This window comes from Delphinus delphis, chromosome 9 (assembly GCF_949987515.2).
Source record: "Delphinus delphis chromosome 9, mDelDel1.2, whole genome shotgun sequence".
NCBI lineage: Eukaryota > Metazoa > Chordata > Mammalia > Artiodactyla > Delphinidae > Delphinus > Delphinus delphis.
This window is the reverse complement of record NC_082691.1, coordinates 95,649,971-95,720,229: the sequence shown is the minus strand read 5'-3', so window position 1 is coordinate 95,720,229 and position 70,259 is coordinate 95,649,971. Positions and strand designations below refer to the sequence as shown.

Here is a 70,259-nt window from a genome sequence, read left to right as displayed (position 1 = left end):
TTTACTTGACATGTTATTTTTCATTCTTTTATTTTCAACTCTCTCTTTTTTATGGATCTTAGAAATACCATAAAGTTGTTTTTGCTTTTTAGACAATCTGAAGACCATTGTCTTTTAGGTGTAAAGCCCATTTTTATTTAATTATATATCCAATATGCTTAGTCTTAGTTCTAGCACATTATTTTATGTTTTGTGTTTTGTTTTTAAAGGGTTTCTTTAGGATTTTTATATTTGTTGCATGTTTCTTCATTTTTGTTTGTGGTTCTATTAATTCTAAGGAAAGTATGTTTTTTTGTTCTAGCGCTTACCTTTATAATTTTCTTAGTCCTCTGCTTCTTTTGATCAAATCTGTTGGTTACTACCTATGAGCAATAATGAAAAAAATAATTAACTATGTTACAATAGGCTGTGACTTGCATCTTGCTGGCACTCTCTCTTGCTGACACTTTCTGTGTCACCTTCCCATTTATTCACTCTGATCTATGGAAAAGGCTGTGGCCAGGAACTTAAGGAGGCCTCCAGCCAACAGCTCATGAGGAGCTGATGTCTCAGTCCAACAACCCAGGAGAAAGTGAATCCTGCCAACAGCTATGTGAGTGATTTGGCAAGCGGCTCCTTCACAGTTGAGCCTGGAGATGACTGTAGCCTGTGAGACCCAGAACCAGAGAATACACTTGAAATTCTCAACTGTATTATGATGTGCCTGGATTCCTGATCTACAGGAGCTATGAGTTTGTAGTAAAGGTTGTTTCTTGACTTTAACTGATCTCATCTGTGATTGGTAGTGGTATCACATATTTTGAAATTCTGGATTATTTGTCTCTTAGCTTTACTGAAAATGCAGTTTTCAAAGTCTTTTTCAACTTTCTATTGCTTTTATGTGCTTTCCAGGGAAAGAAGAGGGAAAAACACTGACTTATGCAGCTGTGTTTATAGCAGAAGTCTTATTGTTGTTATAGTTTGCATTTCCTTAATCAACAGTGATGATAATCTTATTTTCACATGTTTACTTGACAATCTTTATTATATATTTTCATCATTAATCAACATTCTATTAGTTTGCCTTTTTCTTATTGATTTGTAGAAGCTCTTTGTATATTAGAGATATTAGATTTACCTTTCTGTTACTTGTCCTTTAAAATTGAAAAGGACTTCAGTGATCCTTACATTTATAGAATTTGTTATTTAAAAAGTTTAAAATTTTTCTGTAGTCAAATTTACCAATTATTTCCATTATGACAATATTTTGAGTCTGACTTAAGAAGACCTAAGAAAACAGGGGTTTAGAATTGTAGGAGCTGAAGGGTAATACATACTCTTGATGACACCCAAAAGGGTGGGGAGAAAAGAGTCAATATTTCTGTAAAATATAAAGGCAGTATTTTATGGAATAAAATATTAGAAAATTAAATTATCAAGAAAGGGAAGCTTTTAAAAAATTAAATAACATTTACATTAAAGATCATCTATGTAGGATCTAGGATAAAATGTTGGCTCTATATTTGCTGCAACACTATTAAATGACTATCTTTTCCCACACTGATTTGAAATGCCTTACTTATCAAATATAATTTTCCATGTAACTATTATCTGGATTGTCTGCTGATGTACTTACCTATTCCTACACCAATAACACAATGTTTTACATATTATAGCACTAAAGTATCACAGTTCTATCATACACTGACCATGAGACCTCAGTAAACTCCTCTAAACCTCCATTTCTACTTTGCAGTGTTTGTTTGAGAATTAAGTACATAAAGGATATAAGTAAATAAATTTTGTGGCCCCATGCCTCATACGAGATAAGCATTCACGAATGATTGTTATTAATACCACCATAAAGCATGATGAAATTAGACTATAGGCAAAAATTAATGATAATAATATTACTATATATATATATATATAATATTACTAGATATTTTTTTAACATCTTTATTGGAGTATAATTGCTTTACAATGGTGTGTTAGTTTCTGCTTTATAATTACTAGGTATTTTAAAAATATAACAAATCCTACTTCTCTTTTATATTTCCCTGTGTGTTCAAGTTCCAAGGGAACTTCTCCCTGTGGGGAGATCATGCAGGTTCTGGTAGATGTCCCATCTCCTAGCCTAATAATACAGAGTGGAAGGAACAAAGAGTAGTTGACAGTTTGCTTAGGAAAGGTCCACTGGGTCAGTAACCAAGGGGAGAAATGGCACTTCCCTTATATTTCCAGAGGTAGGAGCTTCACAGTTGCTTAACAACATGTAAATGCATAAGAAAGAAGGAAGGTAAAGGTATCACAAAATCAGGCAAATTTTACTCTCATCCATTTATTATGCCTACATTGTGCATAACTCAAGAGAAACAGAATATACGTTTGACCTCCAAAAACAAGCTGGCCAGTGAGCGGCATACGGCTCCAATAGAACCATAAAAATGTAATTGGTAGTAGTGGGTAGCCCAGATTATATATATACAGACAGAAGTACATGTGCTTACAGCTGGATTCCAGATGCAAGAGAACCATCCTGTTCAATGTAGCAAGTATTTATAAGTGCTTCAGGGGACACATGGAAGACTATGAGGCAGCCCACACTTTCCAGAACTTTAAAATCTACTAAGGAGAATAAAATGAGTATACAGATCATACCACCACAAGGCAGAATTCATGTCACAACTGAGCAACACCTCACTTGTATGTCCTCTGAAGTGAGAGATCAAAGCTTGAGGTGTGGGGGCATCCAGAAAAGCTTCCCTGAAGAGAAGCCATTTGAATTAACCTTTAAAATTAAACAGGAGGGCTTCCCTGGTGGCACAGTGGTTGAGAGTCCCCCTGCCGATGCAGGGGACACGGGTTCGTGCCCCGGTCTGGGAAGATCCCACAGGCCGCGGAGCGGCTGGGCCCGTGAGCCGTGGCCGCTGAGCCTGCGCGTCTGGAGCCTGTGCTCCGCAACGGGAGAGGCCACAACAGTGAGAGGCCCGCGTACCACAAAAAAAAAATTAAACAGGAAAAAAAATTAAATAGGATTTTGACACGTAGATGTGGGATAAGAGAACACATTTCAGCACGTCATGGAGGAAGTTCCAGGCATGTCCAGAACAATGATAACCCAAATTTTGCTGCAAAATAGGGTTGGTTCTACTAGAATGGAAGCAGTGAAAGATAAAACTATTTCCACATTGTGGAGGTCCATGAATGCCAATTTAGGGACATGTGCTTTAATTGATAGGCACTGAACAGTGATAAGGGTGTGGGTGAAATTGTCAAGAGATCAATCTGGTAATGGTACTTTTGATTGGGGGTCGGGGGAGTGTGGGAGAGAAGACACTGTAATGAAGCAAGTGGTGAAAAAGAAATATAAGCAGTCTAGGTGGGAGAAGAGGACAGTCTAATCTAAGGTAGGATCTACAGGAACAGGAAGAAAGGAACAGATAATAGAGATACTACAAGGGTACCAATTGAAGACAAGCTGCTGATTAGATAGAAGGGGTCAGTGGAGAGTGAGGAGTGAAAACTCACTCAGAGTTGGTAAGTCTGATTCATTAGATATCAGTAATAGAAAAAACAGATTCAACTGGGCAGTGGAGGAAAGAAAGAGGAGGAAGAAAAAAAGGACAGCTGTTACAAACTTGCTAAGTTTGAAGTGCTCATGGTACTATCAGATAGAAATGCTCAGCAAGCAGGAAAAAATATAGGCTTAGAGTTTTGAGGAAGGTCAAGGCTTTGGTGATTATTCACATGAAGGTCATAATTGAAACTACAAGAGTAGATGTAAACATGAAGGAAAAAGGAGAAGATTCATGTCAAGGAAGGAAGAGGGCTGGTGAAGGAAAACACCGAGTCAAGATGATGAACAGACAGTGAGGAAGACACGAAAGGAGCCGCAGAGCAGGGAACAGAACTTAGTGCAACATCTGAGAGGCCAAGAGAAGGACTTTTAGGAAGACATGTGGGTAAGGAATTACTGGTGATGTTTATTTTCCTGCTTTAAAATCTTCTACCAAAATCAGGTATTACTTTTTGTAAAATATTTTAATCCATTTTTTTAAGAAATCATTTTCTATTAAGAGAGGCAACTACTACAGCGACACATGAAAATGGGGGCTGAGGATAATACCGCCTTTAGGGATCAGGAACCCATGTGCGTCCTTTAGAAACACATTTCAACAGAAAGGCAGCAGGAGGTTGTAAGTGCCCATGGGGAGACTCTCAGCAAGTGACTGATTAGTAGGATGATAACTTGAGGGAATGAAAGAGCGGAGGGGATTTTTTTTGTGTGGGGGAAGGTAAGAGGCACACTGAAGAAGGGAAGGACAGTAAATAGGAAAAGGTTGAGGACTGGTGTAGAAGTGGGAATTCTTGACTCAGCAAGGGATAGAAAAGAGGCAGGAGAGCATGGGGCTAGGATAGCATGAATGTTAGCCCTGAAAAGCCAAAAGCAGGGACCTGTCTTCTAATACAGAGGGAAAGGGGAGGAAAAAGAGGAAATGAGGCTGAGAGATTTCAGAGAAGATACAGGGACACTGAGGGATCTCAGTTTGAATGATTCAAGAGGTCACTGAGCTTAAGGAAAGTTTGAGAAAATCTGTGAAAGGCAGAGAAGCAGTCTCCATGCTTCACCAAACCAAGACGGGAGCCTCTTCTTCAATCTTATGCATCAGAAACAGACGAACCTCTCCATGTCAAAAATTTTAGTAGGTCCCAATGGTAAAATAAAAGAAGTCACATCTGGGCTCATGGACCTTAACATTTATAGAACAGACTAACTGACTGAGCTACTGTAGAGGACATAAACCATACATAAACCATAAACCCCTAGAATTCAGGGGGATCTCCAAAGGTCATCTGTGAATATACAAATCCCAGGTAACACACACAGCTGCACACATGCACAGATCACACATGCTCTGTACAGAGAGTTCAGACACCAGGAACTCTCGCATGAGAGGAGAGAGAGCGTCACTGCACTAGATGGCTAGAAATCAGTTAAGGATGAAAAAGGAAATATGGTTTTACAGGATGAAGCCACAGGAAAATTCAGTTTCCAAAAATCTTCTCCAGTCTGATTCAACAGATAAAAAGTGAATCGTGGGCTTCCCTGTGGTGCAGTGGTTAAGAATTCACCTGCCAGTGCAGGGGACACGGGTTTAAGCCCTGGTCCGGGAAGATCCCACAGGCCACGGAGCAACTAAGCCCATGCGCCACAACTACTGAGCCTGCGCTCAAGAGCCCGTGCTCCAAAACAAGAGAAACACTGCAATGAGAAGCCCGTGCGCTGCAATGAAGAGTAGCCCCTGCTCGCCGCAACTAGAGAAAGCCCGCACGCAGCAACAAAGACCCAACACAGGCAAAAATAAATAAAAATAAAATTAATTAATTTCTTTTTAAAAAGTGAATCATGTGTCCAAATCCTTGCATCCAGTTTCCAGAGGGATAATTTTAAACACCGAGTTTAGTCACAGGGAAATAAAAGTTTCCTGCTTCTTTGGCCACATCAAGTCCCACAGGGAACATTTACTATATCAGCTACACCCTTCCTGAGTGGAAATCAGTGACACTAGACCACTAGTTCAGTACATTCCATCTCACCTTGAAATCCTATTTCACTGAAATCATGAAATGCATCAAAAAGGGAAAGAGTATTAAATGTGGCAAAGAGATTTAAAGAAGCAATGTCCCATTCTACCCAGGCCTTCTGCAGTAGAGTCTCTGAGGCTCTTCATCAAAGCAACTCAAGATGCCCCATGCCCTGAGGAGCAGCCCCTCTCTAGCACAGCTCTCGGCCTGCTGTTACTCAAGAAAAGAACAATGGGGCGGACTACTGTGCACAGATAAATCACAGCCTGCCACACCCAGTGCCTGAATTCCCGTGATGGAAACACACCTGAGGCACTGAGCACCAGTGACAGAAAATAGGAAACAAAGAGGACAGCAAAGGAGATGAGAGCCTTGATGTGTGCCTAGGTGCTGGGATCGTGAGAGCCTGAGATGGACAGGGAGACCTGCTTGGTGTGTCTTCCCAGAGGTGGAATGAGCAAAGCCATGCCAGCGATGAAGACAACAGTAGGGACTGTCCAGGTAACAATTTTCAAAGGGAAGAAGCAGAGTCTCTCATATGTTCTCACAGCATTCCCAGCGACATTCCAAGGTTGCAGAACCCTCTTTAAATAGTTCTGATCTATTCTCCGGTTGCCTATGAAAACTAGAATGGTGCTGAAGCTGGAGACCCCCACGGAGCTGAGCAGCACCCATGGAACCAACGCAGACACTATCTGCTTTAGCCAGAGGAAGACAGGGTGGGTGAAGGTTGCGATTTTCACACAGGAGAAGACACTGAGCCAGGTGGAGAACCATAACGTGACAGCATTCAAGAAGTCCCACTGAAAGGCTAGGAACTGGAATACGGTTGTATGGGAAGGCTATTGGATTCAGGAAAATATAAATGTTCTTATCACCACCCATCACAGATAGAAGCTAGAGGCTCCCAGGCTGACCAATAACTTATTGCAGGGTGACAAAGTTCTCTGCAGCAACCACTCCATGCCCAGTGCCATGGTGATTAAGCCATTACCCACCACTGCCACCAAGCACAAAAGGAATAAAATGATAGCAAAGATAAAGGCTATCTTATCAGCCAACTGAGGTCCTGGAACCACGTCCTCTCCACTCATCTCTCCTGAAGACAAGATGGGTCCCAAGACTTCAAAGTCTATTCCTGTAGGGTGGCTCTGGAAGGTCCTGTATGATGCTGGTCTCTCCAGCTTCCCTACATACAGAGGATAAAGTAGAGGATGTGGGCTATCTGAGGAGGGTGAAGAGGTTTCTTCTTCTCTGAATAGATACAAATATCATTAAGGCTCAGTTTCAAAAGTCCCCCTGCCTGCCCATGAATTTGCCTGTCCTTCCTCTGCCTACTGTCTGCCTATATCAACATTGCTGTGGATACTATATCAGGCCCTTGCATTTAGCATCCCTTACATGGGAGCTTATACCTCTCTAAGCTGACACCTAAGATATGACCACACACCTACTGGCTGCTCTGTGAGGAAATCCAGTGAGCACACCTGCTACTAACAGTCAGAGCTCAACATCCTTGGTTGGTTGGTATGTTCTGGGCATTGTCCTAAGTGATCTTCACTGTCTTTAGTTCTCACAATGACCCTATGAAGCCAGTGCCTTTAGAAAACCCCTTTGACAGGCAGAAAACTGAACAAAACCTCTACTGAGAGAGGTTAATTCAAATACTATTACTTGTGGTGACTGTTATCATCAAATAGAACATAGCAGACAATTATACATAATCAAGCAAGTGAATTTTTTAACCATATTTTATTAGTGACCTTTAAAGGCCATTTCATATAGGAAAGCCTACTATGACAGCTATAGCACTAATGGGCTATGGCAGGAAGAACTCTGGGCTAGGAATCAAGGCAAGTGTTAGTCCTAGTTCCACCATCACTGTGAGTTACTGGGTATGTCAGTAGGCCCCTCTGTGCCTCAGTTTCTCCATCTGTAAGATGTGAAAAGTATCATCTGTTCTAATTCACAGGATAAGACTAGATTCTAGGACTAGAATCGCAGTTTTCAGAGTGAAAGAAGACATTAAATGGACTGACATATATACACTAGTATGTATAAAATAGATAACCAATATATAGAACCTGCTGTATAGCACATGGAAGTCCACTTCGCTGTACAGTAGAAACTAATACAACATTGTAAAACAACTATACCCCAATAAAAAAAAATTTTTTTAAACATTAGAAACATCAAAAAAGGTATTAAATAATTTTATAGATGAACAAACGAAGCCTCAAGTTATAGATTAAGACTCCCACCTAAAGTCACAGTTTGGAGAAAAGACCAAGACCCAAACTGATTCCAAGACCAGAAATCTTTGCATAGTTAGCAGCACATCTTGTATCCTATCTTCTTCATCCACAGCTGAAGGCAGAAGACCAGGCTTTGAGTTTTGTCACAGTCACTATCTACGGATCTTTGGACTAGTCGTTTAACCTCTCTGAACCCCACTTTCTTCATCTATAAAATATGGATCACAAATATATGTGAATATACATACACACACATATATGGATGTACATGTGGAAACTAGAAATCTCTACACACGTGTAAGAAATAAGTAAGGTGGTGATGACAAGTGTTATTATAATGACATCCACCCTGTGGAGGGACAAGTGGTCCAAGGAAAATTCAGGAGAGCATCAGGGATGCAACAGAGGTCCAAGGCACCAAATACTGGACATCTACTTTAATTAGAGGAAGGTGGAGTAAGCAAAGGCCACATTTTCAATAGGAATGAGGCTCAAAGAATCAAAAAAAAAAGCAATCAGGTGAGCGCTTACTTACTCAGGTGCGTGTGAGCAGGTTAGTGTGTCACAGAGAGTAAGGCAAGCAGAAAGGGTTCTGGGTCAGCTATGGCAATAGTGAAGGCTCAGGATCAAGCAACATGAGAGTGAGGGAGTATTTTACAGAACACTCATCTTCTGACCAGCACCATAGCCTACTATTTCCATGCACAGAACCCCACAAAGACAGAATAGAATCCAGAACTCTCAGCATCTCTTTCTAGTTCCCAGTTCACCTGAGACAAAGGTCCAGTAGAACTGTCCTTCCAACACAGAAGCCCTGCTGTGGTGAACATGGTGATCTTGGGGAAAGGAGAGGTGAACTAAGGCGACGAATTCACTCTGCCTTTCTCAGAAGATGCAAATCTCCAGGGGATAAGTTCCCAGCTGCTCTCTACCCTGCCCTTGTTCCTCTGGCTGACATTTGGCTGTTTGCTCCTGGAACACGGAGCAATAAAGCAAACTTTGAGCTCGTAGCTCTGGCGTCTGGCCAGCCACAAAGTTCTCAATATGGAAAATTTACATCTTTTCCCTTCTACTTCCTACATATTTGATGGCTCATATAATGGGAAAAATATGCTGTTAACCCTCAATTCGACCAACAACAATTAATAAGCATCTCCTGTATATCATAATGACGCTGTGAAAGGCGCTGGGGCTGTAACAATGAACTAGGTATCTGCCCTCAAAGTGCTTTCATGCACTAATCATAAACCACAAACATTTACTGGACGTACACTATGTGCAGATTAAGTTAATCCAGAAGTGTGAGCAATCATTTGTATTTTAATATGGAATATGCTTTATGGTGATTCTTTTGTTGTTTGTGCTTTTTGTTTGTTACATTTTGTTTCTCAGACTTTATTTGGTGGAAGCCAAGTCTGAGAATTTTGAAATTTTCACAGGTAGTCTTTGTATGTATGATCATGAGGGTGGTAAAGGTAGGAATCCTGAGTACATTGCCTGTGTGGGAAACACTTAGCTCAGTTCTATCTCTCAGAGAACAAAAAAGGAGCACTCCCAGGCTGTGGTTCTAAATGTATGTGTCATCCTATTTCCATACCAAGAATTCGGAGAAGAATTCAGTAACATCAGCAGCCCCTTCGTTGTGGGGCAGCAAAGGTGCTGTCTTGTATGTTCAAAGGACAGAGATGACACCAGTAAAGGAGATGGAAGTTTGATCATGTCCAGGAAATAGATAAGTTTGACTACAGCAGGGGATTTCCATAAGGGAATGGTGGCATATCAGGCTGAAAAGGCAGGCTGGGGAGAGATCCCAGAAGGCTTTGAAAGTCAGGATGAGATATTAGGCTGTGTCTTTGGTCAAGATGGGGCCACCAAATGCTTATGGGCTCTTATGAGCTAGAGCCTAGGAAAGGAAGGTTGAGAACATCAACCAATTAAAAACTCCTGAGATAAGCCCACTAGTCCTGACATAAATCAGAAGGCTGTGAAAATGTTGCAGAACATGAGAGTCGCACCACCATTCCCCTCCCACCCAAGACATTCAGTAAAGTTCTGGAGCTCTGTCCAAGGGAAAGCCAGTCTTCCAGGTGACATCCCTGATGCTCCTGCCTTTGCTGCCTCCACCCATCCCTCTTGTGGCTTAAGCCCCAAAATTCAGTCCCCGCAATTTATTATTGCCCTCCCAGCTCACTCATATTGCTGCCAAAAAAAAAAAAAAAAGGAAAAAAGAAAAAATTTCTTTATGATACTCCCAGCTTTCCACAGTTTCCTCTATCCAGCTTCACCCTCTCTCTACTCTTTGGGAAATCCCTTGTGCTCCTCTCCTACAATTTGGGAATCTCCTCTTTTAAAGCCCTAATCTTCTTCTTCCAAGTGAAAACTCCTCACCCCGTTACCTCATCTCTGTTCCTCTTTTTTGCTCTTCTTGCCGTAGCTCAGCCTCCAGCTAGCATTACAACAGAATGTTTTGGGGTCTCAGCTCCCAAGACTGTTGGACAACTTATCATAAATGCAGTTATTTACTTGAAAATCCTTTGTAAACTCTATTCTGTTCTGTTGTTTATTACTCCTATCTTGATTAGCTCAGACATATAAATCTGTTAACCATGTATGGTGTTTTTCCCAATCTCTTCTGGTCTCTTGGTCTCCACATTTTTTTATAGTAAACTCCATCAGTTAAAAAAAAATTATGAACGTGAATTCCACCATATGCATGTTTATTTATTTTAATTATATGCTTGTAATACTCTACTAATACATTATGTACATAAAACACATATCAGAAATAGGGATTAAAAGGATGAGATAAAAATAAATGGAAATTGTCACGCTTTTCTTTCTATATCCAATGGATCATTTTGCACACACTCCAGGATGCAAACACCCTAATTTAGAGACTACCATCCTAGACATCGGCATCCAGGGTCCACCTCCTGGATGAGTGGACAGGAAGAGTAAGATTCTCAAAATTTAAAACTATAGCAAATTTCCTTTGTTTTCCTTTTCTATCTTCTGTTGGCCAAAGCATTTCCACATCATAAAATTCCTTTTAATTCAACATATATCGAACACACAAAACCATGGGCAGGTCCTATAGTGGCACAAAACTCATACATGCCCTCAGACATCAATTGTTCAAAAGAAAAAGCTCCATGGGTGGAACTGGTCTTAAGCAGGGCACGAAAGAAGGGAATGGCAAAAAACAGCAGAGAAAGGAAAGAAGGAGGTTCCAGATGGGCCAAAAGAGCACAGGCTGCAGGCAAGAGCATGTGGGGAGACAGAAAGAAGCTTTCCTGGGCTGAAGTAGAGACTGAGCTCTGAGAGCACAGCAAGGTTGAGGAGGGCAATTGATGTGTGTGGGATGGTATGAGACAACCTATGTCACCATTCAAAAAAAACTTTAGGTTGACCACAGAACAACTAACAACCATTACAGGTCTCTGTAAAGGGAATACAGACCAAAATGACGCTTGGAGAATATATTATTAGGGCTGCTGTGTAGAGAGTGAAGGAGGCCTGTGAGGAAATGAGGCCACCATTCTAGTCCAAGGTGGTTTGGGACCCAGATGAGGGACCAGGACCACTGGAAGGGAGGGTAGAAACAGAGAGGAGTGGAAAAAGAATTAATGGGGTGTAGAAAGAGTGGGGAAGAAAGAAGGAAATGAACAGAGAGGACAACACCCAAACCTTGTGCATTCTTGCCACCCATGGGCTTGCTCAGTGACAGCAGTTACTGACTCTGATGAGACAAACTGCTCCTTGCCCAGGGCTCTCCAAGGCCTCGTCATCAGGGCCTTTCTCAGCCTGGGGCTGCCGTGTACCGAGATGCTGGAGTGCCGACAGATGCCTGCACAGGTCACCACTTCCCAGGCCCAGCGCCAGTGATTCCAGAGGGTTAGGATGTTTATAACAACGATAATCAGGCACAGGTAACGTGATGGTAGAAGGTGAGGAAGAAGGCAAGTGACTTCAGGGCCACGGTGTGAGCCCAGGTGCTGGGATCACTCGGGGCCAGGTCTATGGTCCCTCATCTGCCCCAAATGCCGGCGCAGCAAGAACACGAGAGGGTGGACACCAGGGACGGGAGAAATGGAATTGACCGCATAATAATTACACGAGGTAGAAAAAAGTACAAAGAGACAGTCTGTGTTCTACCAGCCAGGGTGCTGTTTCCATGGGAACTCTGGGCAGCAACCATCCGCACACGAATTGTGTTCCCAGTGTCTAACGGGATGGCTACCAGAGCAGATAAGATCAGGGAGCCCAGCAGCAGCCTGGGCACTGACCGAGAAATCCTCAACTTCAGCCCAAAGAAGATGGGGTGAGAGAAGAATGAGATCTTCACACAGTAGAATGTAGCAAGCCAAGCAGTAAGCCAGAAAGTGAGAGAGTTGATGAAGTCCTAGGGGATGCTGAAATAGTAAATTCTGAAACCAAAACCAAAGAAGGCCACGAGGTTGTTCAGGAGGGCCATCCCATGCAGTCAGAACCGGGAGGCGGCCAGGGAGGCCGCCGCAATCATGTCGCCTGCAAGCAGCGTCTGGCATTGTACCCACTCCCTGATCAACACAGTAACTATGAAGCCATTCTGCAGCATGGCAGCCAGCAACTCCAGGAAAAAGATGACCATGAAGATCAACATGGGTGAGGAGGGCATCTTCTCCAGGGAGGCTCTGCTCAGACTCGGCTTCTCCTCTGGGGTGCTGGGGCACATCCACAGCCTCTCTGGACAAGCCACACTCTGTTGAGACTATAGATTCAGAGGCTCTCCTTGGATTCAGGAAAAAGCGTAGCAACCAGCAAACACCACCACCTCCCCACCCCCACCCCCACCCCCACCCCTGCCGGTCCTCCAGGATTTGAAAAGAGGATCCCCGTGATTTCCCGGGGCATGCAAATCCCTCCCAGCTCAATGACATCCTGTCTCTGTTTTGCCAAACCTGTATTTGCCTGTTCTTCATTAGGGCCAGATGTAGGAAAATGGTAACAGAATAGAGGCTCCAAGGGTGATTGAAAATACCCATATTTTGCACTACATTTCTCACTATACTCTTTTCTAACTTTTCCTTAAAAGTTAGAAAAAGTCCTTATCCCTGTTTGCCTCCCATGACCACAAACCTTCCCTGACCCTTCATGTCCCAAGTTAATATTTTATTCCATATCCTGCATGTATTATACATGGGTGGAATAAGAAGTCATACAGAGAAATTAAAACCTTTACAGACAAGCAAAAGCTGAGAGAGTTCAGCACCACCAAACCAGCTTTACAACAAATGCTAAAGGAACTTCTCTAGACAAGAAACACAAGAGAAGGATAAGACCTATAATAACGAACCCAAAACAATTTAGAAAATGGGAATAGGAACATACATATTGATAATTACCTTAAATGTAAATGGACTAAATGCTCCCACCAAAAGACACAGACTGGCTGAATGGATACAAAAATAAGACCCTTATATATGCTGTCTACAAGAGACCCACTTCAGACCTAGAGACACATACAGACTGAAAGTAAGGGAATGGAAAAAGATATTCCATGCAAATGGAAATCAAAAGAAAGCTGGAGTAGCAATTCTCACATCAGACAAAATAGACTTTAAAATAAGGACTATTAGAAGAGACAAAGAAGAACACTACATAATGATCAAGGGATCGATCCAAGAGGAAGATATAACAATTGTAAATATTTATGCACCCAACATAGGAGCACCTCAATAATAAGGCAAATACTAACAGACATAAAAGGGGAAATCGACAGTAACACATTCATAGTAGGGGACTTTAACACCCCACTTTCACCCATGGACAGATCATCCAAAATGAAAATAAATAAGGAAACACAAGCTTTAAATGATACATTAAACAAGATGGACTTAATTGATATTTATAGGACACTCCATCCAAAAACAACAGAATACACATTTTTCTCAAGTGCTCATGGAACATTCTCCAGGATAGATCATATCTTGGGTCACAAATCAAGCCTTGGTAAATTTAAGAAAATTGAAATTGTATCAAGTATCTTTTCCGACCACAACGCCATGAGACTAGATATCAATTACAGGAAAAGATCTGTAAAAAATACAAACACATGGAGGCTAAACAGTACACTACTTAATAATGAAGTGATCACTGAAGAAATCAAAGAGGAAATCAAAAAATACCTAGAAACAAATGACAATGGAGACACAACGACCCAAAACCTATGGGATGCAGCAAAAGCAGTTCTAAGGGGGAAGTTTATAGCAATACAAGCCCACCTTAAGAAACAAGAAACATCTCGAATAAACAACCTAACCTTGCACCTCAAGCAATTAGAGAAAGAACAAAAAAACCTCAAAGCTAGCAGAAGGAAAGAAATCATAAAAATCAGATCAGAAATAAATGAAAAAGAAATGAAGGAAACAAGAGCAAAGATCCATAAGACTAAAAGCTGGTTCTTTGAGAAGATAAACAAAATAGATAAACCACTAGCCAGACTCATCAAGAAAAACAGGGAGAAGACTCAAATCAATAGAATTAGAAATGAAAAAGGAGAAGTAACAACTGACACTGCAGAAATACAAAAGATCATGAGAGATTATTACAAGTAACTATATGCCAATAAAATGGACAACCTGGAAGAAATGGACAAATTCTTAGAAATGCACAACCTGCCAAGACTGAATCAGGAAGAAATAGAAAATATGAACAGACCAATCACAAGCACTGAAATTGAAACTGTCATTAAAAATCTTCCAACAAACAAAAGCCAGGACCAGATGGCTTCACAGGTGAATTCTATCAAACATTTAGAGAAGAGCTAACACCTGTCCTTCTCAAACTCTTCCAAAATATAGCAGAGGGAGGAACACTCCCAAACTCCTTCTACGAGGCCACCATGACCTTGATACCAAAACCAGACAAGGATGTCACAAAGAAAGAAAACTACAGGCCAATATCACTGATGAACATAGATGCAAAAATCCTCAACAAAATACTAGCAAACAGAATCCAACAGCACATTAAAAGGATCATACACCATGATCAAGTGGGGTTTATTCCAGGAATGCAAGGATTCTTCAATATACGCAAATCTATCAATGTGATAAACCATATTAACAAATTGAAGGAGAAAAACCATATGATCATCTCAATAGATGCAGAGAAAGCTTTTGACAAAATTCAACACCCATTTATGATAAAAACCCTGCAGAAAGTAGGCACAGACGGAACTTACCTCAACATAATAAAGGCCATATATAACAAGCCCACAGCCAACATCATCCTCAATGGTGAAAAACTGAAAGCATTTCCACTAAGATCAGGAACAAGACAAGGTTGCCCGCTCTCATCACTCTTACTCAACATAGTTATGGAAGTTTTAGCCACAGCAATCAGAGAAGAAAAGGAAATAAAAGGAATCCAAGTCGGAAAAGAAGAAGTAAAGCTGTCACTGTTTGCAGATGACATGATACTATACATAGAGAATCTGGCACAAAAACAGAAAGATAGATCAATGGAACAGGATAGAAAGCCCAGAGATAAACCCACGCACGTATGGACACCTTATCTTTGATAAAGGTGGCAGGAATGTACAGTGGAGAAAGGACAGCCTCTTCAATAAGTGGTGCTGGGAAAACTGGACAGATACATGTAAAAGTATGAGATTAGATCACTCCCTAACACCACACACAAAAATAAGCTCAAAATGGATTAAAGACCTAAATGTAAGGCCAGAAACTATCAAACTCTTAGAGGAAAACATAGGCAGAACACTCTATGACATAAATCACAGCAAGATCCTTTCTGATCCACCTCCTAGAGTAATGGAAATAAAAACAAAAATAAACAAATGGGACCTAATGAAACGTAAAAGCTTTTGCACAGCAAAGGAAACCATAAACAAGACCAAAAGACAACCCTCAGAATGGGAGAAAATATTTGCAAATGAAGCAACTGACAAAGGATTAATCTCCAAAATTTACAAGCAGCTCATGCAGCTCAAAAACAAAAAAACAAACAACCCAATCCAAAAATGGGCAGAAGACCTAAACAGACATTTCTCCAAAGAAGATATACAGATTGCCAACAAACATATGAAAGAATGCTCAACATCATTAGTCATTAGAGAAATGCAAATCAAAACTACAATGAGATATCATCTCACACCAGTCAGAATGGCCATCATCAAAAAATCTAGAAACAGTAAATGCTGGAGAGGGTGTGGAGAGAAGGGAACACTCTTGCACTGCTGGTGGGAATGTGAATTGGTTCAGCCACTATGGAGAACAGTATGGAGGTGCCTCAAAAAACTAAAAATAGAACTACCATATGACCCAGCAATCCCACTACTGGGCATATACCCTGAGAAAACCAAAATTCAAAAAGAGTCATGTACCAAAATGTTCATTGCAGCTCTATTTACAATAGCCCAGAGATGGAAACAACCTAAGTGCCCATCATCAGATGAATGGATAAAGAAGATGTGGCACATATACACAATGGAATATTACTCAGCCATAAAAAGAAACGAAATTGAGCTATTTGTAATGAGGTGGATAGACCTAGAGTCTGTCACACAGAGTGAAGTAAGTCAGAAAGCAAAAGACAAATACCGTATGCTAACACATATATATGGAATTTAAGAAGAAAAAAAAAATGTCATGAAGAACCTAGGGGTAAGACAGGAATAAAGACACAGACCTACTGGAGAACAGACTTGAGGATATGGGGAGGGGGAAGGGTGAGCTGTGACAGGGCGAGAGAGAGTCATAGACATATACACACTAACAAACGTAAGGTAGATAGCTAGTGGGAAGCAGCCGCAAGGCACAGGGATATCGGCTCGGTGCTTTGTGACCACCTGGAGGGGTGGGATAGGGAGGGTGGGAGGGAGGGAGATGCAAGAGGGAAGAGATATGGGAACATATGTACATGTATAACTGATTCACTTTGTTATAAAGCAGAAACTAACACACCATTGTAAAGCAATTATACCCCAATAAAGATGTTAAAAATATATATATATTGTAAAATATATTAAAAAAAAAAAGAAGAAGAAGTCATACATACGCACAAGTCTTGGAAACACTAAGAAAAGGCTCCCTTTCCCTTCTAGTGGCTGCTCAGGCTGCCTAAAATTTCACTGGCAGGCTCCATACTGGAGTTCAAGGAGTCTCCACTTAAAAAGTGAGTTTCCCTAATGTGTTAACATCAAATCTGTTAGCCATTAACACTTTAGTTTCAATGTGCTTAGAAAACCAAAATTAATCATTTCCCAAGAAGCCTCTGAGGAAATGAGAGAGAGTAGATACGTCATAAGGAGAAGAAGGGAAAGACAGAGAATGGAAATAGATCAGATCCAGAGTGGACATCACAATAAGAGCCACAGGAAGCAAGAGTTGGTGGGACGATAAGAGGAGCTAAGAATAAAGCTCAGAACAAGCCCCCAGGGAGGGACTATTGTCTGTGGGATGAACCACTTCCTATAATAATGCTTAAGATAATAACAACCACCTGTTAGAGCATCACCTTGCCATTTATAAAGTGATTTCACATGTTACATTTTGCCTCCACTGCCCACCATGCAAAGGGACACTGGTTCAGATCAGCCAACCCAGGCTCAGGTAGCCACTAAGAAAGATCCAACTAAAGTGGGTTGTAAAAGGCAGGAATGCCTGTGAACGTGAAAACAGACCAAAAAGGGGAAAAACGAAAAGAGAGAGGAGGGTATAAGAAAGCAGAGGTAAAGGTGGTGAAGCAAGGAAGATCCCGGAGTCAGGGTCCTCCCCCATGACCACTCACAGATAACAGCCTTGCTTCCCACTTCACACAGTCTCACTCAAGATTCCAAAGGTGAGAGGTCTATATGCAAAAGATCTAAAATAAATAAAACCAAGGTTAACTATTTACAGTGGAGACCTCAGGAGAAAGAGCTTATGCCGCTTGCTTGAAGAGCTGCTTTATTTTTCTCAAAAGGTTATCGAAGAGCAGATAATCCAATCTGACCAATGGTTTTGCAACAAAGCTTCAGTGATGTGACTTAGTTCTTTGCCGGTTTTCTCTGGCTTCTCAAAGACAGCAGCAATGCGTGGTTTCTGCAGGTTTCACAACATTTTGGCTCTTCTCAGAATCCTTCGGTGAAAAGCCAGCTTCATGATGTCATCAAGAAGCAAGTTGAGGCCATGGTACACACGCCCTGTTGTGGTCATATGTAACCAAGTGTTCCCTGTGTGTTCACAGGCAACTTTCATGTGACTTGCACAGTCATCAAAACATATGCTTTCCCAGAAACAGTCTTTCCCAAGACTTCCTTTTCTACAGTTAACAGCTCTACAAAGTGCATGTTTTCTCCCATTTTGATACTCTTCTATAAAAAGGTTGAAAGAGTACCGTTCCTCAGGTACCTGTTCACCCGTCTCTCAGCGCTCCACTAGACCTGTCTTAGAGAGGCCCCATGTCCCTGATAAATGGAATATTGCCTGCCATAACAGTAAACAAAGGATGTCTCAGTCATCAGCAGTTGCAGCTCACTAGGCTGCGCTGGTGATCCCTGAGGGGACTCAGGAAGGAAAGAATACCTGCTATCTAGCAGCCATCAAACTGCAGCCATTCCCCATGGTGAGCCCTGAGGAAACTCAGGATATGAAAACACAGGATACTGGCCCCAGATAGCTGAGGTGCATTTCAAAGGAATGATTTCAGTGAGCCCAGACTCCTGCATCTTCCCATACACAGAAAAGCGCTAAATTCCTTAACTTGGGATGTCTGGTTTTCTTTCATTAATAATAATTTTTGACTTTCAGACTACCTGCCCTTTGTTGCAAAGTTCCTATATATCCTAGCTCCCCCCCTGCCTCCTTGGAGCAGTTCTCTCAGGGTTCCTTGAGATGCTGCCTCCTGGGCTTGAAGACCTAAAAATTCCCTCCAAATAAAACATAACCCTCAACCTTTAGGCTGTGAATAGCTTTAGTCAACATCCCATTCATCATCTGCCTCCAAAAGAGGCCACAGGCAGAGCAACCCTTTGAGCTGTTGCTAAGAGCCCTTTCAATACACAAAAGCAATCAAAAATACCAGGTGATTCCCACAAGAGTTTGGGTCGTGTTTCTCCTTTCTAAAGGTGTCTCATACTTGCAAATGAAACATACAAAATCCTTTTCTGTAGCACAATTGGCAATATTTTTTTAAGATGATGCCTGAGTCTTCTATGAAATGATGCTAGTGTCAAACACATAACAGATTCCAAGTGTATGATTCCAAAAAGATCTATTTGTACTCCCTTCATTTTGGTGCTCTACACTTGTAAAGGAGGTTTTTGGTTTCTGTTCATTAGTTTGCTTCTTTGTCTTGTTTTATTTTTTCTTATTACGTTCAAAAACTCACTGAGTCATCTTAAAAACATGTGAAAATACACATTTTATTTGGCAAGGTTTGTAAATCTTGGTGTCCATTCCCCACTGGACCTTTGAGTGACCTGCAGTGTGCAAATACTTCCACATTCTTCCATGGTTTCATCAGGTAACTGATGGTCTGTGCCACGGAAAGGTGGAGAAGGAAGGAAATAACAACGTTTTTAATGGAGAGACTGTACATAAATATGAAGCTAAATCATGCACAGTTTCGATGATGCTCATACAGAATGAGTTCTAAATAATATTTTGGCCCTACAGACTTCCTCTCACTCTTCTATTTAAGTAAATAATTTTGGATAAAACATTGGATCTGATAGCAATCCAAAATAAAACAGCATTTTAGCTCTCTAAAATTAAATTGGGAATTTCCAACATCCTCAATTATCAAAATGTATAAGCAAGTTAAACATTTTTTAATATTCAGGTAAATTTATACAGTTTCTTTTCAAATAAAAATAGCATTTTTATGATGATAAGGTTAGCCCGCAAGGAGGTCCAGATTCCAATTTTATTTCAAATCAAAATTTTTTTGAATAGTTCTTTCTCTGTCTTGCACCATTTAAACAAATTGGAAGCAATACAATTAATCTCTTAAAGAATAAATCAATGCTCCTTCCATACTGCCATAAAGTTCACTCTAATATCTACTGGAGAGAGAAATCACGTTCAACAACTTCTAAATCTGTGGTTTAGAAGCCATGCCTTCCAGGGGCTCCTTCTAGTAGTGAAGGGGCAAAGGAAAACTGAGAAAGTAGAACCACAGCTTCTCATCTTCTCTTCACACAAAGCAGCTCTGTTTATATCTACTTTCTAGACTAAGCTTCTGCATAAGATCTAAGTTAAAGACAGAACTCCACTGAAAAAACAAATTTGAAACTACTGTCCTAGATCAAAAGTTATCAAGAGGGAAAAAGACAGGTTGAGTCAATGCATCTTCTTTCACTCCCTTCCAAAACTCTTCTAAATTGACTGTAAAGGAATTTTTTAAAAATTATTTTCAAGGCACCAATTCACAATGACAGCACAAACATCTGGGAGACTGGAAAGTATGTAGATGGAAGAGTGATAAAAACAGAGCAGAGCTGAGGAGACTGAACTCTGTGCAGGCAGAAGGAAAAATCAAAAAATAACCTGACTTTTACTCAGGATTTGTGGTACCAGGTACCATCAAAGAAAAAATGGTAAAAATTAACAAAAAGTCAGTTTAAGGTTCAGATTCCCAGATCACTTCTCCCCTTTTGCATAACTGAGCAACCACTCCTGCCTACCCCAGGAAAAGACTGGAGGTGTATCCTCTGGAGAGGGTTAAACAGGATCTCTGAGCTGGGTGCATATTAAATCCATCTGAGGCAAAGGTATATTGAAAACAGTGAAATTAGGTGGACAAACGCTTTCCCCTCACTTGGAGTCCAGAACATTGGCACCCAGGCCTTCACCCTCCAGGCAGGAGGTAAGAATAGCCTTTTTCCAAGAATTTGAACTTTCCCAGAGGAAGATACCAGAGAGTCCTCAAACAACTGGCCCAGTCAATCACTCTACAGTGAAGCCTATGGTCAACAAGTCCCATTCATGAGCTTGGTTTCCAACCAGCCTTCCCATCCCTCACTCAACAGAGCAGACAACAAGGAGTTTGGGACATCTGAGAAAAGATGGAAGATAAAACCAAAACAAAGAAGTAAAATAGCTACTTGGAGGAAAAAACAAAGGAAGATAAAGAAATCTTCCCCCCACCCCCCAATATCAATATTCCCAGAGAATTAAGAGAAAATGACAAAACTATGTAAAGTAAGAGAATGTTGTTTAAAAGCAACACTCAAAAATTTCAAAAGGGGAGCTCTTTGTAAATAAAAGCACATCTGAAATTTAAAACTCAGTAGAAGAGTTGGAAGATAAAATTTATGAAGTCTCTCAGAAAATACAGCCAAAAAAAAAAAAAATGTACTGAAGAAACAGAGAACACCAGTCCACAATATCCAACACCCAAGTAACAGAAATTCTAAAAAGAGAGATATAATAAACAGAGGGCAGAAAAGCATCAACAAAATAAATGAAGAAAAATTCCCAGAACCAAAGGATATGGATTTTCATATTAAAAGGATCTACCAAGTATCTGGCACATCATCATAAAATTTCAGAATACTGAGCATAAAGAGACCATCCTACAAGCTTCTACAGAGGGAAAAGAGGGAGGATACCAAATTCAAAATATTAGAAATTGAGTGGTTTTAGTCTTCTTGAAAGTAATTCTGGAAGCTAAAAGGCAATGTAACAATTATCTCTAACCTAGGTCCTCTATCTGGATACTCAAGTGCAAGGTGGAAATAAAGAATATTCAGACAAGCCAAGCCAAGTCTCAATAAAAGACTTTCTATATACTTTACTTTCCATACACTTCTATGTACTTTACTTTCTATACACTTTCTCTGGGAACTACTCCTCCAAAGCTAGCGAGTACACCATGATAAAGGAAGACATAGGGTACAGACAATACAAGATCCAAGAGAGACGCAAACAAGTCACTAGGATGACTGAAAAGGCAGATCTCTAAATGAAGGGAGGTACACCAAGCATGGGGACACGTCCATTTAGAAGCAGGACAAGAGGCTCCAGGAGAGACTTTCTCAGACAAATAAAATCTTTGAATACCTGATGAGACCAAAATTGTTGAGAAAGATTTAAACCACTGATAAAGAGCTTGAGGGACTTCCCTGGTGGTCCAATAGTTAAGAATCCGGAAGTTCACAGATTTCCTCTTAAATTCAGTGGACAAGAGAAGGAGTTAAAAAAGAGCATAGGGCTTCCCTGGTGGCGCAGTGGTTGAGAGTCCGCCTGCCGATGCAGGGGACGCGGGTTCGTGCCCCAGTCTGGGAGGCTCCCACGTGCCGCGGAGTGGCTGGGCCCGTGAGCCATGGCCGCTGAGCCTGAACATCCGGAGCCTGTGCTCCGCAACGGGAGAGGCCACAACAGTGAGAGGCCCGCGTACCGCAAAAAAAAAAAAAAAAAAAAAAAAGAGCATAGCCAAGATATGGGAGCAACCAAGGTACCCATCAAAGGATGAATAAAGAAGATGTGATATATATAATGGGATATTTCTCCACCATTAAAAAGAATGTTGCCGTCTGCAACAACATGGATGGGCCTACAGGGCATTATGCTAAGTGAAATAACTCAGTCAGAGAAAGACAAATATTGTATGATTTCACTTGTATATAAAATCTAAAAACAAATGAACAAACATAACAAAACAGAAACAAAGTCATAGATACAGAGAACAAACAGGTGATTGCCAGGGGAAGCGGGGCAGGGCGGGGAGGACAGGTGAGGGAGATTAAGAGGTACAAACTTCCAATTACAAAATAAATGAGTCACAGGTATGAAATGTACAGTGTGGGGAATATAGTCAATAATTATATATTATCTTTGTGTGGTGACACATGGTAACTAGACTTATCATGGTGATCATTGTGAAATGTATAGAAATACTGAATCACTATGTTGTGTACCAGGAACTAACAGTGTTATAAGTCAATTATACTTCAAAAACAAACTCATAGAAAAAGAGATAGGATTTGTAGTTACCAGAAGCAGTCAAAAGGTACAAAGTTCCACTTATAAGATAAACAAGTGCTAGGGATGTAAAGTACAACACAATAAATACAATTAACACTGTGGTATGTTATATAGGAAAGTTGAGAGCAAATCCTAAGAGTTCTCATCACAAGGAAAAAATTTTTTTCTATTTCTTTAATTTTGTATCTATATGAAATGATGGATGTTTACTAAACTACCTGTGATAACCATTTCATGACATATGTATGTCTAATCATTATGCTATATACCCTAAACTTATATAGTGCTGTGCATCAATTGTATCTCAATAAACCTGGAAGAAAAAAAAAAAGCATTCCCAACTTTCCAGCTCCTCCTGACAATCCCGATAGAAAACTCCCATCATTTTGTCTGCATCTCCAGAAATGAAGGAAATAGAGGGATTTCAGTTGGCTGCAGTGGTAGTTTCCAACTGGGTAAACATAGGGAAGGATGGCAGAATGGTGGCAGGAACACTGGGTGAGTGTGGAACCAGTAGGGAATGGGCACTGGCCTCCCAGGCAGGTAGGCTGGCGGAGTAGTTAGTTTTTGCCCATCAGACCGTGGCAATAAAAGTAAGAGGAAAAGGAATCCCCTGGCAGTCCAGTGGTTAGGAAGTTTGGGACATCTGAGAAAAGATGGAAAAGATGCGCTTTCATTGCCAAGGGCATGGGTTCAATCCCTGGTCTGGGAACTAAGATCCTGCAAGCCACGCAGGCAGAAAAAAAAAAAAAAGTAAGAGGCGAGAAATAATTTTTAAAATCACAAGTTATTAAGTAGAAAGTTCTAGGAAAGAAATACAATCTCAAATTGAACCATCATTCACTGAAAACCTGATTTGTGGCTGGCATTAAGCTAAGCACGTTTGCATATAGCATTTTCTCATCTAATCTTATTTAACGATGCCATATGTGCTCCAGATTTTACTCTTTATTATTAGATACACTGTCTATGCCTTTGTTTTTGTTCTGCAGGAAAATATCAAGAAGCTCCTGCAACTCTGCCTTTACCCTTGATGGAAAATCAGGAAGCCACGTGGCTTGACAGGGTTTTCCATTGCCCAGTGGGGCCAGAAGAAACCAGGTCTACCTAACCTGCGATTTTTCAGTGTCTGAATCTCAAATTTCTGAACCAAGATGGCTGTTTGGAATAACTAACAAGTGTTTTGTCATCTCCCTGTTTCTCCTCTTCCCCATAATATTTCTTATTTACCACCAGGTGGCAATGAATAAATATGCCCACGCAGGCAAACATTAGGGAGAATCTAAGAAAATATGACATTCCAAAGCAATTTACAAAAATAAATGCTCATCTTAACATTCTACAAGTTTAAATTAACTTAGAGCCAGTTTGTTGTAAAGGGCATATAACTAAGTTTCAGAAGACTTGGACTTGGTTTTATTTCTGTCATTTTCTCAACATGTAACCTAGGACTAAATCTCCTCTTTTTCAACCTCGGTGTGTACAACTTAACAATAAAAACTTGGCAAGTTTGTGAACTGTCACCAAGCAATATATATATATAAATATTTTGTCCATTGCTGAGGCCTGTATATTAGTCATTTAGCAAAACAGGCACAACCCACAAAAGATGGTACCGACAAAGCAAAAGAAACAAAATGCAAACTCAAGTTTTCTGTCTATTGTTTTCCTTTTCTGAAGGGAAACTTATTCCCACAACATTCCTGCTCCAATACCTTTCCTCATTTAAAAACCAAAATGCCTTTTGTGTCTTACTGATGAATAACTCTCAAATCTTGTAACAGCTTCTTTGTAAAGTTCTGAAATTCTGTTTCTTTCTCTCAGAACACTCAGTAGCACCTGCTTCATCCAACGCTTTCTAAAGGGGTCTCTCTTGTGGAATGGGCATCAAAGACTCAGACTAAATGTCCTCAAAGTTCTCTGACAGCCTGAGAGTCCCTGTTTCTGACTCCTCTCTTTCCCAGTCACTGTGGGAGAACTTTTTACCTTTTTCTTTTTCATCAGTCTCTCTGGGAAAATGTCCAACTTCACCATCTCTCCAATGCCTTAAAGCTACTCATAATTTTCAATATGCACAATTAAGATACCTCATTAATCCAAAAATCAGTCTAATAACAATTCTAATTATTTTGCCCTGTTCTGAACCTGATGTGTGGGAAGAGTGGGGTGAGCTCTTGGAAATCATGAATGTGCCACCTCCATTAGAAGGACAGGTAAGAGCAGCTGACCCAGAGCACGGCTGCCTGCCTGGAGATGGAGGGGAGACCATGGCTCTGAATTTTCCCAGTGAACCAGAAGCAGCTCTGATCCAGGTCTGGGAGCTAACTGGGAAAGAGAAAAAAGTGGAACAGAAAGAGCCGTCCTCCAGAGAGGTCATACTTCACACCCCAGCCAACCTGTGAGGACAACTCAGTTGAAATCGCTTGGGGATCTATCTTGCCCCCAAGACCTGTTCTGACATGCATGTAAAAAGGCAAATATAAAGATAGTCTTTGCTACTTTGTTTATAATAGCAAAAAATCTAGAGAAAAAAATAAAAGCATAAATGTCCTCATTAAATCATTAGTTCTCAGTGCCACCCCCCAAGAGATACCTAGGAAATTTATGCAGGTGTTGACTGTCATGATCTTTGGGGTTACCACTGGTATTTACTGGTTGGTAGCCATGATGTATCTCATGCAAGGAAGAATTTTCCCCATCCAGCAAGGACTCTTGGTGTCCTGCCACATTACTGTTGGTGAAAAACATCTAAGCCAAGAACTTAACTCCACTATATATAAACACAAAGCAAATTTTGCACAGTTTTAATATATGTTGATTTCTAAGAATAGAACCACCAAATAAACTGGGGCACATTGGAACTTTGTTTAGTTTGAATCTTTACCACGAGTTGTTCATCATCTCAGAAAAATCATGCAGTCCATGGCAATGTCATCCAGGGTGTTTAATTCAGCAACAAATCACACCCAGATCTGTCTGCATTTGGGAATGTAGCACTCACTTGAGTCTATATTGGTACAAGCATCTGTCTACTTGATGATGTCATCTGCTGCAGTGTGCCCAAGTCATTTATATATCAAAGTACATGTTAATTTATTATAAATGTTTTTTCTTTATATCCTTATATTACAATTAGAACATTATATTGATTTTTAATCATATTTTAAGTAACTTGTATTGTTTATGAATTTCATTTCAGGACAGTATGGGGGTATTCTCCGATGTTTTTATAACAAAGAGTCATTGGTCCAGACAGAGTATCTTGAATAAAATATGATACATTATATTATGGAAAACTCTGCAACACTTAGAGGAATTAGCTAAATCTGCATATATTGATATGGAAAAATCGTTAAGACAGTTGAGTGAAGAAAGCTGATACGGTATGTACAGAGACATTGATACGGTATATGTACAGCTAATACCAATTAAACAAAAATACATGCACACAAAACCACACTATGTATGATGACACGTATATACAGAGAAAAACTACATGGAGGAAACATCTGAAAGTCTGTAAAATAAACTTATATTTTATTCAGCCACGGGGATGGAATCAGGAATGGCAGTCAAAGTGGATTCCCACTTTATTTGTAATGCTTAAATGTGTACAGAGAATATATGCAGGTATTCATTACATAATTAAAAACTGCTAAAATTAAAATTTTGAAAAGCACTGCTGGGAAAAAAAGCTAAGCTTGAGTTCTCACAGTTGTCACTCCCTATTCTTGGCTTGAACCTCAGGGAGGCCGTCTGCAGGAGCAGCCTGGGTATAGCGAGGCCACTGCCCCTGGAGCCAGCTCTCCTGCGGGAGGAACTTCACCGGCGCCAGGCAACCCGAAGGCTCTCTGAGCCCCACCTGCAGTCCCCCAGCAACAGTCAGCCACGTCTGGATTCCTGCATCCTGCACAGGAGACTGGAATAGAAAACACTTTGACCCGGGTCTCCACTGAGCCCAGGTGGAGCCCTCCACTGAGCGTGACACCCTGGGAAATGGGCTTTCCAATTCAAAGGTCTGCCACTCCAGGGAACAGCCCTGCATTTTCACCATCAGCCGTAAAGGCGGCCCTTACGTAAGCCTCCTTGCTTTGGGGCTTTACACACAGGAGAGGAGGGCCAATTTCATGCAGCTGTCAAGACGGGACTGCGCCAAACTGGGCTTCCTCCCTCTGTTTCAGACCAAGACTCAGTGAAGCATCAGAATACCCCAGTCCCATAACAGGAAGGAGACAGGAGCATCAGAGAAGGGTTACAGTGAACCCCTGGGCCTTCTGCCATCACCATAGGATCAAGGGCTCAATGTACTCTGAGAAAGAAAGTGGGTACCTGATCCCACAGTGCCATGTGACTAAGTCGTAATGATTCGTGGTTATGGTCAGCACGAAGGGCCCCCTCTCTGAAGTTCACTGGGCTTACTGTCCACATTAAATACAACAGAAAACTTGGAACTCACCTTTTGGAAAGGCAGCTATAGCAGTAGAAGAGTACATTTAGACAGCCTAGTTTGGAGGAAGACGTTCTAAACATAACAGATCCATCTACATGCATGGTAACAGTCATTTCCCCAAGTCCCAGCAGCCTGGAGGACAGGTGACGCATCACAGTGGCACTAGGCTCCGTGTGCCCCAGCCTGCTCTGAGGATCTCCACACCCGGCCCCCCGGGCCTCCACACCCCCACACAGCTGTGCAGGGCTCTGCTCCCACGGCTGTCAGGCTCCCCACTGTTGCTGTCCATCCGGTCGCTGCTCTGCCTGCCCATGTCCTCACGTCACCACCACGCCCTGCGGTTCCCAGAGGAATGTTCCTGCCTCAGAGGAACATGCTCTTTCCTTCAACCTTCAACCTTAGACACACCTTAGACAGATAGGTCAGGACCAGAACACCTGAGAAAACTTCCCTGATGGCAAGACCCGAGTGCTATGAGAGGTCACACACCTTCCCTCTCTCCAAACCCCAATGGGAGTTCCCTGCCTTCCAGGCATCCAGTTAGGTGACATTCTTTACTGCTTTATTTTTTACCCTCAAGTCCCCAGAACCTAGCCATCACTAACAAACTCTTCACAGACATAAGATTCCTGGTGTCTACACAGGCAAGCATTAAATGTGATTTAGAGTGTGAGTTCTGGCGTCAGGCCCACTAGGTTTGAAGGTCACCTTTACCATCACTTAGCTTGAGCTAGTTAACTTCCTGGATTTCAGCTTCGTCATCTATAAATGAGCGCACCACACATGTTTCTTCCAAACGTTAAATGGCAATATACGCGAAGTGCCCAGCACAGTCCTGGTTCACATAAGACTCCAAAAGAGCATCAATGCTCTGTCCCGGGGCCACCTGGAAAGAGTGCAGATGAAACCCCCACTACAACTTCCCAACGCAGAGATGCACATTTTAGAGAACTGTATTCTGATGTATATACTATCTCCTTTCTTTAGCACTGTTTTCTTATCTCATAATGCTTCTGTGGAGAGTGGGAATTCTAAAATTATGCTGGATTGTGACTTTGTTTGGGGGACTTCTGAATTAAGAATATTCATAGGATTGTAGCTCTTAGTACCCAGGGGCCTTCAGAGATGATGTGGTCCTGCCCCTGACTTCAGGTAAGAGCTTATTAGCCCCAGTGGAAGCCAAGAGAGCTCAAGAGACCTGGCTAGGGTCTCACAGTAAAGGATGAGGGATCAAAGGCAGAAAGAAGTTAGAATCAATCCAATAAAATTAGGATATTTGGTCACTTCCATTGTATGTGAGTGTCCATGGTTCTTGGTGTCAAACCCTCAACTTCCTAAGAACCAAGGGCATTTCTGTACAAAAACTATGCTTGTTCACTGCTGTCCCCAAAGGCCAGTTACAATTAGATGCTTCCTCCAGACTTTGCTATAAAAGGAACAATAATTATGACAATATTAGGTTAATGCCATTTTTCTATTTTCCTACTGGTTTTCTTTCCAGTTCTGAGAATTGCAAAATGACAGCGAGGGATGTATTTCAAGCTGGAAAAGTGACAAAGGAAGAGGGAACAGAAACAAACCCTCACCAGGAAATAAAAGACAAGTAAAGGGGCTTCTCTGGTGGCGCAGTGGTTAAGAATCTGCCTGCCACTGCAAGGGACACGGGTTCGAGCCCTGGTCCGGGAAGATCCCACATGCCGCGGAGCAACTAAGCCCATGCGCCACAACTACTGAACCTGCGCTCTAGAGCCCGCGAGCCGCAACTACTGAAGCCCGCGTGCCTAGAGCTTGTGCTCCGCAACAAAAGAAGCCACCGCAATGAGAAGCCCGCAGACCACGAAGCCCACGCACCGCAACGAAGAGTAGCCCCCGTTCGCCGCAACTAGAGAAAGCCCGCGCGCAGCAAGGAAGACCCAACGCAGCCAAAAATAAAAACAAATTTTTTTAAAAAAACACAAGTAAAGAACAAAGTAAGCTTTGATGCCTCTCGGGACAAATCCCCGCTCGGGGCAGAAGACCCGGCCCACGGGGAGGATGCTGAAGACCGGGCCCGACGGAGCGAGCTGGAGGGCAAAGGGGCGGCAAAGAGTGACCTTCATTTTCAATCCAGCTGGGCTGCTGGGAGACAGAAGCAAAACCTCCGCCGCAGAGCAGCAGCAGGAACAGGACACATTAGACACAGAACATATCATTGTGTGCTTGGAATTTCCACTCGCTTCATTCTCCTACCAGGCGCCCAGCAACACGGCAAACAAGACTGGCCTGCTCACGGGTAAGCGTCCTCGGCACCGGCACCCGCTCCTCCCAAGAAAACCGAGGTCTGACTCCAGAGCCCCACAGCATGACTTCGTTTGGACAGAGCCTCTCTGGGGAGGCAGAGGCGGCGGCTACATCCCCCATCACACCTCACTGCACAGCGTCACAAATGTCCCCTTGAAGTATCTGGGCCGTTTTTAACCAATGCTCTGCCCCAGAAGTGTCACGTTAAGCTCATTTACTATTTCCTGGCAATAAAAATAAAATCTGGGTAATAAAGTCTCACCTTTTTTTTTTTTCCTTTGTGCTTGGTCGGGTTTCACTTGCTCACAGGGGACTACGTGCTGAGGCCTCGCACCCGGCCCTGCGGAATGACTGCCGCCGGCACCTCGCCTCAGGCGGGCGTGTGCAGAAGTGAGGCGAACGACACTGCATCCAAGATGGCGCCCGGGGCCGTGTGCAGAGAGGCTGCACGTGACGGTGCCATCCAAGATGGCGACCGGGGCCGTGTGCAGAGAGGCTGCACGTGACGGTGTCATCCAAGATGGCGACCGGGGGCCGTGTGTAGAGAGGCTGCATGTGACGGTGTCATCCAAGATGGCGGCCAGGGACGTGTGCAGAGAGGCTGCGCCTGGAGCTGATATCTGGAGCCGTGAGCATCACTGCTGCGCTGGAAGGGGGAGAAGTCTGTCCCGTCCCCTCTCCTCCCCGCTGAGGACATCCCTATAAAGCAGCCCCACCCACGGCCTAGGTGGGGAACACTGTGCTCTAAAGCAGAGCTTGCATCTCTCCATTTTTTGACCAGATAATAAAGCTTTCCTTTGTTTCTGAACCAAACTTGGTCTCATTCTATGGGCTCGAGCGACACCAGGCAGGAGGACCCTTGTTGGGTCCTGACTCGAAAGGGTCAGTAACAGAAGGCACCTGCCGCATGTCCGCCAACTCTCTTGTTCTCTCTCGAGCCACCTTCTTCCAAGGCCTCTCTGGTTCTCTGCCTCTCCGTCGCCACCGCCAATCCCGTTTCTCAGTTTCCCCAGCCCGCACGCCCCACTCAGCCAAACAAAATCATTAATGATTCTGATTCCAACTACGGTCCTGTTCCCAATTCCTATGTTTTTTGCCACAGCACCAAACAATTCCTCAACACTGGCTGAGCATCCTACAATTCAACAGAATTCTGACATTATCTACCCCAGGTTAAGGGCTCATTCCCACCAGACTGCCCCCACTTCCAACACCAACAGCGAGTCTATAGATCAGAGGCTCCCATGACCCCCTCCTCGGGTTGGATTAATCTGCTAGAGCGGCTCACAGAACTCAGGAAAACAGTTTACTTATTAGATTACTGTTTTATTATAAATAACAAAAGACACTTTTTATCATTCTCATCAGAAGAAATTCCAAGAGTTTTAGGTGCTGGTCAGAAACAGGGACAAAGACCAAATATATATTTATTAAATTACAGTATCACATTGATTCATCACCATTATCTCTAAAGCATTTAACCCAGGGGGAGGGGGAGGAGAAGAGCAGACATTCATTCCAGAACACCTACTTCCACAATGAGATATGTCTTAAAAATCAAAAATATGGGACTTCCCTGGTGGTGCAGTGGTTAAGAATCTGCCTGCCAATGCAGGGAACCCGGGTTTGAGCCCTGGTCCGGGAAGATCCCACATGCCGCAGAGCAACTAAGCCCGTGCACCACAACTACTGAGCCTGTGCTCTAGAGGCCGCGAGCCACAACTACTGAAGCCCACGTGCTGCAAATACTGAAGCCCGCACCCCTAGAGCCCGTGCTCGGCAACAAGAGAAGCCACCACAGTGAGCAGCCCGCGCACCGCAACGAAGAGTAGCCCCCGCTCGCCACAACTAGAGAAAGCCCACGCACAGCAACGAAGACACAACACAGCCAAAAATAAATAAATAAATATATACATATATATATATTTTTTTTTAATTCAAAAATATGCCTCGGGCTTCCCTGGTGGCGCAGTGGTTGAGAGTCCGCCTGCCGATGCAGGGGACACGGGTTCGTGCCCTGGTCCGGGAAGATCCCACATGCCGCGGAGCGGCTGGGCCCGTGAGCCATGGCCGCTGAACCTGTGCGTCCGGAGTCTGTGCTCCGCAACGGGAGAGGCCGCAACAGTGAGAGGCCCGCGTACCGCAAAAAAAAAAAAAAAAAAAAAAGAAGGGAAGGAAGGAGGAGTGGGAGAAAGAAAGAAAAGGAAAAGAAACAGTGCTGCCACCTTTGCTTAGTCGGTGCTCTGTCCAGATGATGGGCAGCTTGTCAACAAGAAGGCTTAAGCAGAGTGAAGCCTCTCTCTCTAGCTTGTATCAAGAGACACTTTCAAATAATGGTCATTCTTTTTTCCCAGCCAGCACCTCCTAGACGATTTGGTTTCTGCTTTTCTGTCTGTGTCTAGAACTGAAGCCAGAAGGTAAGGCAAACCCTTCATCATACCACTATGAGCCCCTCCGTCTCTTCCTTTCCCCCCAGGGTCTTACCTTCCCTCCTCTCAGAGGCTGTCATTACTGGGATGACACCGACAAGCTAAGAGAGCTACTTTCTAGCCTAAAGCCTACCCATTATCATTATCATAATAATTAGAATTTTTAAAAAATCACTGTCACCTTCACATCATGCTGATGAATATCCCCAGGACATTCTAAAATTTTATAAACAGTAATTATCTGCTGATAGCATACCTGGAATTTGAGGATACAGATGCAGCTACCCACTTTCCTCACCAGGTGGCGCTCACACTTTATGACCTGTGGCCTGGGTACCTTCTAAACCCAGGGCTGTATTTGGAGAAGTGTACATTAACGTTTTAACAAAGGTGGTTGGTATCTACCATTCAAACATGTATGTTTCTGTGTGTATACATTTATAACAGTAATCTCCTAACTAGAACTTGCTGGAAGAAGTTATAGATTGTCCTATTAGAATCCCTTTATTAAAAACTTCAGGGTTTCCCTGGTGGCGCAGTGGTTGCGCGTCTGCCTGCCGATACAGGGTACACGGGTTCGTGCCCCGGTCCGCGAAGATCGCACGTGCCGCGGAGCGGCTGGGCCCGTGAGCCATGGCCGCTGAGCCTGCGCGTCCGGAGCCTGTGCTCCGTAACGGGAGGGGCCACAATGGTGAGAAACTTCTTCAAAGCAAAATTTAAAAGGAATCAAATTTATGCTCAATTAAATAGGCCCCATACTTATCTAATACTTCTTTTATAAGACAACAATAACTATTGCCTTCAGACCATAGGACCAGTAAATGAAAACTGTAAGTGTGGGTTATAACCAGCTACATCTCAGCCCTCTCTAGAGGTTAGTTCCCCAGAACTCCCAGCCTAGACTAGCAATAAAATTGGAAGCTTTACAAATAATCTTGGTTAACCAAAGCTGACGGTTTATTTCGACCTTCTCTTCTCTCATACTAGCTAAACTAAAAATGACTTGGAAACATAGCCACTTTACCTCTTTCGCTTCTCTTCCATCGGTCTAATCCGCAAACTTTTTTTTTTTTTTTTTTTTTTTTTTTTTTTGCGGTACGCGGGCCTCTCACGGTTGTGGCCTCTCCCGTTGCGGAGTACAGGCTCCGGAAGCACAGGCTCAGCAGCCATGGCTCACGGGCCCAGCCGCTCCGCGGCATGTGGGATCCTCCCGGACCGGGGCACGAACCCGCGTCCCCTGCATCAGCAGGCAGACTCTCAACCACTGCGCCACCAGGGAAGCCCCCGCAAACGTTTTTTGATGAGGACAAAGCGATCTCTCTTCACCCAAGGAATTCTGGTTTAACAGTTGTCTCAACTTGTTCTTATTAAATTTCTGACATGCCTCAGTTCACTGAGACTCATTTGTTCTCTTCCTTCTTTTCCTCCCTCCTACCTGCCCAAGCATTTATGCAGCGTATTAATTTCTCAGGTCAGCAAAAGCAAACAGGTTAAGGTAGAAACACAACAATTTCTCATGAGACACACACAAATATCAGTATAAGGAATTCTGAGTCTTCATGTGACTGACCCTTCCACAATTTCATGTCACTGCTCCAGAAACCAAAGGAAATAACAGGATGGTTGTGAATTGGTTTTATTTTTACTTTTGAGTGAGATCAGTTAAGAATGGGAATGAGGAAGGTGTGGTCAAGCTTGTACCTAAATGCATGCTTGGATGTAATGCATAACCCCAAGAGAATTCCCATTTCACCCCCTTTGTGTCTCCCATCAGCACCAGAAACAATCTGACTTCCTTCTCTGTGTCTGCTACTACCCATTCTTCAACTCAAGTTTCCACTTCTCTGTGGCCCGTGCTGCAATGCAATGGAGGCTTACAGCTTCTCTGCCACCTTCTTGCCTCTAAGACAAACAGAATGCTTTGGAGGATGTTAATATTGCAAAGAGAGACAGGATTTTTTTAAGTGCAGGGAGAATTGCAATATGACCTGACAGTGTTAGAGTGGTTTTATTCCCATAGTGCCTCACAGTCTAAATGGCTCCAGAGCGATTTCTCCCAGCTCTTTCTTTACTCTTCTCTTGCTTCTTCTTGAGATCTGAACTTCCACATAACATCCCTTTTAATTCAGGGGCTGATGCTACTCAGACTCCGCCATCCTTCAGCAGACTTTTCCTTTGATTCTCCCAAATCTGTCTTGCAAATAACACTGTGTAGGAGGACACGAAAATGAAAAGGAAGTGGCATTAAGTTATGTGGGGTACCAGGAATATCTGTTTGCACACTTGATCATATTTATACTCTCATTTACCGTAAGGTAGGTGTTTAGGACCAACATCATTCTCACCATTTCCCCCATTTTGTAGATGAGGAAGCTGAGGCTCAGGAAAATTAGATGATTTGCCCAAGCTCGCACGGCTATGAAGTGACAATATTAGAGCTTTCTAATAGCCAGCTTTGCTCCTAACATCTCAGAGAAAACTTCAAACTGCCTTTATCTCAAAACAGTCCTACTTCTGGTATGAAGAGTTGCAGCTACTTAAACATCAGGTGTTTTCCTCTTGGCAAAGTGACAAGGAAGAGGGGAGGCACATGGTGGGGGGGAGGGAGGTAACCAGGTCGGCAGCATTGCTCACAGGCCACCTCTGCACGTATTTAATTAAGGAGCCATGGGGCTAGCAAAAAGTCTCCTTAAAAAACGGACATACCGGGCTTCCCTGGTGGCGCAGTGGTTGAGAGTCCACCTGCTGATGCAAGGGACGCCGGTTCGTGCCCCGGTCCGGGAAGATCCCACATGCCGCGGAGCGGCTGGGCCCGTGAGCCACGGCCGCTGAGCCTGTGTGTCCAGAGCCTGTGCTCCGCAGCGGGAGAGGTCACAACCGTGAGAGGCCCGCGTACCGGAAAAAAAAAAAAAAAAACCGGACATACCTTCTGGGCAGGTTAAGCAGCTTTCAGAGACATCCAGACAAGCCCGATCAACTTCGGGGGGTGCCCAGTAGATAATTCAAGGACAGTACTTTAACCACCAATCAAGAGGTCTTTAAAAATAAGGTGTTCTTTATACAATGGAATACCACACAGTGATAGGAATGAATCAGTACACAACTACGTGAATAAATCTCACAAACAGCAGAGGAAATGAAAGAACTCAGACACCAAAGAACACAGATCAGGTGATTCCATTTTATGAAGCTGGAAAAAGGCAAACCTAAACCATGGTGTTTTAAGGGGTGGCGTGGGGAGTAGGGGGGGTAATAAAATAAAATGTAGGTGTCCCTTACCTTCTTTGCTTCTGGAAACCCTGAGTAGAGGCCACGGGCCCCCGAGTCAGACAGACCTGGGATCAAATCCTAGTTCTGCAACTGAGTGATTTTAAACAAGTAACTTAAATCCCTGTGCCTCAGGTTTTTGCATCTATAAAACGGGACTAATAATACCTTCCTCAAAGGGTTGGTGTGAGAAGTAAATGAAATAATGTATGTGAAATGCCATGGCAGCGTGCGTAGGTGCTGTAATTAATGGTAACGATGAAGATCCTGCCCCTGTCACCTGATGGTAAAGCAGGATCAGAGAACAGATGGGTAAGAGCACAGACAGAAGGAAAGGGATCAAAGATGTGCAGAATCCACTCGAACGCCACATGGACAGTGCTGTTTCTTCTCTTCCCACTGCCCACACAGTCTCCTGGATAGGGCTGCCCGCAAGTGCAGGCCAGCCGGATGCAGCCAAAAGAAAGCTGCTTTGGTCCCATCCATGCTGGCCCTTGCTAGGGACCTGATACTAATCTGATAAACCGAATTGTATTGATGCTCTCATAGTGGTCGCTGGCAGCTTACTGGGTTACCCTCCTGGTTAAGCTGCATGTTATCCAGCGACTTATGGATGTACAAGGCCCTGACCTAGGCTGGGTGGATCTCATCTTATGCCAGGTCAGCAAGGAACCGGGTGTGATGGGGTGCAGTGGACAATTTCAACAGGGTAGTACTAAGGTTGGTGCTGCAGGAGAGGAGCCAGAGCCCAGAAGCTCCAGGATGTAGGGATGTGCAGGCTTCCCTTCCTGACTACAGAATGAGAACAGAGCCAGAGAACTTGGGTTCCCTCCACCTGAGAGGGGAGACAGCTGTCCCTCTGGGAAGGCCTATCAGCTAAAAGATCTATGGCTCCTGGGAGAATAGAGCTGGGGAAAACTCTTTGATTTGCATTTTGTATTGTCAACTGACATCCAAGGGCATCCCTACAGGAGAAGCAAACCGCAGTCGCCCACAACATAGATGGACTTGGGGGCGTCACGCTGAAGGGGGAAAGCCAGACTCAGGAGACTGCATGAAGTTCTGAACCAGGCAAAACAGAAAGCCTGGGGCCAGAGGTGGGATTGACAGCAAAGGGCACGAACGTTTCTGGGTGGTGACAGTGTTCTGTTACTTCACTGAGCCAGTGGTTACCAGGGTGTATGCATTTGTCAGAACCCACTGAACTGTACACCTGGGATGGGTGCGATTTATGCAAATTATCCCACAATAAAGTTGCCTTTTTTTAAAATACATTTATTTATTTATTTATGGCTGTGTTGGGTCTTCGTTGATGCACACGGGCTCTAGGCACGCGGGCTTCAGTAGTTGTGGCATGTGGGCTCAATAGTTGTGGCACGCAGGCTTCAGTAGTTGTGGCGCATGGGCTTTGTTGCTCTGTGGCATGTGGGATCTTCCCGGACCAGGGATCAAACCCGTGTCCCCTGCATTGGCAGGCAGATATTTAACCACCATATGTGCCGCCAGGGAAGTCTCTAAAGTTGCTTTTAAAAGAAAAAAAAAATTGATATCTTAGTCCTCGTGGTTGTTCCACTCTGGGAGTAACTGGGGAAGCCTGTAGGAGAAGGTCAGGAAAGTCCTGGCCTCTATCATTCTTCCAGCACATTAATGTTTGCTGTTTCTTCAGTACCTTACAGTTAGCAAAGCACTTTCTCCTCTTTTGACCGTCACACTCTCCCTATGAGGCGGGCGTGATGATTAACCCCATTTTGTAGCTAGGGAAACAGAGACACACACATGCTAAAAGGGCTGGCCTACGTCTTCTAACTCCGTATCCCAACATCTTTCCTGGAAATGGCCTCGGAGATCACCTAGGTCCAAGAAAACTAAGGTTCAGAGAGTGGAAATAACTCTACAAAGCTGCACTCTTCGTTAAGGAGAGAGGCCAAAATTGAAGGCGTGCCCCCTCCTACAACAAAGGGAATGAGGAATTGTCCAGTTGGGCTCATCCTGAATACAGGTGGCCCTTTCCTTCCCCTTCTGCAACACTTCCAGACCCGGCACAAAGAGACAGACGGAAAACAAGAGCCAGGCTCCTCTGGGCTCCACCTCTCCCTGCATGGGGCTGCCCCCGCCCTACCCCCTTGAGTCCCAAGGGCCTTGTTACTGTAACGAAGCACAGCACCGAGCCCATGCATTACCTCACCACAGTCTGGCTTATTTCCTAGGACGATTGTCCAGAGCTTGCTCCATTTCCCCCCTCTGTTGGCTGGGCACCCTTAGCCCATTCCTCCCTGCTGAAATCACAAAGCTCTGCCCCGAGTGAGCCTGCAGGAGCCTCCCCCTCCTTCCCGAAGTCCTTTACTTTAGAAAGAGGCCCATGGGGCAGAGCCTGTGTATCCTACCGCCCCTCTGTATATACATTCTAAAAACATGCGTGTGTGTTGGGCGGGGGGAGAGGGGGTTAGAGCGAGACATATATGATGGTGTGTCCATAGGGGAAAACATCCTGGGTGAATCACGATAGACGATTGATGGTGTGTAACTTTGGGGACAGGAATTGGAGGGTGGGAGGAGGGAGGATTCTACTTTCCATTTTGTTTCTTTGCTGTTCAATGTGAATTTTCCAACTAATGTACTTGGATTACATTTATTTATTTATGCCAGTGAGGCTAGTCTGGGCCGGGAAACTATGAGCCATTTTCTTCTTATACTTATCTGTATATAAAAAAAGAAACACGAGAAGGATTAATTTTTGAAAATAAAATAAGCACCTAAAACGCATCACCTCCCTTCCTCCAGGGTGACCAAAACATGCAACAATTTAAATGAGAGAAAAACTATGAATAATTCACCCAAATGAGATGGAGCCAGAGAGGGCTGTAGGAAGGAGAGGCCCCAGGAGTGGAGCTGGCCGCCGTTCCTCAGTGGACGACCACTCCCCTTGGAGCCACTGTCACCCCTGATTTGCACCTCTGCTGGAGTCCTCTCCTACCTGTCATTTTAGCCATCTGTGTGCTTGCCTTACGCCCTGGCCCCCGACACTCCTCAGACAACAATTTGTTTAGGGCCAAGACTGTCGTACTCTTCTCTGAAGCTTTCAAAGCTTGCTGCACGCAGGGTAGAAACTGAAGAAACATGTATCGAATATACTGGAAGCCAGTCTCCAACAGGTGGGAGGGCCGTGGGGTCTACACCACTAGCTTCTCTACCACTCGCGCTCGGAAGCCCTCACCCGTTTCTCATGTTGCTTCGTAAAGGGCATGGTAACGTTCAAACTCCTTAACATGTTTACCGAGACCTTCCCTGACCCGGCCCACACCTGTCTTTCTGCCTGGTTCCCAAGACAATCCTGAGCCCCAGCAGTCAAACTGGTCCCTTCACTCCCGGAGGCCCCTTGAGGCTCCCTGGCTTCAGGCCCTTGCTCGCGTGTTGCCCAATCTCTACCACCGAAACCCGGCTCACACAGTCTACTCCCTGGAGACTCAGTGTGCGCCCGGCTGGGCCTGCTTCCTCTGCCAACCAACCTCGCTTTGCATTATGGTCATCCAAGCCTCCCCGACGGGAACATCAAGATGTGTCTCTTACCCGGCCTTCCCCTGAGTCTATTACAGTGCTGGGCCCTGAAGAAAGGGAGAGGGAGGAATACAAATTCGAGGTGGAATTAGGCGAAAGGCTGGATCGAGACAGGGTTGGGTTTAGGGTTAGAATTAGCACTGGGTGAGTCAGTTCCCGATCCCACCCACTAGGCGGCGCCCGCAGTCTCATTCCGGTCAAGACGCCTCCACTTTTTGAAGTTTATTACCTGTTTTACAGGTTTCCTTCCTGCCCTACTGTCCCTTTAAGAAGGTGATCCAGGTGAGGCCTGGACTCCGCCCGGGCTCTGGCCCCGCCCCCCGCCCCTGTCCGGCCGGCCCCGCTCGCGCAGTCCTCGCACCCAGGCCCAGCCGTCCGGGCCTCGGTCCCAGATCCCGACCCCGTGCCATGGAGCGGCGCTGGCCCCTGGGGCTCGGGCTGCTGCTGCTTCTCTGCGCCCCGCCGCCCCCGGGGGCGCGCGCCATGGAAGGTACCGACCCCCGCCCCGCCCCTCCCCTCCTCCTGGAGTCGGCATTCCTGAGGAGGCCCTCTCCAAGAGCCCCTCTCCAGCGCTCTTGTTTTGCCCGGCTGCCAGGCGATCGACTGGCCAGGCCAGTCTTTGGTCTTTAACCCCAAACAGCTGCTTTCCCGGGTCAGTCACCCCCGCCCCTGCTGGCCAGCAGTTTTCTCCTGGGGGTGGGGAGTGAGTTTCTGGCGGAAGCAGCGTCCAGACCTCCTACCCCAGCAATGGTGAGGACCCCTCATTCCCAGGCAGCCCCGGCCTCAGGCGCCCAACCCAGAGATCTGAACCCTCTGAAGTCAGAAATGGAAGTCGCTTTATGCCAACCTAGGCTGGGGGACAGAGGGACCTGCCGCTGGGGGATGGGTTAGGACTCGGGAGGCAGGGGCTCCGGAAGGCAGGGGTCAAGCCTTCCATGTGGACACTTGCATGCTCTCTGACCCTACTACCCCCGCTTCCTGGACTCTCCGCTGTGTCTCTACCCCCGGTCCACACCCCCAATCAGGGGCAAGGCAGGCCCTTTGCCAGGGGGAGGGAGCCCCTGCACCCAGGACCCCCCTCCCAAGTCCCCTGTCCACACCCAGCCCACTCATGACCCCCAGAGGCTGAGCTCCTCTCTCGCCCATCCGCCCTTCCAGTTCTGCGGCTGATGGGTCCCCCAGGCTGCACCAGCCTCGCTGAGTGAGAGGCTGCCCGTCCTCTCTGGGGCTGCTCTTCCTAACGCTTCCTGCGTTGACTTTGGTCAAAGGTCCAGCGCTCCAACCCTTGCCCCACTCTGCTTTCCTCCCTTCACACTCGGGAGAAAGACAGACTAATCATCGTAGCCCTTCACTCCTCCTTCCTGGGCCGGTTTCCTCCCCTAAATCTCAGGAACTCACAGCTGTTAACGGGATGCTGAAGGCTTGGGGCTGGGGGGGCCCAGGAAGAGGAATGTGGGTTGCACGTGTGCGGGGGGCCTTCTCCCCCAGAGATGACAGGCTCCCTTTCTCTCCACCTTCAGTCACGCTGATGGATACTAGCAAGGCACAGGGAGAGCTGGGCTGGCTGCTGGATCCCCCAGAGGATGGGGTAAGTGTCAGGGGAGGGAAGGACCTAGGGTGGCTCAAGGCTGAAGGCCAGTGTGAAATGGGGCGGTGAGGTGGGTGGAGGAACGTAGAAAAGAGCAGGAAAAACTGGAAGTGTCTCCTCTGGGAGGGGGAGGGGAGGGGAGGTGAATCAGAGCCTCCTGAATGTGTGGAGCCTTGGTGGGGGGGGTGTCAGGCTTCACACCCTGGGGACCGATTCAAAGCCTGGCTCCTCCTCTCCCTGTCCCAGCGAGGGAGGGCTGAATACTTGTGAGGACCTGGGGGAAGATGAGAGTGACACCTCCTGGGAAGAGAATGGACCATCCCTGGGATGGTTGAGAGCTGAGACCCAAGCATAGAAGAGTGTCCTCAATCTGGGGTCCGTCCATCCCAGTGGAGTTGCATAGACAGGTTTCAGGGCGTCTGGGAGCCCCATAAAAGAGTATTCGAAGTTGTGTGGCTGTATGTGGACTTTTTTGTTTTTTTCTGGAAAAGAGAGCCAGAGTTTTCAACAAATTCTTCAAAGGGACTTTGACTCTCCCAGAGTTAAAAGCTGCCCCATTAGAGGTCCCTCAGCCCTTGACACCTCCCCTGCCTTCCCCAGCCCAGGCACACCATGCGTTTCAAGCCCCTTCCCTCCTTGGATATTCCGAAGACCCAGTGAGCAGAGGTAGGATCTTGTGAGTCCCATAGAGCACCTTTCTGTCACTCAGCAGAGCTGGCCCTGGAAACACCGGAGCCTCCGCAGGTGCTGCAGCCTCCAGGACTCTGGCCTCAGGCCTCTTCCCTCTGGTCCTAGACCCTGTCCTCTGGGGGTTCCCTTTTCTCTTTCCTACTCCAGGAGGAATCCAGCCTGTATTTCTGGGGTTGGGGTTACTTGCTTTCTTTCCCTCGGAGTCCCAGGGCCCTGGCTCCACTCTCGGCTCTCCCACGGAGTGGCCTGTCATTAGAATGAATAGACTAAACCATAATGTATCCCACAGGAGGGGCTGCTCAGAACATCCTGGATTAGGCCAGCTCTGACAGGCACCTTGTCTCATAAAGCAGCTGATCACTCCACAGTGAGGGCTGCAGGTCCGTCTGCTGGCTCCCACAGGCCTCCCCTGCCACCCCACCCACATAGCTCTTCCCTAATTGGGCTGCAGTGGAAGCAAGGCCCCTTTTGCAGCTCAGGCTCAGCAGCTTTGTACTAGGAAGGCGAGGAGACAGCAGCAGTCACATTCCCACTGTCTGCCTTGTCCCCCCCTCCCCCTCCCCATCTTTTCAAAACACACACGCACACATTCAGATTCACGCTCCCCAGAATGTATCTATGTAGCAACCAGAGCCGTAAGTGAAAGGATCCTTGTTGCTGATCCTGGGCAGCTGCTTCTCCCCCATCTGTCACTGCTGGAACTGGGGGAGGCGAGTCATAGCTGGGAACATCTGCTGCCCCTGGTCCAGCTGCAGCCCTGGTGGTCTAGCTAATGAGCTGCGCATGAAACCCCCACCACCTTTCCACCTGACCTTCACCCCAAGCCTTCCACTCCGGCTTCCCCGTCCCAGCTTCTTCCTAAGAAGAGGCTCTAGGTGCCTTCTATCACTGCAGCCTGGACACCCCTTGTCTGATCTTTGAACTCCCTAACGTAGTACAAAAATACGTGCCTCACAGCAACATATACTTCTGCCCCTGCCCCCATGCCACCCCAGACTTTAGTTAAGGGTGCTTTTTCTCGCCTTTTCCCAAAGCTGCGAGTAGCAATGAAAACCCTTGGGAAAGTGAACTTTCTATGGGCCTCAGTCTTTTCTTTATAAAATAAGGGGGTTGCAACCAAAATATCAATGGAATATTTTATAGAATTTGAGAGCTTCTTAAGTTCATCTGGCAGAGAATATACTTAAGAATGTCTGAGAATTCTTTTGAAAAAAGAAGAAGAATGAAATAGGAAACTTGTCCTACCAGATATCAGAACGTACCATACAGTACATCAATTATAATTAAAACATTTGGCATTGCACGAGAATATTCAGGTCAATGGAACAGAATAGAAAGTCCCCAAACAAACCCGCATATTAGAGATTTTAGTATGTGATAACACTGGAATTGCAAATCAATGTGGAAAGTATAGAGTAGTCAATAAACTGACAATTTGGTGTCCATAATTTTTTTTTTAAAAAAGGAAGAAGGTCAAGTTATATCTTCACACTCTACAGACAACAAAATTAATTCTAGGAAGATTAAAGTCTAAACCTAAAAACCAAACCTAAAAGAATGTTAGGAGAAATATAGAAGATCTTTATAAGTTTGGGATGGGAGAGCTTCCCAAGCAAAATACACAACACAAAAAGGAAAGAAGATAAATGGTATTATGTAAAAATTTTTAAAGTATGTCAACATCACAGACATCATTAGCAAAATTAAATGGCATGACGGAGAAAATATATGAAATATGCATTTCGAGCAAATGATTAATGTCTATAATGTAAAAAAAAAAAAAGATCCAAATGAACACTCAGAAGATAGCAGTAGAATATCAGGCAAAGTTATAAATACATAACTGCATAAAAATACAAATAGATAATGAACAAAAGAGAAACGCACAACCTCCTCCTCAAAGAAAGGTACATTAAAATGGCCAGAAGCTGTTCTGTCCATAAGATTGCCAAAAGTAAAAAGCTCATTAATATCCCCTGTTGATGAGGTTTTGAGAAAATGCGCCCTCCTGCATTGTGAAAGTGTAAATTGATAAAGCCTTTGTGGAGGACAGTCTGGCAGTATCTTCTGATAAAATTTGTACTATATTTACCCTTTGATACAGCAGGTCTATAGAAATCGTACAGGAATCTACATGTTTACTTAAAAAGTAAACAATCACTAGAAGTTACTTAAATGTCCAACAATAGATGAATGATTAAATAAATTATGGTACATCCGTACAGTGGGATACTAGTTTATGGATTGCTAAAAAAATTAGGTAGAGCCATATACTCTTGTGGACATCTTTCAAAGACTTTTTATTCGTTAAAAAAAAAAAAAAGTTATAGAAGAACACGTATATTTTTTAAAATTATGTTAAAAACACACGCACACGAAAAAAAATTCAAATGTTTCTCTAGAGGCACTGAAAATGATCTGGAAAGTTTTACTCCAAGTTGTTAAGAATGGGTGGATGGATGGGAGGACTTTCACTTCTTGTTATATGTAAGTTTTTGTTCTTTGACTTTTTGTAATAAGCACATAGAGGCATAATGATTAAGAGCATAAACTCTGGAACTTAGAGTGTCTGGGTGCACCTCCCAGCTCCTCCTCTTAATAGCTGGTGCCTTGGGCAATGTGTCCTTTAACCTCACTGTGACTCAGTTTCCTCATCGAAAGTGCTTAGAATAGTGACTGGCCCATGGTAAGCGCTATGTTAGTGCTGACCGTTATTATTATTAAGATTAAATGTAAAAGAAGTTAAGGATGGTCTGGATGGTATCTAGGGGTCCAACCAACTCTTTCCGTTGTTGATTTTTAAAATTTTTTTATTTATTTTTATTTATTTATTTATTTTTTGCGGTACGTGGGCCTCTCACTGTTGTGGCCTCTCCCGTTGCGGAGCACAGGCTCCGGACATGCAGGCTCAGCGGCCATGGCTCACGGGCCCAGCCGCTCCGCGGCACGTGGGATCCTCCCAGACCGGGGCACGAACGCGCGTCCCCTGCAACGGCAGGCGGACTCTCAACCACTGCGCCACCAGGGAAGCCCCCGTTGTTGCTTTTGATAGTGGCTGTAACTGGAAGGAATTTTGTAGAGAGTGAGATTCCCTCCTACAGAAGAGTTTTATGCTTGTTCTCACCCTCCAAAGGTCAGAGGCCTTAATATTAAACGCAGTCTCCTCGTCTCTGAACAAATAGGCAGAAAGTTTTTGTGCATGAGCTTTTGCTACAAAAATCTGCCTTTGGGGTACCTGACAGCCCTGCTGAGGGTAAAAATGGTGTTCATATTCTTGCAGTTGGAGGGGCTCATTGAAGGGTCCAGAGCTGGCCAGGGTTGTCAAGCGGGTGTTGTCTTGCCCATGCTATATCCGAAGAAGTCTCCGACCCTAAACATTTAACCTACTATCCTGGGGCAGGACAAGTAGCGTGAACCTGGGCATCTCTGACACCAGCTTCCTCGCCATCCATTCTAGAAATTGAGCATTTGGGGAACAGGTGATGATGGCTTGGAGGCTGACGCTCGTTTTCCTCTCACAGTGGAGTGAGGTGCAGCAGATACTGAACGGGACACCACTGTACATGTACCAGGACTGCCCAGTGCAAGAAAGCAGAGACACTGACCACTGGCTTCGCTCCAATTGGATCTACCGGGGGGAGGAAGCCTCGCGTGTCCACGTGGAGCTGCAGTTCACTGTGCGGGACTGCAAGAGTTTCCCTGGGGAAGCTGAGCCTCTGGGCTGCAAAGAGACCTTCAACCTCCTGTACATGGAGAGTGACCAGGATGTGGGCATTCAGCTCCGGCGGCCCCTGTTCCAGAAGGTGCTTCTACCCCTCGGGGCCATTTCAGCCCTGACACTGATCCTTGCCCCACTCCCTTCCATGACCCCACTCCACTCAGAAAAAGAGAAGGTGGCAGAAACAGGAAGAGAGCGTAGGCGTGGAATAGTGGAAAGAATGTGGGGCTAGAAACCAGAAGGTCTGGATTTGAGCACCTTTTCAGCTGCGTCCTGACGTGGGGCGTGTCACTTAACCTCTCTGGGCTGTTTTTCCTTGTCTTAAAGGAGTGATAATAATATTTTATTATTAATAGTATGACTGTCAGCCTCATCTACTCCAGAGGCTTTTACAAGCATCCACTGAGATAAGAGCAGGGCATGGTGGAGGCAGGGGAGAGGTATTTGGACTTTTCCCGTCCATGCTCACTACATTCGTGTGTGACACACGCCCATAAGTATCCCTAGAGTTGTGTAGGAAGACAGTTCTCTGCAGGCTACTTTTTAATCCCTTCCCTCTCTTTCCTACTCAAGAAAACATACTGGAATGCAAAAGAGAAGGGAACATATTATTATAGGACGGACTCTCATTTTTTTCCAAAGAGCAGCTGTTGTGAAGTTTGTTATTAGTCATAAATGAATGATGACACACTTTATAACTGATCACCTCGTTGGCACTGAGGTTGGGAACACCTTTGAAGAGTGGAAATTATCTGGGCTGTAGCATCCCACAGCTGGGCTCCAATCCCAGCCCCACCATGTAGTAGCTGTATCGTCTTGTTCGAGGTCTTCAACTTCTCTTAGCCTTAGTTTCTTTATCTGTCAAATGAGGAAGGTGATGCATCCCACCTTGTAGGATTATTGCACGGACTCGACAGTGTAATGCACGTAAAAATGCTTGGCTCGGTAGCTCCCGTGTAATCAGCCCTCTGTTTATGCCCGTGTAAACTGCAAAGTATTAAGCAAACAGTCGTTTCTGTTACGTGGGAAGGAAGCACGACTCTGCCATTTTTCCCTCTTCCCCACCCTTCTTCCCAGGTAACCACAGTGGCTGCAGACCAGAGCTTCACCATCCGAGACCTTGCGTCTGGAGCCGCGAAACTGAACGTGGAGCGCTGCTCCTTGGGCCACCTGACCCGCCGAGGCCTCTACCTCGCTTTCCACAACCCGGGTGCCTGTGTGGCCCTGGTGTCTGTCCGGGTCTTCTACCAGCGCTGCCCTGAGACTGTGCACGGCTTGGCCCAATTCCCCGACACTCTCCCTGGACCAGGCGGGTTGGCCGAAGTGGCAGGGATCTGCTTGCCCCACGCCCACGTCACCCCTGGACCCTCGGGTGTACCCCGCATGCACTGCAGCCCCGACGGCCAGTGGTTGGTGCCAGTGGGGCGGTGCCACTGTGAGCCTGGCTACGAGGAAGGCGGCAGCGGCGGTGTCGAGGGCTGCCTCGGTAAGGAGACTCAAGAGGTGGTAAGAACTTGGAGGGACCACTCGGGGGAGGGTCTACCGGGTGCCAAGGGAAGGAAGGAAGCCGACGCTCCATCTCAGTTTTTTTGGTTTTTTTTTTTGCGGTACGCGGGCCTCTCACTGTTGTGGCCTCTCCCGTTGCGGAGCACAGGCTCCGGACGCGCAGGCGCAGCGGCCATGGCTCACGGGCCCAGCCGCTCCGCGGCATGTGGGATCTTCCTGGACCGGGGCACGAACCCGTGTCCCCTGCATCGGCAGGCGGACTCTCAACCACTGTGCCACCAGGGAAGCCCATCTCAGTGATTTTTAAACGGAGTGTCCCAAGGCCCTAGGGAGACACACGCGGGGGTGTTCCCAGCACAAGCGATTTGCGGGAGGGGTGTGATTCTCCCAGTAAAACACTGGACAACCTTGGCTCTGTGTCATTCTCTCTCCAGCCTGCCCGAAAGGCTCCTACAGGGCGGACGTGGACACACCCAGTTGTCTCAAGTGCCCCCAACACAGCACATCCGAGTCTGAAGGGGCCACCGTGTGCACCTGCGAGAGCGGGCACTACCGCGTTCCTGGGGAGGGCCCCGCCAAAGCATGCACGCGTGAGTCCGGGGCCGGGACCTGGCCGCCCGTGACGAGGTGCAGGACCTTGGCTAAACCTGTGTTGGGGTCCGAACTTTCCAGAGCCTATCAGATATCGGGGACCATCCAAGGTGCCGGCCACTTAAAGGCCCCAAACACGCACCACTGCTCTCCCTGGAGGAACGCAGAGATGCGGTTAAGCTACCTTTTCCCCACTAGGAATCGAATCTCCGGGCAAAGGCCGCGGAGGACTTGGAGAATCGGGGTTGGGAGAAGGCTAGGGGCCAGCAGCTCCGGTGAGGGCCGTGCTGCTTCCTACTGATGGCCTGTCTTCTCCCACAGGCCCCCCCTCAGTCCCCCGAAACCTGAGCTTCTCTATTTCGGGGACTCAGCTCTCCCTGCGCTGGGAGCCCCCAGTAGACCTGGGGGGACGCGAGGATGTCAGATACGATGTGGGGTGTTCTCAGTGTCGGGAAGCAGCGCCGGACGGGGAGCCCTGCCAGCCCTGCGGGGAAAGCGTGCGCTTCTCCCCGGGGCCCAGCGGGCTCACCACGGCCGCCGTGTGCGTGGATGGCCTCGAGCCCGACGCCAACTACACCTTTAACGTTGAAGCCCAGAACGGAGTGTCGGAGCTGGGTACCTCCAAGCCCGCCAGCGCCTCACTCAGCATCAGCATGGGGCGTGCAGGTGAGGGGTCTGGGGGGCCAGCAGGGCCTGGAGGAGGCCGGAGGGCATAGGACCCCAGGGACACACTGACCAGCAGGAAGCAAGGAGAGGCTTCTTAAGTGATTTCCTCCCTCTGGACTCGTAGCGACCCTGTCAGGCTTGTCCCTGAGGCTGGTGAAGAAGGCGCCACGGCAGCTGGAGCTGACCTGGGCGGCGTCCCGGCCTCGCAGCCCCGGGGGGAACCTCAGCTACGAGCTGCACGTGCTGAACCAGGTGAGCTCACGGCGGAGCGCCTCCAGCGTTCCTCTCCTGGGGCGCCGGATGGGAGAAAGCTTCCCGCAGTGAACCGTGTGGCTTTCTCAGGACAGAGCCCTCTGAGGAGCCCTACCCCGATCACTCCGCAGCCCACCCCGATCACTCCGCAGCCCACCCCTCCCACGTGTTCCCAGGGCTGCCCTTCTCCTCCACCAGGTCTGGTTTGGCGCGGCCCAGGTAACACGAGTCCCCATCCACAGGACGAAGAACGGTACCAGATGGTTCTAGAGCCCCGGGTCTTGCTGACTGAACTGCAGCCAGACACCACGTACACCGTCAGAGTCCGGATGATGACCCCTCTGGGCCCTGGCCCCTTCTCCCCTGACCATGAGTTTCGGACCAGCCCACCAGGTGGGTGGGTTACTCCGTGTTCTGTCCCAAACACACATACGACTGTCATCCCCCTGAGGTTTCTCAGACCCTGTTCCAGTCAGTGATCTTCCTTCCTCGTCCACGCACACACACACACAGGCACACGCACACACGCGCACACACGCACGCAGGCACACACACACGTAGACGCTGCCTGGGCGGATGGCCCCGTGCAGTCACACCACACCTCCTCCTCAGACGCACATTCTGATGCCTATACCGCCAGCCAGCATCCTGTCCCATCTCCTAACCCCTCAGGTTAGTGTCCATTGGCAGACCGAGCAGGCTGGTGCTCCCCGGGTGGGGCCCTTTCCGTGGGCTCTCTCACCCACGCTCACACCCATCTCCCCGGTTGGGGAATGCACACCCAAAGCCACCGAGAGACCGCCTCACACACACACACACACACACACACACACACACACACACACACCCCGTGTGCCCTGCCAGCCTCCATCATCCCTGGGGGCTCTGAGCACCTCCAGACTTCTTCACCCCACGTGCCTATAGTTTCCAGGGTCGTGACTGGAGGAGAGATCGTGGCCATCATCTTTGGGCTGCTGCTGGGTGTAGCTCTGCTTCTCGGAATGCTTGTCTTCCGTTCCAGGTGCTGTTCCTGCCCCCCCACCCCACCCCCTGCTTCCACCACCCTGGGTCCCTTTGCCCTGGCAGAAGCTGCTGAATGCTGCCCAGCAGCCCTCCCACCCCTAGTACCAAAGTGTCCCCGCACCACCCGCTCCCCACCCCCTGCCGTTTCTGGGGAAATCTCAGCTGCAGCACGTCTGGGCCCCGGAGGTGGTCCTGGGCCCCTGAAGAACCTGGTCCCCAACCCTCACAGGAAAGCTCAGCGGCGACGGCACCAGAGGCGGCAGAGGCAGCGTGATTGTGTCGCTGATGGGGACAGAGGTGAGTCAGGAGCACCTGTGTGTGCACACGTGTGTGTGTTGGGAGGCAACACTGGGACGGGACCAAGGGACCCACATTTGCTAGGACAACTCTGGGGGCACAGGTGGGCTCTCTCATCCCCAGGGCTCTTGTGTTTTGCTACTTAATTAACTTTGGTTAATTAACTTCGTACTGACAGTCCCCCGGAGGCTCTGTGCAATCGCCCATTAGCTGTTGGTGCCACTGCACCGGCACCCGGGCTCCGGGCAAGCCTTCCTCATCCTCCCTGGCTGGGTCTGTGGGCTGAGGCTGGCTGGGAGGGTGACTGCCCGCAGGCTCCCTGAAGCCCTCCCAGGCATGTGGGCTTCCTGCTGGTCACCTCTTAGGTGCCCCACAAAAGGGGGAGTCTAGGGGCCATCCAAGTAACAGAGCGGGAGCGAGGCTTGTCTGGAATGTGAACGAGCTGTGAGTGACCGAGCTGTGAGTGACCGGAGGGAGTGACCGGAGGAGTATGGTGAGCAGCAGGGGGGAGGGAGGCGAGGAATTAGGGTCAATGAGCCATGGGACGATTGGGTAACTTGAGGCCGTGAACACTTTCGGGTCTGGGTTCCGGGCCCCAGCTCTGGGCCCTGGATGGTGAGGACACACGAGCTTTGCATGTAGACGGCAGGAGGAATGACTGCGCTATGCAGACGTCGTTGCTGAGGATAGAGACTGTCTTTCACTTCAGCCAGGACAGGACTCCTCGGGGAACAGAAGAATGAGCACCGGGGTCTGCCGGCCCCTCCCTCCCCCTCCCCCCAGTACTCCTGAGCCCTGGAGTTGGGCTGAGCCCTCTCTGTTCTCCCCGCAGAGGACAAGCTGTGGCTGAAGCCTTACGTGGACCTCCAGGCATATGAGGACCCTGCCCAGGGAGCCCTGGACTTCACCCAGGAGCTCAACCCGGCCTGGCTGGTTGTGGACACCGTCATAGGGGAAGGTGAGCCCTGTGGTCCCCTCTGCCTGTGTGGCAGCGCAGAGCGGCCAGCAGGCCCCTTCCTTCCGGCCCTTCCCAGTGGAGCCCAGCCGGCCTCTCCTCTGGCCCAAGAGCTCCCAGATGAGTTTCCTCCCTGCTCTACCCCGTGTCCTGCAACCACTGTGTTCATGTTTTAACCCCCTTATCAGGTGTCCTGGAGCAGCTCCCGCCTCCTGCACCATCTGCTTTTGTGGTTATGGAATTTCTGATAAAGAGCGTTAAACACATCATCTTTGTCAGGAGAGGGGGTCGCTGTGCCCAGGCTCAGGCTGTTCTCAGATGGTTCCCAAACATGGGAGGGACTCAGAGCCTCCCTAGCCCCACATTCCACCCCACCAGGGGCCCAGTGTCCTTGGGCTGCCCCGATCCCTTGGGTCACCAGGGAAAATGGATCTGAACAGAGAACAAAGCTCAGCAGTGTCTTTGCCGATTGTGTGGCCAAGTGACCGGAGGAGCTTGCGGAAGAGAGGCGGCAGTGGTCAGCCTCCCCGGCCACTTGTGTACTGGCCCTGACCAGCCTGCCCTTCGCGAACAGAACCTAGCCCCACTGCATGACCCCCACTCACCCAGCACCTCCTGAGTATCAGGGCTCTGCTAGCTGGGGAGACAGTGCCGAACAGTTTGCAAAGCTGCACTCCTGTTCCAGACTCCCGGCCCCTGGCCCTGGGAAGTACAGCCAAGCCCTTGTCTCAGGGAGGAAGGTACACCATGTTTCTGATCCTCTGGTCCAGAGAAGAAAAGGGAACTGGAGGACTGGAGATATCGCTGCCTCTCCCCCTGGGGAGCCTGACCATGCATCTGGCCATGACCCTGTTTTCTTTCCACCCAGGAGAGTTTGGGGAGGTATATCGAGGGTCCCTGAGAACCCCCAGCCAGGGTTCCAAGACTGTGGCCATTAAGACCTTGAAAGACACATCTCCCGATGGCCAGTGGTGGAACTTCCTTCGAGAGGCAACTATCATGGGCCAGTTCAACCACCCGCACATTCTGCACCTGGAAGGCGTTGTCACAAAGAGTACGACGAGGGGTGGTGTCCAAGAGCGGGGTGGTGTCCAAGAGCGTGCGGGGAGGGAGTGGTAGAGGAGGGGTGAGGCCACCGGAAGTGGAGGGAGATGTGCTGTCAGAGGCAGGAAGTGTGGTTCTGGGTGGAGACGGGGTGGAGGCTGCCATGTGATGTGTGCTTTGTGTCTCAGGAAAGCCCATCATGATCATCACGGAGTTTATGCAGAACGGAGCCCTGGATGCCTTCCTGAGGGTAAGGAGGGCGGAGGACCAGCTTGGAAGGGGGATGAGCCACGGAGCCCTGGGCATTGGCTCTGGGTCCAGGAAGAGGAGACCCAGCCCATCCCCTCACTTGCCCACTCCCTGCTGCAGGAACGGGAGGACCAGCTGGTCCCTGGGCAGCTGGTGGCCATGCTGCAGGGCATAGCATCTGGCATGAACTACCTCAGTGACCACAGTTATGTCCACCGGGACCTGGCCGCCAGGAACATCTTGGTGAGTCAGAACCTGTGCTGCAAGGTGTCTGACTTTGGCCTGACCCGCCTCCTGGACAACTTTGACGGCACCTATGAAACCCAGGTTAGAGCCTTGTACTAATCACATACACACACACACACACACACACACACACACACACACACGCCGTACATACGGTCAGTGTGTGCACAGTACATGATGCATGCTCACGTGGACACAATAACTTCCCATGCCCTTCTGTGCCCTGAAACACATCAGCCTTCTGCCCCACGTGCCCTATTAGGGAGGGAAGATCCCCATCCGTTGGACCGCCCCCGAAGCCATTGCCCACCGGATCTTCACCGCAGCCAGCGACGTGTGGAGCTTTGGAATCGTGATGTGGGAGGTGCTCAGCTTTGGGGACAAGCCCTACGGGGAGATGAGCAATCAGGAGGTGAGCCCAGGTGTTTCCCTGCCCAAATCCTCCATGGCCCTTTCCTGCCAATGGCCTCATTTCTTCTTTCTGACCCACAGTCTGTCTGCATTCCTATCCACTCTCGTCCCCTTCACCTCATGCCCTGTTGTCTTGACTATGGCCATCCTGGTCAGGGGGTCTAGAGGCTCCACTACGATGATCTCGTGTGAACAGAGCTTCCTCGTGGCCTGCCGGGTTAGCTTCTTACCTTCTTCCTCGCTGCAGGTAATGAAGAGCATTGAGGATGGGTACCGGCTGCCCCCGCCCGTGGACTGCCCTGCCCGCCTCTATGAACTCATGAAGGACTGCTGGGCCTATGACTGTGCCCATCGGCCCCCCTTCCACCAGCTGAAGGCACAGCTGGAGCATCTGCATGCCAACCCCCACTCCCTGCGAACCATTGCCAACTTCGATCCCAGGTAACCACCCCGGGGAGGGCAGATCTAGGAGAACGGAAATGGACATTTGGCCACATCCACCGAGCGCTGGGCCTGTGGAGCTCCCAACAGAGTCAGGCATAGGAGGCAGCCCCAAATCTGCACCTTTGGGAAGACAGCGCTCTGATGGAGGAGATGCAGTGTCTCGCCCTCGAGAACTCTGGTTTGATGGAAGATGGGAAGCAAACACGCTAAGATGCAAAGTACATATAAGAGCTACCAACCTGATACCCGCTCCAGTGAGCTTGGCCACTTAGAATGGGGTGGGGAAGACAGAGAAACCAACAGGAGGCAGACGGGGGGTGTGCGTCGTGACTGAGAAAGGGCAACCTTGTGGGATCTGGGAAGGCGCCCAGATCCCGTAGCCATCAAGGGTTGGGGAACTGAGGGCATGCCAATTGCAAATAGCGCAGGGTGCAGAGAAGTCTGGACTTTATCCTGAGCCTAGAGAACTACTGACCAATGTTTTAAAACTGTCCATGGGAGGGACATGATCATTGTGTTTTACCAAAAACATTGCCAGAATATGGAGAATCAACTGTTTGCGGGGGTGGGGGGGTAAGATGGGAGAGACGGGCAAGGCTTCAAATGCTTTATCGGGTAAAGCAGCCCTGGCGTGCTGGCCTCTGTATCAAACCACCATATATAACCTTGTTTCTGGGAGAAAATGTGCTCCGAGTTCCAACTTTTGGAACTATCTTTTGGAGCACAACTCCCTTATACACTGGAGACCGCATGTGCTAATCTTTCTGGAATGCTGGATATTTTCCCCCAGCAGATTTACTTTACTAATGGTTTCTGGCTCTGGCTGGCTTTAGGACAGGAACACTCATTGTATTGTCGGTGTCAGAGTGCAGGAATAACAGCCAGGGTTGGAGGTGGCGAGTAGGGGGCTGCTCCCAGAACTCGGGGGGCCACCCTGAAAAAAGCCGAGACCACGCTGGCCTTCCAGGGCCTCTGCTCACCTCGTCTCCCTGCTTCCTCTCAGCTGGGATAGTCGATACTTCATGTCTTTATTGGCCCCCATCGGTTGCCCAAAGCTGGCCACTGCAGTGCACGTGGGCTGGTGGTACCTTCCGTTTGGACCTGCGAGGCTGCCGCTTGCCCCAGGTCTGTCAGCGCAGCGGGACTGTCAGCCTGCCCGTTGCTGTTGCCAGGAAACCGGCCAGGAAGTGGGTTCACTGACAATGGCCGGGCTAATCCACAAAGTCTAGATAATCTCTGTGCTCAGACAGCCAACTTGAATGCTGCCTGCAGATGCACAGAGGCAGAGTCCCGGGTTCAGGAAAGCCCTGCATCCCCCTGCATGGGACTGAGGCAGCCCATGTCCCACAGGGTGACCCTTCGCTTGCCCAGCTTGAGTGGCTCAGATGGGATCCCCTACCGGAGCGTGGCTGAATGGCTGGAGTCCATCCGAATGAAACGCTACATCCTGCACTTCCACTCCGCCGGGCTGGACACCATGCAGTGTGTGCTCGATCTGACAGCCGAGTGAGGACCCTAGGGGTCCGGGCGGGGGACGCCTGCTGGGGTTTGAGGCCCAAGACTCACCGATTCCCCCTCCTTGCCCACAGGGACCTGGCGCAGATGGGGATCACACAGCCCGCACACCAGAAGCGCATTCTCTGCAGTATTCAGGGGTTCAAGGACTGAGCCTTCCCCTCACCCACCCTGTCCTCAGGGAGCACGGAGGGACCCTCGACCTGTAGGACTTTGGTGCCGCTGCTGTCCACCCTTCCCTGAGGAACTGCCTCTGGAGCCAGGAAGCCTATTGTTTTAAAAAGGCTGGGGTGGGGCGGCGGGTAGAAGTAAAAAGATAATTGTGGGAGCTGGGGGAGGGTTTAATATATATTATATACATATACATATATATTTTTGTAAATAAACAGAAGCTGAATTTTCAACTTTACCCCAGGGTTTTTATCCCTCTCTCTCCTCCATCTCACCCTCAAGGGCTGTAGGCACAAAAGAGTCAACTGCTAAGAATTCTGGAAAACACCTTTTATTTGTAGCTGTAGCCACAACCTGGCAGCACAGGGGTGGGTGGGAACGTCCAGGCTGGTGAGCCCAGCCCAGCCTCCCAGCAGGTCAGGGCGTTTCCTGGCCCTCAGCAAGCAGAGTAAGAGGCTGCTGGAGGGCCAGCTGAGGGCATCGGTGCAGCAGTGAAAGCAGCAGCGCTCAGTCTGGTGCCCCCTCAGGTGGGGTACCTAGACGATGGTGGGTGGTCCCTGCAGGATCGGGGAGGACTGGACCCCAGGGCTGGGACTCTGCAGCCCTAGGCCATGTTGGGTGGGGCCCTGGATCAGGGCACAAGGGATACTGGGGTGGGGTCCGGCATGGAGGGAGGGGCTCGACATCAAAAATTAACTGTGGGGAGGGTGAAGGGGGGAGGTGTTCTCATTGTGGGTGGTCTGCTAATGGGGAATGGATTTGCAGTCAAGAAGGGAGCCAGTCCTCACTCAGGTCTGGGCTCTGGTGGTGTGGCATTTCCGGCAGAGCACGTGGCCATCCAAGGGGAAGCAGCCGTTGTCGTCCGCCTCGATGGACAGTGGCTTCCCACAGTCCTGGGAGAAGGAAAAAGAGTGCACTGGCGGGGAGGCCCCCTAAGCACCCCACCTCCCCTCTTTAAATTAGGAAGGCCGGATGCTTCACGGCTCAGCCATGCCCTCGTTGTCTGTGTCCCCCAAATCACAGCCGCCTCCACTCTTATCCCCGCCTCCATCACCACACTTTCATTGTTGTCCCCTAGGACTCTCCCCAGGAGGACGGGCAGTGTGGGTAGAGCCGCTTCCGAGGCGCCCGCCCCAATAAAGGATGTGCGGCCTCTCCCACCTGTCTCACCTCTATTCTGACTCTCCTTTAACCTCACTGAGACCCCCAGCCCTACCAAAACAAAACAACACGCTTCCCTCCCATCGGTCCGTCCCCTTTCTTAGTTTATCGGCAACTCAGTGACCTCACACCTGTGGGACCAGAGGACCCACACCCTGCAGTCCTGGAGTGACGGGGAAGCATCTCTGCTGGGTGGGCGTGGATGCCGTCTCTGTCGACCCTCAAAATTGCAGCACTGATTTACTCCAGCACCCGGTGCTGTCCATCGCTCAGTTGGTGAGCAGCGTCCCACCACCTCCCATCCCCAGGGGGCCGGGGTGATGGCCGACCTCACACTTGTAGCACTTCATATGGAAGTTCTTGTCCAGAGCGACCACACGCACGGTCTCCTCTCGGCCAGGCTCGGGCATGATGGGCTCTGTGCAGACGGAGCACCTGGGGGCATACTGCCTGCGGGGCAGAGAGCCGGGTGCGAGTCAGAATGGGGGCGAGGGGCACCGGCGCTGCCCCCAAGAGTGCAGGGAAATAAGATGGCAGACTGGTCCTTACCTCCTGCCACACCCACCCTGCCGCTCCTGCAGAAAGCACCCCATACCTGGGACCCCACACCTGGAACCCTGCCCCTCGCCCACCCCGCACCACGTGGCTGCCTCTGCCCACCTGCTGAGGGGCACAGAGGGGTGTGACGTGCTGGCCACCCAAGGTGGAGCCCCGAAACGTACACCTCCCACACACTCAGAGGTGGGAATCCGAGTCTGCAGCGTCCCTGCTCCCGCCCTTTAGCTACGTCACGGGATCCTGCCAGTGGCCTGAGCAAGTCGCCACCTTGTAAACACCGTTTCTAAGGGGAAACCCGAGTTCCAAACAGCTGATCTCCAAAGGAACTTTCAGAATCCAGCCTGTGTGCGAGGTGAAGTCACTGCAGCACACAGTGCTGAATGCAAGACCACACCCAACATAAAGAGCTGGGCCGGGGGAAGGGGACGAGCCGGGGGAAGGGGACGGGCCGGGGGAAGGGGACGAGCCAGCTGCAAGGCTCGCCATCCAGGCCAAAGGCCGCCGGACAGCTCAGTCCAAAAGAACTGGTGTCTGCTGTCTACAGACAGGACGTGGGGACAGAAAGCAAGTCCAGGCGTTTGGAGCCGTCTTGGGGTCAGGGGGCAGCCTGGCTCCCAGAAATATGGGAGCTGGCGCCCAGAGAAGAGCCCGGCGGGGGGCGGAGGATCCCCACCTGTGGTAGTCGGGGACGCAGTGGGGCCGGCTGGCCGGGTCCACGATGAAGGCCGTGCCCTCGAGGGGGCAGGCGCAGACGACACAGGTGAAGCACTGCGGGTGGTAGGCCCTGCCCGTGGCCCTCAGCATGCGGTCAGTGATGGGCTGCCCGCAGGCGCTGCACTTCTCCAGGGTGTCCTGAGGAGGCAGCAGCAGGAGGCTGGCCGGGAGCCGGCACCCACGGGCCGGCTGCCAGGGCACGGCTGCCCCACGCTCGCCCCCCACCCCACCCCCACCCCCACCCCGGGCTGAGCCCCGGGGGTCCCCAGCCCGACCCTGACTCACAGTATAGCAGCCCTCACAGTACGGCGCCCCCTCCAGGCTGTAGAACTGCTGTCCCTGCAGCCGCTGCTCACACTGATGGCAGGTAAAGCAGGCGATGTGGAACAGCTGCCCCAGAGCGCGCACCGCGGGTTGAGCACGTGCCAGGGGCTGGTGACACCGGCCACAGGACTCTGGGAAAGCCGCAGAGACGGAAGTGAATGGGACGAAGGGCGTGAAGCTTGCAGGGGCTGAGCTGGCCTGGGCAGGGAGTGGAACCACAGACAGCGGAAAGCACGGGAACGGAGGAGATGTCCCTGCGGGCGGGCGGGGGCTCACCGCTGGCGGCCACGTTCTGCCTCTGAGGATGCTCCATGTCCTGCATCAGCTGCTGCGTCAGCTGCTCCAGCTCCTCTACCTCTTTCAGAGTCAAGGCTCCTGGGGCCCCAGAGGAGCGCACCTGCAAGCCCAACACTTTCCTCACACTCTCTGACGGGTCACGCCCTCCAGGGACCCGCCCCAGCGGCCTTACCCACTTCCTTCCAAAAAGGACCAGCTCCCCTCCCGTTTCCCAGATACTCAAGTTGGCTGGACCCAAAAGGCTGCTCGTCCTCCCTCCCCAAGGCCCAGCACCACACAAGGAAGGGGAAGAGGACGAGACTTCCACCCGCTTTGCCCGGAGCCCCTGGGCAGTCACAGGCAGGCCAGAAGGACGGAGCGGACGCAGGCCACGCACACAGCAGCGCAGGTCACCGAAGCACTGAACACACCAGGCCACGCGTCAACTCCACAGAGCATGCTGGGACATGGCCCCCGTGAAGAGACCGGCACGCGAGGGCGTGTGCACCCACACGCGCGCACACACCTACCCGTCCCGCCGGCTGCCGAGCAGCCCCTGTCAGCGTGAGGATACAACACAGGCGGGAGTCAGGTTAAACCGCAGGGCTGTCTGCAGGAGCCCAGCCCGCAGCTCCCACGAAGAGGTCCTGGGGTCCCTCCTTAGAGGGGGTCCCTCCCCAGTAGGCCTCAGAGAAGGGCCACTCTCTAGGCCAGCCTAGCCCTCCTGTTAGGGGATCCTGAGACAGCTGGAGACTGGGAGTGGGGGTGAGGTTAGGGGGGCAGTGCCAGGAACCCTGAGATCTCCCGGGAGGAGGCGCTGCAGGGGCTGTCCGGCCTGTAGCAGCATTTCCAGGACATGGTCCCACGGGAATGCTGGGTGGGTCTCCATTACTAAGTCCACCCGGGACCGAGGCCCCCGATACTGAATGCTCTACCTGCCCATGCCTTCACCCCCCTAACACCCGGAACTCAAAGCCTCCCAGCCCCCTCCTCCCGTGGCCACCTTCCCCTCAGCCCTGGCTCTACCACCCTCACACCTGTCTGCGTGGAGAGTTGCATCCGCCCGGGGAAGCACAGATCCATCGACGCTCCGGCTCTCAGCCATTTGCCCCGCGGACTCCTGCTACCTCCTGCCTGTAGCTGACTGTGTAAGTCCCCTGTAAGCCCCCGCTTCTATGTAAGCTTCCCCTTTTCCTCTCCCGGTCATCCCTTCTCGGGGACAGACAAAGAGGACACAGCCAGCCCTTTCTCTCTGGTGCCACTTAAATGCCTCTTCCATTCTTTGGAAGTATGAACCATTCAAGCATCAGCCCTCCTTGGGTACCCACGCTCCCCCACGACACACCAGTCTGGCCACTGTTTTCCCTCTCTGCCTGCGAGCACCGGTGTCCCAGCTTCAACATGCATGGCACTCAGACCTCTGCAACTCCAACAGCTCCCAACGTCCCTCCAGCTCAGGCACCTTCCACCATGGGACACCCTGGACCTGAGATTTCTTGGTCTCTGCCTCCAAGACCCTGGGCGTGACCTCCCAACCATCACCTCCTCCCCCTTTTCCCATCCACATCTACTGAACGAACCTGCTCAGAAAGGCTTTGGTTCCTCTGCCTCGCAACCCTCTCCACGCGCCTTCTACATCCAGCCATTCTGGCTTGCCTCCCCTGAAGCCCAGCCCCTCGACAATCGACTCCTACAAGGCTCTCGTGGCCACTCTTGCCACCTTCAGCCACCACCACTTATCTGATCCAATCTCAACCCTGGGTCACGCCACCACCCGCTTCCTGCTTCTGCCTCCCAACTGCAGAAAGTAGGTGGAGAGATCCCTGAATGCTGCAGAGGGAGTTCACCAAACACGGCAGCGCCCTCCGGCCCTCCAGCCTCAGCTCGGCTGTCTGGTATCTGGCTCCTATGGGTTCCCAGTCGCCTTCCCCATGGCAGCTGTTCCAAACCCTTGCATCTCCTCCAGCCCCCAACTGCGTCGTCGCGCCCTGGCTCTCACGGATGACCTCACCTCCTACGTGAGCGAGGAACTGGGAGCTGGCCGGCTCGAGCTCCCTCTCGCTCCTCTCTGCCCAAGACTTCGGCCACACAGTCCAGGGTCTCTGGGCTGGGAAAGCCCTGGGGGCGGGGCGGTCACCAGCAGCGCTCTGCTCCCCGCTCTCAGGCAGAAGAACCCCTCTTCCACGGGCTTCTTCCCCCTGGTTCCCCCCCCCCCACACACACACACACACACGCCTTCCCCTCCCTGCCAACCTCTGAGAACAGGCCACTCTATCTCCGGCCTTATTTTAGTCATCATGCTTCTCAGACCCCCACTGAAGAGCTCCTCGGCCATCATCCTCTTCTCTGAGATGCCACCCTGATCTGTGACTCTCCTCCTCCTGCCATTCTTCCCCCTGGTCCAAGGTTCTTCCCAGGGACCCGGCCCCTCCTGTGTAAGTGTCCCCGGGCCTTCAGTATCACCACATACAACCAACGCACATATGCGCACCTCAAGCCCAGGCCCTCTCCTGCCACCCATCCCCCATTGCTAACTGAATGACAGTTCCAGCTGAAAGAAGGTCCTCCTGGAACCTGTTGCTCAACATGCTGACAGCTGGACCCACCTCTTCCGGTCCACACCATTTCCCCTTCTGGACTTCTCTATTTTGTCAGCAACACTGTCATTCCCCAAAACACCAGGGCTTTTTTTTTTAACCCCTCCCCCTCCTCTGGCAACTGTGTCAGTTACTGAGCCTGGAGGCTCTTCCTCCTCTCCGGGCCTTATTTTTCATTTCCACTAATGTTACTGCCGCCCAGGAGTGAATCCCCACACGTCGCTGACCTCCTGCGTCTAGGCCACACCTCTGCTGGAAAAACTTTTCCAAAAGCACGGCTGTCACCAGACCTCCCCACCCAGACACACACCACCTCAAAAATCATTACTGCCTCTCCAGGACCCACAGGCTCCCTGGGTGCGCTATTTCATCTCCTTCCCACTAAGCGCCCTCCCACCTCTCTAAGCATGGCTCTGTAATTTCCCCACAGGGACCTTCCACTTTCTATCCTCCAGACACCCCTGGTGCATCTGTGCCCTTGAGTTTTGTTCATGCTGCTCCCACCCGAATGCCTGTCCCTCTCCTCTCTGGATTCTTAAGTCCCACCAGCCTTCGAGGCACAGTAGCACCATGATGCCTCTTCCTAACTTCCCAGCCTCAACAGTGGCTCCCTGTGTGGAGTTCCTGTAACGTAGGATTCTGCACAACTCATTGGCACTTAGCATCTCTTCCTACCCTGTGCCTGTACACACACAGACATCCATGCGGTCAGTTAACTCCGTGGCTGGCTGGACTAGATAGATGACTGGCAGGGTCCCTTCAACCCAGAAGATCAGCCTCCTGAACTGGAAGGCAGGAATGGTCAGGCAGGAGTGATAACTGTTCTGCGCCGGGCGTTCCTGTGCTGGATACAGACCCACAGCACTTTCCACACTGTAGCTCACTTAACCTTCCCAACCATCGTAAGGATGGATAGTGAACTGAGGCTCAAAGTTCACCTAACTTGCCTGGGGTCTTGGGAGCCACAATTCTATTCCAGGTCCACTGACGCCCTCGGGCTCAACCTCTTTGCGATCTCTTCCCTCCCGAGTACAGAGCACAGTGCCTGGCACTGAGCAGAAGCTGGCTGGCTCAGCCAGTGTTTACCAGTGGCTCTTATCACCAGATGGGCCCTCAGGCAGTGAAAGCACTCAGAGGAGCAGAGATTAACTCAAGACTCCAAGAAGGGGGAAGATCTGAAGTTGGACTGCTGATGATCTCATCCCTCCTCTTCAACTTTCTGGGGCAGGGCGCAAGGGAAGGTCGACCAAATCCTCCTCCTAACTCAGAGCCTGTGTGCTCCCCCTGACTCCCAGTCGGGCCCCACCCAGCCCCAGACCCTGCCAGGCTCTCCTCCAGAAGCGCTTTCTCTTGCCATTGTCCCACCATTCCAACCGCAGAGGCTGAAAACTCCTATCCCACCACCCCACATCCACCCCACTTTCCGGGACCACCTCCCTCCTCATCCTCGGGCTCCTGGCTTAGCCATGCCCCCAGCCCCCTGGTGTCAGCCTGGTCTTCCCACCCTCCCTCACCTGGTTTTGGTTTTGAGCCGGTGGGGGCACTGCGTGCTGCTTCTCCTGCACTTGGGGCTTCTCCTTCTGCTGAGCATAGGTGAAGCTGGGGGGCTGAGGGGAGCCTGTGCCAGTGGAAGAGGGAGCTTCAGGGGGCCCCAACTTCTGAGTGGGCTGTGACCCGGGTCCACCTGGAGCTCCAGCGCTGAACTTGGAAGCCACAGGAGTAAACTTGGGAGTCACTGGAGAAAACTTAGGGGTTGGAGATGGGGCAGGGGGACCTCGGGGCTGGGTGTTAGCCAAAGGCACAGGCTGCGGCTGGGGCTGGACATGCATCTGGACCTGAGGCTGGGCCTGGGCCTGGGCCTGGGCCTGGGGCTGGGACTGCACGTGAATATGTGTCTGGCTCTGAGGCTGAGCCTGCGACAGAGGCTGGGAGCTAGCAGGGGACTTCCAGGGAGGCAGGGGTGCTGTGCCCCCAGTTGCAGGCTTAGAACTGGACTTGGAAACGAATGGAGTGGTGACCGGTGGGAGTACATATCCAGATGACACCTGCAAGGGAAGGCAGAGGGGAGAGAGGAGTGCCTTAGAGAGGCTTCTGCCCTCCATAACTCCATCCCCATGCCCTTCCTCCCTGCCCTGCCTTTCCTACTCTCCTGCCCCTTACCCGGGCTTTGAAGGGATCATTCTTGGTCATGTCATCCAGCAATGAAGACAGAGAGTCGATCTCCAGATCAATACTGCTCACCTTCTCCCTGGGCTAGAGGGTCAGGGGTCAGAGCACCCATCCCAGTTCTCCACTGCCACCCCACCCCCCATGAGGGCAGAGATGCGGGGAGGTCAGCGGAGAGGATCCTCCTCTCCTTTCCTTGGGGTGTCCACTGTAGCTGCCTCTCCCAGGCCTCCATACCTGTGGTGGGAGCTGTATGGGGGCCTCAGGCCCTCCCTCCTCCACTAGCGGAGGCGGTGGGGAAGGGAAGATCTCCTCCTCCAAAGGCGCAGGGGGAAACGGTTCCTCGATCGGGGGAGGGGGAGGGGGGAAGGCACCTCCCAGAGCGCCCTCGGCGTCGTCGGCCTCCCCAAGCACAGGAGGAGGCGGTAAGGGAAAGTCTGGTGTCGGAAGGAGAGAGAGGACAGTCAGCAGGGACCCCTCTACGCTTCCTTCAAGTTCCCTTCCTTGAAGTAGCAGCTCTAACCCCCAACCCAATAACTCTCTCGAGGGTCTTGGAGCGTACGGGAAGTTAACGGGGTGGGGGGCTGGGCGCAGGACGCCCTGGGAGCACTGGGTCAGGAAAGGCCGGGGCTCAGCCGAGGAGTGGTACATCTCCCATTACACTTCGGAAAACGGACCCAGAGGGGAAGATTCGTGCCCCACATTCCCGCCTCCCACCCCCAGGCGGGGGACCTGGAACAGTCCCAGGAGCCCTGGCCCCCAGCCATGAGCTCCACGATGAGGTAAGAACATCTGCTCGGGACTCGGTGGCTGCGCCCAGCCCCCTCCGCTGCGACCTCTCCAGACATCCCCAAATTCCCGAAACCACTCCCCCCAGGCCGGCGCCCGCCGAGGTCCAGCCCCCAAGCTCGACCACATACCTTCCGGGGGCGGCGGGGGAATCTCGCCCACGCGGCCCATCTGTGCGCGTTGGGCCCCAGCGGCCGAGGAAGGCTCGCCGTCCCCGGGCCGGAAAGGATTCACTTTGGGCTTTGGGGCCACCACCGGGCCGAACTTCTTCTGCGGGGCGTAAAAAACTGGAGCCGAGACGGAGATCGCGCGAGGCGGGCGGGGGGCCGCCATGGCCAGGCCGTGCTGCGGGGGGTGGGTGGCCGGGTTACGCAGCGCCGAGCCGGGCAGAGGACCCCCTCGCCGGCCCGGCTCCCCTCTGCTCCCCCGTCTCCCGACCCCGTGGGCGGCCGCGGAGCGGCTCCCCGCGCCTCACCGCGGGTCGGAGCGTGCGCGCCGCGTCTCGGGTGGCCGCCTCGCAGCCGGGTCCGCGGACTCTGCGTCCCGGTCCCGAGCCGCCTCCAGCCCGGCGGGGAGGGACGCGGGAAGAGGGAGGGAGGGAGAGGGCGGGGAGAGAGCGGCGCCGAGACCATACAAGGAGCGGCCCGGGGAGGGGGCGGGGAGAGGCGGGGAGGGCGGACGGGGCAGGAAACTCCCCCAGGAAGGGGCCCTGATCCTGCCCCGGGGCCGGAGGCTTCAGCAAGGTCCTCCCGCCCCCGCCACCCCCCCCGCCCCCGCCGCCCCGGCCGGGCACGGACCGCCCCTCCCCAAACACAGGCCTCTGATGTCATTTCCTGACTTGACCCCCTCCACACTCCCGCGGGTGCCCGAGATCTGACTCACTGTCCCCACTCCGGGCTACGCCGGCGGAGGTCGGGCGGGGGCCCCAGAGGTGCCCAAGCAGCCCGGTGGCGCCTCCGCCCCGGCCCAGCCCCCTCCTCTCCGGGCCTGCAGTTACCTGCCTCCGCCACCTCCAGCGGCTCCTCCGCCTTCCCAGCCAGCGGCCAGCCCCGCGCCCCAAATCCCCTCCGGGTCAGCCCAGACAGGCGGGACTGGGATGGAACTGGGCTCCTAGGTGGACGGGGATGGTGAGTGGGGGGCGTCCTCCCTGCCCACGGCCCCCTAGGCCCTCTGTGCCCTGGGGCAGGGGTGGGCGGTGTGGGCACGAACCTCAAGGATCCTTTGGGGGATCCTAACCAAATCCTGGGAAGCTACTTAAGGCTTCGAGGAATTCGCATCACCAGCGACCCGCCTGCGGATCGGTTAAACATTGCAGGAGGGAGAGTCGCGGCGGGTGGGGCCGGGCAATGGAGGTGGGAGGGCGGGGCGGAGGCGAGCGCGGCCAGCGCGCTTGGGGCGGGGGAGAACCGACGTGGGCGCGGGCTGCAAGTCTGCGCCCGTCCTTTTTCGCCCACCGTGACCCACCCCTCGAGGAGGCGGTGCGCGGCCGGGCGACCCTCGGGGGATTCGGAGACTGCGCTCGGTGGAGCCCCCCATTGGTCCGACCGGATTCCTCAGCCTTCTTGTGCCCTAGGTCACAGGAAAGGGACAAACCTGGGTTCGTTCTTTCTTTCTCTTGTCTTTTTTTTAATTGAACATGGAAACTTACCGAATTGCCTCCTGAATCCTTCCACACTCACTACCTACAAACTATGAATTCACATGGCCTTTTGGCTTGTAAGTCCAGCGTATCACCCTCAGACGCTTCCTTTTCTCTCACTCTATACTGCCAGACTGCACTGCCATCTAAGGCAGTCCCCTCATGCACACTCTACTCAGTGTTTCCTTCCAAATTGGCTACACCCTACGGTCAACGAGCATCTGTGCTACGCTCTAGAGATTGTCCAGGCTCACTCCTTACATTTCCCATGAGAAAACAGGCTGGGAACTTAAGAGGTGGGCCCAGGGTCACGCCCAGTAAGCTGCAGGATCTAGACTAGAACTGTGTCTCTTTGAGGGCTCTGATGTCAGAGCTCATTCCTCTCCACCCTGGTGTCAGGTGAAGCAACCCTGGGTACAGGAGAGCAACGTGAGGCAGCCGGAGTGCCCAAACTAAGGGACAAGTCTCTTTGTTCTCTCCACATCATTTTCTCCATGGATAAAAGAGTGATGATATTTAATCCACGTACCTTATTGAATTATATAAAGAAATAAATGCAATATCATATCTGAAAATGCTGTGTAATACCCAGTATTATTATTCAATTCGCAGTTCTGACAGGTTAACCTAAGGCCATTTTCCCCATATGTCCCCTTCCAGGTTTCCAGGCACGTCTCTCATGGGCCCTGGTTTATGCATGCCGTCTCCTTCCTTCAACTTGATCAAATATTTAATCACACCTAAGACTACCTCTTTGTCTCCTTCTCAGACCCCACCGATCTTTCTTTTCTCTGGTGTCTTATTGCCTTTGTCACCGGTATTTCTCACAGCCACAAGCATGTGTAGCCATGTGTAACATGAAGCATGCAGTGCAGACCTTCTCTGACACGTATAAGCTGGTCCTGGGCCTGTCCCTGTGAAGATCTGCTAGAAATTCGATACTAGATTTCCTGTGAGACCAAAAGTCTCATCGCCAATCCTTCAAAACATACCCACTTAGGAAAGTTAGGAAGGTGGTTTCCAGAAAGCATCACGACAGTAAAAGCCATCTGCCCTCTCAATGTCTCCTTAAGGAATGTGCATGTGCAAAATATAGTATATTTAATTGTTAGGCAGCTGAACCTATTTATAAATCAAGGATAGAAGAGTGCATAGGCAAGCGCAGTTTGACTGACAACTAAGAGCATTCGGGATGCAGAATGCTATTCGGGAAGCTAAGAGTTTTAAGCCAGGCATTCTAAATACAGGTAGAAACACACAGAGTGTCCCAGAAGGACAGATTCACTAGGCCAGGATGTCTCAAGTGGAGTTGCAAGGTCAATGCTTTTAAAATGCACACGACCAAAATAAATTAATTAATTTAATTAAGTGCACACAATGAATAAGAGCAGTCCTGATGATTTTTAGTTATTTTTCTTTTTTTTGTTTTTTGTTTTTTGTTTTTTTTTTTTAGTTATTTTTCTTAAGTAAGCAATTCTAATTGATCTCCTCAGGTAGTGTGTGTAAAGTGTAGTGCATAAGTACACGTTCTGCCTAATCGTTTCCAACAGCTTGAGGCCAGACAAGAGAGAGGAAGAAAATGGGCAGTGACCTTTGCTACTTAAAACATCTCTACACACCTCCAAGGATTTATATCCACCAGGTGCCAGAAAGTCTTCTTCAAGGGCGCACAACATAAAGTAAGAAGTTAGAAAGTAGTAAAGAAAAAGAAGAAAAAAAAAAAAAGGAAGGAACAAGGGCAATGGCAAAAAAAAAAATTCTGAAATGAGAAGAGGGATGCGATCACGAGGTTCTTTCCATATGCTGGCTGCAGACGGACTGAGGGTCAATTATGTGCCAGGTGCTGTGCTAGGCACACAAACAACAGCAAGGACAGCAACCACCGTAACAACCACAACAATAACAGCACGCACCTAGATAAAGCTCAGCATGGGTTGCTAAGCACAATACCTATTACCCCACTTAATCTTCACAATAAACCTGTGAGGAATGTACATTATTATCCCATTTTTCAGTTAAGAAAACTGAGGCCAACTGGGTGTTAGATTTTCCACCTCCTAAACTGCAGAAAGTTTCTTGCAATGCAAGTATTTTATTATTTGAATACAGCCCTGCCCCCTACTTACGTCCTTGCAGTGCATCACTTGCTCCCTCAGGAGCCCCCGCTGGTGCATCTACAGCCTCTTCAGGTCAGCCTCCAACTCCATCCCCCACTTTAAGTCCTTGGGCCACCATTTTCTTCTTCCATTACATCGTATCATCAAATTCTGTCTGTCTGTCTGTCCATCTGCATATGTGTATACACACACGTTTTGTGTATGTGAGATATATATATGTATTATATATTTGTGTAATAGAACATTTCCAGAGCCTTCTCAAAGAATTGTTAACAGTGTTAGGTGTTAGGACATAGAATTGGGGGAATGCGGAGGTCTTTTATAACTGTCTTTTTCTCCATGAATATGTATTACTCTTATCATTTAAAAAAAAGGAAAAGAAAGGAGAGAAATGACAGAGACATCTCTTTTTCCTTATATCAGAGTGTTTTCTTGCACTGAATACTGGGTGCAAGTGGTCTACAGCTTTCCCAGATTTACTCCTCTCTTAGTCCCACTTGCATCTGCTTGTCAGGACAAAAGAATCTCTCATCCGTGGGACTGCAGGCATGATGGAGGGTAGGGTGGGAATGGAGGTGGGGGTGGGTGAAGTCCCAGCAAGGCCCAGGGATGTTTGTGGCAAAGCCAAGGAAGAGCAGCTCCCTGCTCTGCCCAGGGGCACCCACACCCCGCGCCCCACCCCTCCAGTCTACCCCTCATCCCCCTCCCTACGCCCACCTCCACAATGGAAGGGATGAACTTAAAGCCACAAATAACCCCCCTTTTCCTCCTTTCTTCCTGACATCAGAACATCATCGTCTGTGCACTTTCTCTTCCATTCCCCAACCTCAGTTTAACCAATATTTACCAATAACGTCTATGTTATAGGCACCCGGGATATAGAGATAAATAAGCCCAGTTCTTTCCTTCAAGGTACTCGATCTAGAGTAAAAACACTTAAGTAGGTATTTTTAGTATAATCAAGTAAGTGCTAAGATGAGATAACAAAGTTTTCACCCACCCAGTAGTGCTGGCTTGGTGTGGCTACACTAACTACAATAGCTGGGTGGACTTCTCATTATTTAAACCTCATTATTATATCTCACCAGGTCTGAAGCAGCAGTGAGGATTCCAGGACTAGGGGAGCAAAGCCTGCATAGGGCGTTTAGGGAACAGAGGTCCAAAGAGACACGGGGGCTACCCTGGTGGCGCAGTGGTTAAGAATCCGCCTGCCAATGCAGGGGACACGGGTTCGACCCCTGGTCCGGGAAGATCGCACATGCTGTGGAGCAACTAAGCCCACGGGCCACAACTACTGAGGCTGCGCTCTAGAGCCCATGAGCCACAACTACTGAGGCTGCATGCTACAACTACTGAAGCCCGCGCGCCTAGAGCCCGTGCTCCACAACAAGAGAAGACACTGCAAAGAGAAGCTCGCGCACCGCAAGGAAGAGTAGCCCCCGCTTGCCGCAACTAGAGAAAGCCCGCGCGCAGCAACGAAGACCCAACGCAGCCAAAAATAAATAAAGAAAATACATTTTTAAAAAGAGAAGAAGAGGCACAGAAGTCTCCATACACCCCAAGGTCTGAGCCAGATGGGCACCCAAAGAGCCTGCCAGCATCAGTCAGGCAGAGATGTGTGGTGGTTACAGGGGCAGAACGAGGCAGATGGTCAGATGGCAAAGAGTCAGCAGCCAGGGGAGCTGGGAAGGGCAGACAGGAAAAGAGGCCCAGGGTACCAACAGTAGCACAGGCAGGTTGCTGGCGCTGAGGCCACCGCTAGCGGAGCATCTGCTGCTTCCCTTCCCCCTGAACCCAGGGGAAGCCAAAACATCAGAGAGAGCCAGGGCTAGAAGCTAGATTGTTTGTCACTGAAAATAGCCGACTAAGTCACTACAGGAAGTAGACATGTCAGGGAGTGGGGACGTTAAATACAGATAAATAACCTAGTTGCCTCCCCACCCCGGTCCCTTTAATAAGGTGGTCCTAATGTAAAGAAACCCACCAGGCTAGCCTGACGCAGGAACTGAGTGCCCCTGAGCCAACCCTCAGCGCTCACTCAAGGTTCCTCAAGCGCCTTCCTGCCACCCATTTAGTTGTTGTTGACCTCGCCATCCAGATATATGCTGCTTCAGAACGTGGCCAATGGGTGCCCAGTCTCAGATAAAGGGACGGGGACCCACCCCGAACAGCGGGTGGCTTCATGACGAGGCTTCTCAGCATGCTTGAGAGAGCTGGAGACGGGCCTTCTGTTCCCATGTGTGAGACGCTCCCGGAGGACACTCAGGCCACAGAGCAGCCTACCCATTTCCAGCACAGCAGAGGAGGCCTGCCACCAAGCCAGGACCTCAGATACACTTACTGACTGAAATAGAGTTCCAGAACCATTGAAATCTCGTACTAGATCAAGGGAGAGCCTGCGTTTGAGAACGCTTAAAGGCTTTCTATAACATCTTCGATCATTCGTTTACTCAACAGGTATTTATTGAGGATCTGCTAGGTGTGGGACACTTTGGTAGGTGCTGGAAATGTAATATTGAGCAAAACCAGACGTGATCTCAAGCTCTCACGGAGGGTCCGTGCCCTCAGGGAGTCGGCCAGGGGAGATATTAATCAAATAATCACAAACAAAATGTAAAACTGCCACTGTTACCAGAACCTCAGGAGAAAGATTGATGATGCAAGTGCTTGAGCACATAACTAACTGGGAGATGTGTCCTGGCTGGGGAGCTCCAGGGAGGGATGTGCAAGCTGAGATCTGAAAGATTAGGAGGCCTTAACCAGGCAAAGTGGGAGGGGAAGCATTCCACGCGGAGGGAGCAGCATTTGCAAAGCCCTGGGATGGCGATGAGCACAGGCTGTCCCTTGCTTGCACTGAAGGAGGCAGGCATGACTGGGGTGTCTGAGAGCGAGGTGTAGACACAGGCTGCAGCAGAGCTGGACAGGTGGTTGTGCAGATGCTGATCGCGTTAAAGCATTTTGACTTTGTCCTGAGAACAGGGAGGAGTTGCTGCAGAGTTTCAGGTTGAAAAGAATGGCATGAAAAGGCTTGAGAGCTTTGAAAATCTCCCAGGATTTCCAATCTTGGGACAGTGTGGAGAATAACAGAAAGGTCCAGTACAGATGTGGACAGACCAGTTCAGAGGCGATGGTAGAGCTCTAGGTGCAATGGGGAGGCTTGTGGAGGTGGATAGATTAGAGGGCTATAGAGGACATGAAATCGTCGACGGAACCGAGTGATGGATTGAGTTCGCGGCTGGGGGTTGGTAGGCGGGGAGAAAGAGACGTCAGGGATCCAGCGCAGCTGCTGGCTCAGAAGGTGGTGCTCTCTGCTGAGAGGAGCAGGTCTGGGAGGAAGACTGTGTGTTTGGCTGTGGACGTGCTGAGAAAAAGAGGGTGTATGGTAAGCAGTGGGAAATCCAGGTCTAGAGCAGAGAAAACAGGACTGTGCTGAGAATCCACATTTATGAGTCATCGGCCTCCAAGTAGTTGTTCGAATCTGTTATTGGATGACAAAGTCGCCTAGCGAGTATTACCTGCGAAGCTGAGAAAGCTTAGGATGGGCTCTGATGGATGATAGTGTTTGATGGATAGCTGGAAGAGGTAGGCCTGACTCTCACAGTAAGGAAGCCCTTCCGCAGACTCCACAGACTACGCTCTCCAAGCCTCCGTGTCTCCTCCAACAGGAGTGAAGAAAGGACCCCTCTTTCCCTCTAATCCTCTTACACTCACTGCCTTGCCTCCATGTGCCCTGCTCCGAGACCACCAGAACTAATTACATTAAGCCCCTTAACCCCGAT

General features: G+C 49.2%; 3 protein-coding genes across 7 annotated transcripts; 1 reads left to right on the top strand and 2 right to left on the bottom strand.

Moving 5' to 3' along the window:
- Positions 1-5,723: 5,723 nt before the first annotated feature.
- On the bottom strand, positions 5,724-6,662 carry LOC132430561 (taste receptor type 2 member 60). Its single transcript, XM_060019809.1, is given in 3 exon segments — positions 5,724-6,396; positions 6,398-6,443; positions 6,446-6,662. Coding segments are annotated over 3 exon segments (936 nt in total).
- Positions 6,663-39,139: 32,477 nt separating this feature from the next.
- Positions 39,140-54,373, top strand: EPHA1 (EPH receptor A1). 3 transcript variants are annotated; one of them, XM_060021041.1, is made up of 18 exons: positions 39,140-39,263; positions 40,294-40,361; positions 44,573-44,854; positions 45,847-46,255; positions 46,710-46,865; positions 47,188-47,532; positions 47,657-47,784; positions 48,027-48,177; positions 48,709-48,805; positions 49,037-49,104; positions 49,937-50,062; positions 50,928-51,113; positions 51,292-51,353; positions 51,473-51,679; positions 51,861-52,010; positions 52,257-52,450; positions 53,804-53,959; positions 54,043-54,367. In XM_060021041.1, exons 1-18 carry the CDS (start codon positions 39,182-39,184, stop codon positions 54,119-54,121), a joined length of 2,946 nt encoding a protein of 981 aa, XP_059877024.1. In that variant the 5' UTR covers positions 39,140-39,181; the 3' UTR covers positions 54,122-54,367. The 3 variants fall into 3 exon arrangements, with proteins under 3 accessions (XP_059877024.1, XP_059877027.1, XP_059877026.1); XM_060021044.1 differs by having other exon boundaries at positions 47,458-47,532; positions 54,043-54,366; XM_060021043.1 differs by lacking the exon at positions 53,804-53,959 and having other exon boundaries at positions 54,043-54,373.
- An 81-nt stretch (positions 54,374-54,454) lies between these two features.
- Positions 54,455-63,814, bottom strand: ZYX (zyxin). Of its 3 annotated transcripts, none has more exons than XM_060021046.1 (10): positions 63,722-63,814; positions 62,856-63,069; positions 62,173-62,372; positions 61,930-62,022; positions 61,284-61,814; positions 57,173-57,293; positions 56,858-57,027; positions 56,532-56,710; positions 55,630-55,750; positions 54,455-55,032 (listed from the first exon to the last, which is right to left on the bottom strand). In XM_060021046.1, the coding sequence occupies exons 2-10, from the start codon at positions 63,055-63,057 to the stop codon at positions 54,928-54,930; spliced, it is 1,722 nt and encodes a 573-aa protein (XP_059877029.1). In that variant the 5' UTR covers positions 63,058-63,069; positions 63,722-63,814; the 3' UTR covers positions 54,455-54,927. The 3 variants fall into 3 exon arrangements, with proteins under 3 accessions (XP_059877029.1, XP_059877028.1, XP_059877030.1); XM_060021045.2 differs by lacking the exon at positions 63,722-63,814 and adding an exon at positions 63,200-63,333; XM_060021047.2 differs by lacking the exons at positions 61,930-62,022; positions 63,722-63,814 and adding an exon at positions 63,200-63,333.
- Between the last annotated feature and the right edge of the window lie 6,445 nt (positions 63,815-70,259).

Excerpts from the sequence above, each read along its gene's own strand:
- EPHA1 (XM_060021041.1), top strand. The coding sequence starts at position 39,182 with ATGGAGCGGCGCTGGCCCCTGGGGCTCGGGCTGCTGCTGCTTCTCTGC. Across the intron at positions 44,855-45,846 it reads GGCGGCCCCTGTTCCAGAAG|GTAACCACAGTGGCTGCAGA; the intron begins GTGCTTCTACCC and ends CCTTCTTCCCAG. Across the intron at positions 48,178-48,708 it reads GTTTCGGACCAGCCCACCAG|TTTCCAGGGTCGTGACTGGA; the intron begins GTGGGTGGGTTA and ends ACGTGCCTATAG.
- ZYX (XM_060021046.1), bottom strand. The coding sequence starts at position 63,057 with ATGGCGGCCCCCCGCCCGCCTCGCGCGATCTCCGTCTCGGCTCCAGTT. Across the intron at positions 57,294-61,283 it reads CGGCTCAAAACCAAAACCAG|GTGCGCTCCTCTGGGGCCCC; the intron begins GTGAGGGAGGGT and ends TTGGGCTTGCAG. Across the intron at positions 55,751-56,531 it reads TGCGTCCCCGACTACCACAG|GCAGTATGCCCCCAGGTGCT; the intron begins GTGGGGATCCTC and ends TCTGCCCCGCAG.